Below are 70273 nucleotides of genomic sequence, written 5' to 3'. Positions count from 1 at the left end.
AGAGGTATTGGTGGGAATAATTCTGGAACACAGACAGGGCTGCATGCACCACCTCCCGGCATCCGCTCGATGCAGAACCCCAGCTCGAGCTTACCTGTACAGCACCCTGGAAGTGTATCAATTGGATCAGCGTTTCAGGTGGAGACTCCATCCTCGATTTCACCGCATGGCACCAGCCCGGGTGGCGCAGTTGGAGCAGCTCAAGGAGAAACTGTGAAGAGGAAAAGGGGAAGACCACGGAAGTATGGGCCAGATGGAACAATGGCATTAGCTCTCTCGCCATTGCCTTCGACTCCTACAGGGTCGAGGTCAGGCTCAGTGTCTGGTGCAACATCGGTGTCAGGGTCAGGGTCGGCCGCTCAAATGCAAAGGCGGGGTAGAGGGCGGCCACCCGGATCTGGGACCAAGCAGCAGTTGGCTTCTTTTGGTGAGTTTCCCTTTTTCTTTCATGTGGTTTTGGTACGAATTGCTATTTCTATTGACTGAGCTAAGATTCTTTTTCTTTGGCGCTTCTTTTTATTCAACCTAGGTAATTAGAATAATGTGGCCATATATTAGTTTTATTAAATATTTGTTTCATTGTCTGAAGGCAATTTGTGTTTCCTTGTCATTGCCTTCATGGTCAATGTTGCATGATGGGTTTGATGACTGCTGCTACTTGCTTGCTTTTCTAGCTAGTCTCTTGCCATTGTGGAAATTCTAATGGTTGAATGGGTTCGTAGTGACCTATGATATGCACGCCTAACAGGCACATAGTCTCGCAAATGTTGCAAGGCATTCTTCTATGATATCTGAAAGCTTTCATAAGTCGGGGCATGGGGCAAAATGAAATATACGATGATGGATTCTATGCAGTGTTTGGCTTGTCTCCATGTTAATGTATTTCAACTCTAATTGTTGGAGGCAACTCAGTGCTGTTTTTAATATTCGCATCTGATCTATCATATCAGGGAAGCTGCCCTTTCTTTATGCTGAATGCTTGTCTAGCCCTTCGAAAGGCATTCACTGTCCAGAATTAAATTATTCCTGCAACCTCTTTAACATGAAAGAGGCTGAGATAGTAGTTGAGGCATCAGTCATCTTTTTTCTAGTTTATCCCCATTTAGTTTTTAGAGAGAGATCATAAGTTGAAGTTGCATAATCAGAAGTATTGCCACATGCTGGATTTAATTAGGAAACATTGGTATTGGAATATTGCTCATACCCTGCATTCTCCTCACTTTGTTTCAATATGCCTAAGGACCGCCAAATTCTGGATTTTTTTTAGTGAGTTGCTGCACCCCCCCCCCCCCCCCCCCCCCCCCCGGGGGGAGGGTTTTACAGGTCATCATGGTGTTGCTTAAGGAATATTTCATTATTGTGGGTGCATAGCATGAGTTAATCATTTGGTGAAATAAAAATTCCATCACTTATTTCTAATATTTATGTTATGTCTAGCTGTGTGAAAGCAATATAAAACTTAAAGTTTTTTCTTTGATTGATCTTTACAGAATTCTTGCTTCTGTTCTGGTTTGTATTTTTTCTGCCTGTTAGCATCATGTACATTACATGCAAGAAACAAATAATTCATGTAAGGTTATTAAGAATAACTGGATGGTTGTCCAAGATTAAGTAGCTACTTTGATAATTAGATGCCGTTATTTATTTTAGCGGTCTTAGAATGCTATTGATACATCAAATGGCACAACTATTCTCCTTGATGCTTTTTAAGATTTAAATGTCTTCATTCTTAGGCATGCCACCATTGCAATTTATACTTAGTTATCATATTATGCTTATTTTAATGTGAATCTTTTCAAGTGTACCTTACACATCTTCTCTTGTGGCGTCCTCTACTGATTCTCAAACATTCATGTTGAAGTTTGAAGGGGACTGGTATTGGAGTGTCTTTCACTTGGCTATGACTTGACATCTTTTTGCTGACTGTGTTATAGGGGAATGGATTGCTGGCTCGGCTGGAATGGGTTTTACTCCACATATTATCACAATTCCGATAGGAGAGGTATGACTAGCCCCTTTAATATCTTCTGAGTAGCTGATTATGAAGTTCTTCTTGAATGTGATGACACTTGAACTGACAGTGTTTAGGTTCCGTAATTATAGTCATTTTGGTTGTTTTTAGAGAAGAAAAACCTTATGAAGCAGTCATGATGCAGTGGCTGTTAGTCCATTGGGCACTTCCTGCTGCATTTGGTTTTTTCAGAAATATTTGCAAAATTATGGATGAAAACGAGGACCGGAATATGAGCTCACATAAATTTCTCATTTGGTAGTAGAGATCTTAAAAATATTACATGTGGTTTGAATTGAAGCCTGTCCCTTCTGCTTTTCATTTTGATGTGCTTCTTTCTTTTCCCTTTCCTTCCCTACCTTCTTTCATCAGCCTATGTTTCCTTGATGGAGTTTGTAGCTGCAAAAGTAGTTTCCTATGCTTGCCAATAATGTGAGAGAAAAGGATTAAAAAAGGTGCTAGAGGACAGAGGAAAAAATGTAATGGCGAGGGATACCGTGCTGCTGTCAAAGTGCTTGCCTACAATCAGGGTGATCACCTAGCAGTACTTCAGCCAAGTGCATTGCTTAAGCTCTAGGCAAGGTTCCTAAGGATGTCTGTGTGAATCAATTTTTTGTAATAATGACAGGCATCAAAGATTGTATGCTTGCCTGACTTGAGTGATGGAGTTGGGTGTGTGCCAACATCAAAGGCACAGCGGATGAATAGAATTGGATTGCTCTTTTTCGATAGATCATCAATAACGTAAATACATTGAATGCATAACAAGAGAGGTTAATACTTGTAATGAAGATATGAGAACCCAAGAAGGTAAAAGAAGATGGATCAAGATTTCTCTAGGTACTATACAAGGTACTCACACTCGGCAAGCCCTCCAAGAATTATTCGGCGTATCCTCCTCGTCTCTTTCTTCCTTTCTTCCTTCTCTCTCTATCTCTTATTTTTGTTTGTGCGACATAGGAGGGTTTCCATGCCTTTTCCTAGGCACCCTAGCTATGGCTCTCTCTATCTCCTGTTCCCTCATATCCCTTGTGCCCCTTCCTCTCCTATTTATGATAGGAGGGTCGGCCCTAGGGTGGAAGCTCTGGGCAACCTAGGAAGCCCTATGCATGTTGCGGCCCATTAGGGTTAAACCCTAGTAACTAGCTAATAAATAGAAGTGCAAATACATTGGCACATTTTTTTAAAAAAAATTACATCAAAGCTAATGAATTAATAAAGTTAACAAATTGCTTCTAACTTCTAATATCACTAGAAGAATTGCCAAATGAAGAAAGGAACTATTTTAAGCTCTAGACCATGTAGCCAGAAGCAGAAGTCTGCCACATGACTATTACCCCTTACATGTGAATAATTAACATATCAAACTGGCATAAACATGCACAACTTTATGTTTTGCTTTTCCCATCTCTCTTCATGAGCATCGCCAACTATTTGCATGTAACAAAACTTAAAGCTTCTTGTTACACCTATTTGCAGGCATGGTCCTGATTATCTAACACAGCCGATAGGCCAATAGTCCAAAAACCTCACAGATAATATCAATCCAATCAGTTGATCATCCTGGAAGAAGTTTCATGTTGAAAAGCAAGAAAACTTTTTTTTTTTAAAAAAAAAAACCAACAGTAGAGGCAATAACAAATCCTAACAGGGCAAGCTACTTATAAAATTTATTGTTTCCTTAATATTTTTCATAACCACATAATATATGAACTTTAGAACTCTCTAGCTGATGCTCCAGGAAATTGCACCTATATGTCCATCCAGTTGTATCTCCACACCTCCATATGTGCTAACCTTCCTCTAACTAATCTTTTCACGAGGCTTTCATAATCCATGGCAACATTTATAGGAGGGCTTTCCAGTTCGAGATGGGATGGGAATCTTAGACGTGGGGGAGTACATGCAGGACAAATTTTTTGAAGAGTTGTTTGGATGTTTATCATATTACGTATTAAATCTAATGGTTACAAAAACTTCTGGACATAAATTATTGATACTTTCTTATATAGTATAGATAAATAACAAGGGTGTTTTCAGCACAAAAATTTATCTTAAATTCAGTATCCAGAGTCTAAGATACGAAGGTCAATTTCACTTCCCATGCTTCGTTACACGGGATTTTAGTGAACACCTTTCTTTTTCCCTAAGCATTAGTTAGCATGAAAATCTTGATTCTCCAAGGGTACTTTATCAATTCTCTGTTTGGTAGGAGATGTGGTTCCTTTTTTTTTTTTTTTTGATTTTTCACTATAACAATGATTTGACTACACTTCACTTTTCTTCTACAGGATATTGCTACGAAGATAATGTCGTTTTCACAACAGGGCCCAAGGGCTGTGTGTATACTCTCAGCAAATGGTTCTGTTTCCACTGTGACTCTTCGTCAGCCTTCAAGTTCTGGTGGAACGGTTACCTATGAGGTAGGCATATGCTTTTTCTTTTTCCATGCAGCATAGCTGAATACTGCTTTTTTTTTTTTTCTCCTTTTCTTTTATTTAGAACTGTTAGAGTCCATGCAAAGTATGACCAAGCTATTATTTGACCATGTTATACTAATTCCCTTGCTCTTAATATCTGATGGAAGTTATAAATGAAAAGTAAGAAATATGGATTCTCATTATGACATGGGCACTCCTTTTTTCTTCTAGCAAAATCTCTTGGAGGTTGTGTAGAGTTTCAAGAATCTCCATGATCAAGGTTTCTCTCATGGCATTCTTTAAGTGTCATGTTTTATTGGTTTATACGGATCAACCTCATGTGTGTCTGCCAAATTGAGAATCCAAGTGATACATGATCTACCTGATTGCTATACTTCTTTATACTTCATTTGCCTAACAACTTGATGAGTATTTTTTTATCCAAAAACAGCATCCTCTAAATTTCATTTGCCATGACTGACTCAGTAATTATAAGAATACCATGATGGCAGGTGGTGGGCTATTGCCCCTGCTAAAATTTTGGGATTTCAGATATATGCAAGTTGTTGCCAGAGCATATGGATAAGGCGTGCCCATCACCCTCTGTGGATTTTGGAGTTGGTTACGAAGAAGTATAATTAGGACTTTGCTGTCATCCTAGATCTCTAGAATTTGGTAGAACATTGGATGTATTAAAATTTGAATTTCTTTAAGACCTCCCTTCATTTTATATTTCTTGATAATTCTTTACTTACCATGTTAGCCTCTGAAAATTTGAAATCCAGTCACCCACCTAGCCCACATCCCAAGTCCTACTAGTAGATGCACATCCAAGCGGAAAAATGAATATAAGAATCTCTCAAAGAGGAACTGATGTTTGGATTTAGATATACTCCTTAATTGGTCCGCTAATATAACTCTTATTCCCCTCATGTTGTTTTGAGCCCATTTCCAGGTATATGAAATCCCTCGTCTGCATTAACATAGTAGGTTTATTATGGAATTTCAATGTTTGGATGGCTTAAATGTTTTTTTTGGAAAAAAATAAAAATCATAAGTTGTTACCATTGCACCCCTCATTCCAATACCTTACTTGCCATTAAATTTGTTCAACTTGACAATGAGGTTAACCCCTCTTGCCGGAATCTGACCCATTGCCGGCCATCAAATCTTCAGTCCATTTGTTTTGTCTGCACATAAAAAAGGTCCAGTCTATATATCAAGGCAGTTTCCCTTCTTTAAGGGAAAACTCGGATGGTAGCTTGGGCTGTTTTCTGTTCGCTGTTGGTTGCCAAACTGCCCTCATTTTTTTTCTTCCCTCCTTTTCTTTTACCTTGATTATTTCTCTACCTTAATGAGATGATGTTGTATATCCACCATTATTCTATATTAAAACTGAAAAAAAAGAAAAAGCTCTGAATCCAGTTATGTAGGATTGCTACCTCCATTTTGACCTTCTAGGTTATCATGGCAAGACCCCTTATGCTTATGTACTTTGGCCATGAAATGGGTACCAGTTCATAGGGTACCATGAGATTTGGCAGTCAGCTATAAAAGATTCTATAGTTTCGGAGGATCAAACCTCGATCCACAGAAGCCAACACCATATAGAGGGGACAAGGCTACTTCATTGCTTGTCTTGCTGTTGTAATTTAATGTACATGCATTTTCTTGCTCCTCTTTTGCTAATAAAACTAATTGTCAGACAAATTTGCACGTCAGAAGTTTTTCTAGAATTTCTGTTAGTTCGGGGTTTTGATTCCATTTACATAGGCAGATAGGCTTTGTTTTCTCTTTTACGTAATTTATATTTGAAAGAAGGGATGAGTTTGTTTCTAATAACATGCTTGGAGGTTCTTGCGCAGGGTCGTTTTGAAATACTGTGCTTGTCTGGCTCTTACTTGCTGACTGATAATGGTGGATCACGCAGCATAAGTGGAGGTCTAAGCATCTCCCTATCGAGTCCTGATGGTCGAGTTATTGGTGGTGGTGTTGGGGGGTTGCTCAGGGCTGCAAGCCCTGTCCAGGTAATTGATTAGAGTTTCTGTTCCTTTACTGCATTATTGAATGGCTACCCTAAGTAGTCTTCTTCTGTAAACAGGGATAGGTTCATAAGGCTCAAGCTTATATCTGGATTGGATTTGATGCCAAATTAGTAAAATATCATTAAAAAAATACTTCTTTCGAAGTTGTCCTATATCAGAAAACTAAAGCCTTCATACGCAAAGAATTGTTTGTAAAGTACTTAAAATAGTTTTGCGTGAGCACCATATACCCATCAGTCCTCCAAAGTTAGCAACTTAACCTGGATGTATCGTTTTCTTCAGAACTAATCGGTGCACAAGCATGCGTGGATGCCGCAAGTACGATAAATTTAGCATAAATATGTGGTGTGAAATTTCATAGTTAAGTGGTACTCTATTAGAGTAGTCTTCTTCAGTATCATGTTGTATGAGATTTGACGACCTTGTGATCCATGAGATTTCTTCAGTATCAGTTTCTTCTCTCTAATCATTCATTAGATCTTTGCGTTCTTCTCTCTAATCACTAACAATTTGCATGCAATATAAGGAGTCTTGTTGATGGTGTCGCTGGTCTGATGCCTGCAAGATGGGCCTTTTCTTTTAGTTTTAATGCTTTTAAGATTTCAGAGCTAAAGGATTTCTACTTGTCTTCTTGAAAAACTTACCGTATTGAAACTTTTTTCTTCGTGGGGTATTGAAACTTTTTTCTTCGTGGGGCTCATGAGTTGTCCAAGTTGCTAATCCTCTTGGTTCGATAGGAATCCAAGTGAGTTGAATCTTAAAAATTTAGAACATTGTTGTTTGAAGCTTTCCTGCTTTGCTGTTTGTGCATTGAGTGCGGCATTGAGGTAAATGACAGCAACTAACAAATTGGGAGATCTTGCCTTGTTCGCTAACTCGTGTGTCTTTTATTAATGCTTTATCCCTGTACTGGTGACTTCGCAGGTGATAGTTGGAAGTTTTGTTTATGGTGGCTCAAAAACAAAGAACAAAACAAAAACGAGTCGGGAATCAGGCCATGAGCCTGAACTTCCTGTGGGTGATAAACAACAAAGCACCCCAACCAGTGCTGTGCTTAATCAAAATTTGACCCCTTCATCGGCTATGGGTGGTTGGACTGGTTCTAGGCAAATGGAAATGAGGAGCACCCACATTGATATTGATTTGACTCGTGGGTAGCTTTTGCTTGGATATATATAGATGGGGATTGTGTGCATGTTCCAGTGATTGTGACATTGGGTGGCTCTGTGGCTTTTGCCTTACTCCTGTGCTCACATTTTGTACTAACATATTTTTGCAGCTAGAAAACCATCAGATTTCAATTAGTAAAATTGTGTTCTTGTTATTATATGAATGAGTATATATCTGCAGCTTTGTGGTATGAGCCTGATGCTATCATTATTGTCTGAACTATCAAAACACTTTTATGCGTTTCATTATCTCAGCTTTATGTGTTTGATTTTAAAGCTCCTGAGTTTGTCAGTGTAAAAGCTGGTCTCAACTTCCTGGTCCTTTGTGCGTGCATGTGGGGGAATGTGCGATAGCTTTTATCTGTACTAGAGTTGATTAGTTAAAGAAGTCAGAATGTGTTTTCTGTGGAGATTCTGAAGAAAGGTTCTTTATCATTGGGATAATGGAGGAGTATGAAAAGAAGACAGACAAAGGTAGTCTCTGTATTTGGTTGAAGTAGCTGAGAAGTTGAGGATTATCGTTCTGCACCAAACGCAGATTAATGTGACGGATTCACAACTAAATAGAAGGCGAGGAGGAATGGGCTCTGAATCTCGGTGAATGCCGGGTTTTGGGGGAAAAATGAAAAGATTTCTCTGATGAGGGGCATGTAATGAGTGGATAGGTTATAGATTCTGCACCCAAGCTACAAAGTGGGAAGATTTTTATAGCAAAACAGCGGAAGATTTTAATGTTCAGGAGCTTGCCATGGAGGGGTAGCCCAATCATATTCCTTCCTCTAGTGTTGAGAAAAATAATACTAGGATTGGAGTGTAAAAGCGTGGTTAAGTGGCTCTCTCCATTTGCATTAGCTAAATGTTATTTAGAATTGAACAGAGATTATTGAAAGAGCTGAGGTTGTAAGCAGAGATATCAAGGTACAGCAGGGGTGATGTGCACCTCAACATCTGAGCCCATCATCACCTTGTTAAATAAATTTCAGCCCATAATAAATGAAGAAATAGCATCATCCAGGCTCACTGAACCCACTGCAAGACTCTCAACGAGGTGCTAAATGACTGTATATAAGGCATTCAAATAGTCATATAAAAATCATCAGATGTGGAGTGTGGTTAGCATTATAAGGTCCACCTTCACCTATGAGATTGAAGTCACTGAACAAAAAGAACTGTATCCATATTAATCGACAGAAATAACATCTGGTTATTAAACATCCGTATGGTACTTGGCAGTGCTCGAAACTCAGAATCATGTCTATGCATTTGAGACAAAGATGATCTTTGTAGGCAAGAAGCATGCTAACATCCAGCATCAAGACATTTGCTCATTCAGGAGAGTCCAAGCAGCTTCTTGATATGCTTCTGCAATGCACCTGATGATCTTTCTAGGTTCCAGCACCAAACATCTTTGACAACAACCATGTTCATTCTGGTGAAAGAACTCGAAGTCAATGGAGAAATTACCTCGATGCTTAATTCGGAGGTGGCAGGGGAATACCGATCCTTGACATGTCCTTCTTTGTCAACCAAGAACTTTGGAAGTTGTATTTGATGTTGTTTCCCAATAGGCCACCTTTGCCGGACTTCAAGAGCTTGTTCATAGAGGAGGCATTGTCCTCATTCACATCAACCTGTACCAATGAAAAAAAAAAGGATGAGAGAAAAAAGGGGGGGGAAATAAAGAATGAATGAATGAAGAAGTATCCAGCTTCAACAAAACGCTAGATGTGAATATTGCCTCTCTGCTGAATTCTCTTTGCTCCAAATCCATGCAGTAATCATGCAGACTCATTGCCTATTTTCACCATTATCATCTGTGGAAAACTAGAGTTAATAGTATTTCAGGTATTGGCTCTGGAGCATAACACCTTTGTTTCATGTCAAAAGCCCTGTCATAGAACTAGGATGCAAATGCAACTGCAAGGATCTAGCCATGAAATGCCTACCAATGGAAACAGAAGAAAAAACAAAATTTGACGGCATGATAGCCATTTCCTTTTTTTTATGTGTCATTCTATGGTTTTAGGCACCACTGGTTAAGCACTTAGGAAAGAACTTTATGTGATCTTTTGCGCTATATTTTGTCTCTTTCCAGGTGTCACTACAGTTTTAGGTACCAGTATACAAGGCTTAGAAACAAATCTAAACCTGGATAGAATATTTCATCCTTTTCACCATTAAGAAAAGAAAAAAACCAAGATTCGAGCCTAGAACAACTAGTTGCCAGACAAAAGGGCATAACCACTAGAGCAAGCCCCAGTTCGTTAGTTATCATTATTTTTGGTACTCAAAACAATAATCAAGAATTATCATATCCAAAATGACCACACGCAGAGGAGGGCGATCCTTCATTCACTGCCTTGTACACAAGCAGGGACAATTAAAAACAGATGCAAGGGTCCTTGCATCCACTTGAATCTGCTCTGCATAAAATAATTATTTGTTTTAACAGATATGTGATCTTCTTCATGCAGGGGTGCTTAAAATAAAGGACCCTTCCTTAATATACTCTAAAAGATGCTGCACTTGAAAAGAAAATCTTTTATTCAACACTTTCTCAATTATTATATGAATTAGATGGTTTAGTTGTTATGAACTGCTGTTTAAGGTTATTTGTTTGCTACAATTTTATTTGGTTCCCAAAAATCTAGGCATTCTGAAAGGGCTGAGATCAAGAACTTGTGTTGAGCTAAGCCACATCTCTAATAAGGCAACAACATTCATAAATATTAGAATCTAGAACATGCTCGGTGGTGCAAATATGAACAGGTTAAATTATAGTCTGATATGGCAACTTTCAAGGTTTGTCCACCCTCCTCAGGTTCCATCCTAACTCTTATCCTTTTCCATGAGATATGATCTCACTCCTGATGGTTATTTTAACTTTTTAAACAGATTATTACTTTTTTACCTTTAATAACAATTGCACACTTTCTCATCAGTTTGCTCATCTACTTTCTGTTGGATTTCTCTGGGCAAGAAACTTATTTCTTCTTTTTAGAGAAAGCAAGAACCTTAGAACTCGACAGCATATTTTCGAATTGTAATGCCTTCTTCCTTTTATTTCAATGTTTTACTACTATCTTTTTTTTTTTGTCAAAATTTCAATATTGTACTAAAGTTTTATGCTTAGCTTACCATAATATGGTACACAACAGAGTACTTTCTTTTTATTCAAGCATGCACCAAACTTGCACTATCCAAGTAGGAGAACATCCATATGCACAATATCTTGGCATATGCAGCCAAGTGAGCCCAATTTATCCATAACTAGTGGTATTAGTGCCTACGTAACTCTGAAACCTAGGCTAGGAAAAAAATTCACTTTGCAAAGAAAGATATTAAACGAACATGTTAAATTCTCTTGCATTGATCTTTTTATAATACATCACCAAAATTTTAACGAATTCATATAAAAAGATGACTGAAAAATGCAGTCGATCCTTCTGTATATCTAAGTTATGAAACAAGATTCCTGAGGCTGCAGACCAGAAAGAGAAGGCCCATACGTTTATCCTTGTACTTCTCATACAGCTGACTCAACTCCATAAAGTTGGAATTAGTCAAGCTACTGCAAACAATATATAGACAATTCCATAAACCAGCCAATAGAAAGCTAGGTATCTTCCAAGAGATTTGTTTACATTAGGATCAAATATTCATATAGAATTTGCTTGACATCCTTTGAGGAAAAAATTTGCACAAGATGGATGTTTTCACAACCAAAATGAGTGAAGAACTTCTCTAATTAGATTTCTCTTGAAAATATGAGGTGTCAAAAGATCCGTACTGACCCATGGGTCTGGAAGGAACTCGGAGACACTGAAGATTCTAATGGCCATCTACAACCACAGTATTGTGAACAGAGAGCAACTGTCAAAAATAGGCCATCTCAATTAAGCACAGATGTTAAGAGTGCCAAATTAAGGCCAGCCTGCTTTGCTTCTGACCATTTACTTTTCCTGAACATAGATTTTTCATTCATGCTCCTATCGAAGACCATCATGGTTGGGTTGAAGTCAATATAACATCACAGTAAAGGCAGCAACAAATTAACCCTTGTCTGCTAAATAACTGATGCAACTGGAAAAAGTAAGCTTGTTTGAACATCACTGTTAAAAAATCAGAATGATCTGACTGAAAAACAAAAGCTGTGCTGATGAAACAAGTTTCTAATAATTTATTTCTGGTCTTCAGCCATCATCACCAACTTCTACAACTACCAAACAAACACAAGGTTAAGAGCAAAACAAGGGAAAACAAATTACGGATAACAAGCTTAAATGACAGAAACAACACCAGCAATCCAACCATCCATCCCCTATTTACAGCATACTATCTGTCCTTGCCGGCAACCGCCGGAAGAAGTTTACCGGCGCTGATGGCATCCTGTGCCGAAACCTTGGATGCCTCATGATGTAAAAGCCTGCCAAGGCAGCAAGTACCTGGAATGGTGTCACATACAGCACCAATGCTGCTACAAGGCAGAATAACACAAAGATTGCAGTGGCCCGTGGGTCCCTCCAGCTGAGCAGTGCCTGTATACGCTCCCCCTGAGTTGCCACATCACCTACAACAGTTTGTATCCTCCCTGCAACACTCCTCAGTCTATCATACCTCATCCGTACGAGGTCTGCACCCCGGCTGGTAGGAAATGTATCAAACTCCTCATCAAGCTCATCTGGGTGCACAGCCTCTGCATGAGAGATCTTTGTGTTCATGTGTGGAGGATAGCGCGGACGATACCGATAGTTCCACAACCCTATCAGGAACATATACAAAAATATTGTCGGAAGTATAAGCTCTGGGAAGCACACCAGTATTAAGAACAGAATATGCACCAGTACAGTTGTGATGGGATTCTTCCATGCGCACACATTTCCAAACCATTTGCCCGCTGCAAACAAGCCTGAGACGACTGACATGAGCCTGAAGAAATTTGCTTTGCTTCGGCGCATGCTCCACAGGTGAGAGTCAACATCAGACATATACTCCACAACTTCCTTTCTAAGGGGTGGCTCCATTCTGCTCAGTCGTGCAGCCACCATCTGCACTGCTTGGTGGCGTAGCATATCCAGCTGCCTCACAGTTAGTGGCCGTATATAGTGCATCTTTGGTAGCAGAGGCCTCGAGTAAATGTACATCATGTTGATCAATGATGTGGATGAGAACCTTATTGCAAGGTGGAGTTCGCCCATCTTCTTGACACCTGAAGGGTGCAGAACTAGAAGCGGGTATGAGTGAGTGTACACGCGTCCGGTTTCCAGGGTGGATAGACGAATGCGAACCTTGCCAATCTTTGCATCTCTGTTACCATTAGGACCCTTCTCACCAAGCTGGCAGTTGTCAAACACACCAACAGTAAGAACTGTTGCTGGATCAAAGACTTCCCATGTATACTGCTCATTGTATTTCGGGCTCAAGCTGTTGATGATGGTGCGACTGCGTACCCACTTCTGACCATATTTGGCTACACAGTAAGTATCCGATGTGCCCTTTCCATCTCGTGTTTTCATAGGATGAAGCCCCTCAGCATTAAGGATGCCAAGCTCAAGCAACCCAATTGATGGTTTCCACAGCTGCCTTGCTGTTGGTCTCAGGTCACTACTGTAGTGGGTAGACTCATCAAGCACATGATAGCCTCCATCCAGACAAACACGGAGATGAATCCGGCTAGAAAACTTCTCCTTCTTTATCTGGTCCACATCAACTGCAACCGGCTTTTCAAGGCTGAACCACCGACCATAGATCATCCGATCATCAGCTCGCTTCTCTATAGACCCCAATGGTATCACAACACGGCCAATCACTTCATCTTTGTTTGGCCCCACTCTGTCTTCCACAGAAAGGATAAGGTGGTCCTCAAATGGTTCAGCCGCCACAAACATGAGCTCTTCATTCCACAGAGGGTTGAACGTCCGAGCTTGAGCTATCCTTGTCCTCGACAACTGGTTTCCTATCTGTGCCTTCACAAACACATCTGGGTAGCGAGTTTTATCAGCAATTATAATATCTTGAGCCTCGATAATATTGACATACACATACCACAGCCTGGGTGCATGGTAGACTTTCGACCGTATGTGAGAGTTGACAACAGAGGCATCAACAGGAGCTGCTGCATCCGAGTGCCATGCATCAGGAAATGCCTCATCAGCTTGGGTGCCAATCCAAACTGCAAGCATCAATTCGCCCTTTTTCTTATCACCCTTCTTGTCCTCAAGCCGATACCACTCTGGAGCCAATGGGCTGTCCGGCGGGACACGTGTCGGGACATCATTCAAATCAAAGCGTATGAATCCAACAAAATCATCCTTGACAAGATCTTTGTCTTTAACCACAACTTCAAGGATCGATGACTGCATCCGATCTCTAGAGAAAGCAAACACTTCGTTCCATTCTGGGTTCTGCTTCTTCTCAAAGTGTTTTGTGATCCCTCTGTAGTTCCCGACTCTCACCTCAACATAAGGGTCAAGACTCCCAGTAACATCCATGGCTGGTAAATCTCGTGCCTTGACCACACGCACAAAGAGGTACTGCATTTGCTCCACAAGGTCATATGTACTAGCTGGCTTCTCTGCACGGATGACCCTGCCTCCAACAATCTGTCCCCCACCAAGGAAAGGGCTTGTTTCTTTGAGTGCATAGTCCACTGGTTGCTGCGACGATGCCGATGAGTACATCCTGACCATTCTTGTGGGTGGGGGCTCAGGTTTCATTTGGTCAGACACATACCTTACTGGTTCACTAACTGGAGCTGTAGCATGGTGCTGGTGGACCTCCTTCGGGATAGTGTGAAAGGTATGTCTTGACTCAGACTTGTGTTCTGGAGGTGGATTTGGGTTTGTATTTAGGACTTGAACAGGATGTGTTTGCCTTGGAGGAGGATTATTTGGGAAAGGATCAATAGCTGGAAGTGGGTTGGAAGGTCTTATTGAGGGGTCATTAGTTAGGAACACTTTAAGGCCAATCTCTCCTTTCACACGTGAAAAAATTCCACGTTTGTCCAATGGGTAGTGCATAACAACAGCATCAGAAAAGGGGACAAAAGAGGTTCCAGCAATCCGAACCTTGCCAAGGAAGGACCTGGAATGTGTTGCCTTGTTGATGTTGTACACAAAAGCTTCAAGCGCAAGATCAGGGAGAGAAGCAGGATCAGAAATGTTGAAGTAGAACCGCTCATTCCAGACAGGGTTGAGATCTTTTTCCTTGATGGTGGTACGGAACTTCTGGCCATCAAAATGAAGTTCAACAGAGGGACTAGCAGAACCCTGCCCATCCTTGGGCATGAGGTCATGGGCACTTAAAACTTCCACACCCAGCTTATAATTGCTCATCTTCAGTAAAACTTGATTGTACTTGGTAACAGAATTCTTCCTAGTGAAATATAAATGAAAATGACATTAGTAGTACTACCTATTTATTTTTTTAAAAAAAAGAGTATGCCCAAATAGAGCTTTCAAGCTTGAAGTGCTAATATCATGAGTGGAGAGAGAGAAAGATGGCCAAAAGCATAAGCCTACATGTACCAAATTTGGGAAGATGACACAAAGAAAACTATATGCTTAAGCAGAAGACAAGTTCTTGATGAGAAGCCCTGGCAAGAAGTACAAGATTATCCGACAACATTATTGGACAGGCCCGTGCACAAGGCTTCCCCCCTTGTGGGGTCAAAGGAGGCTCAAACGAACGCAGCCTTACCCCCTCATGCAAAAAGATTATTTTCATGTTTCGAACTCATGACTTCTACGTCACAATTTAGCAACCATATTGTTGCACCAAGGTTCACCCTCAAATTGTCCAAGAATATTCTATGTTGACAAGCATGTTTCACAAACAAAGAAACTCAAACAGTCCAACCATCTTAGAACCAATATTGACCAGCATCAGACATAAAGGGAGTACAAGGAAAATCTGATGTTCTCGCATTATTTTATATCTAAACCATCATTGAAGCATGAATAAAAATCATAAGTTTCAAAGTGGCGGTCAGTTTCTGGTGTGCCAAAATTAGACAAAATTGTAACTGAATTCAAAGAAGCATGCTTACTTTGTTGGAAGACATATTTGAAAAATCAGACAACAGGACAATAATAATAATTTATTTATATTAAACTTAGTATATATATTTCATCATCATTTAGGATTAGCAGGCACTAGCATCTTAAAGTAGTTTGCTCAGGAATAAGATTTTTGTTCCCACATTTTACCAGAATTTACTTTTCTCTAATTTAATACTTATCAAAACAAGTTTGGTGTTTAAATATATTGGCCTTTTAGGAAAGGCAATCCTTTATAGATTAAAAAGATCCTTACATTGGAAGCTTTAGAAAGTTGTTACTTCATAATACTTTGTGCCGCCTAAAATTGTGCATGTATACATGCTTTTAACGATACATTCTAGAAATATATAATGATCTTGGGCTTTCATGATCATCGAAGTATAAAGAAACATCATTTGCGCCCTAGACTGAGTATTCTTTAGGAGTATAGAGATATCTCTTCACCTCAAATGTCGCAAATGGGACCTTTGAAGAAGAGATATATGTCTTTTACCCTGAATAAACACCTACAGGAAGGGATACTATAAAGATGTGTTAGTAGTATAAGGATCATGTGAGGTCTGAATGGATGCCAGAAATAAGAACCTTGGTCAAAACAAATCATCCAGCTCATTTACCAAATGGACCAAGGCCTACCAATTCAATTAATCTGAGAAGTTCACATCTTGAAGCAGTCTAGATGTAGAGATCACAAAGATTAAGAACAGTACCATGTTTTCGAAAAATCAGAAAAGAAAATGCCTTTCACCGGACTAGTTCAGAAGGCACATCCCATGCTCCTTTTATATAGCCACGAATGTCATTGTATTGATACTTTATTTCTGATTGAATTATAAATCTAGGAAAAGATCACTTCAACATTATTTCATGAAATTCTAGCATTTTATTAACATTCCAGAGTTTCTTGCTATCCATTTTTATTTGATCATTCTCGGTAGCTATGAAGACATTAACAGTCAAAATTGTTCCTATAAATGTAGATGTTATGGACTATTTAAATGGAGATTATAGAGGAAAAAATCAGGCTTCTAAAGCAGAAGGAATAACAAGTCCAATAAGCCAACAAAACCGATTCTCCAATGTGTATAACACTTCTGTAAGATTCTTCATGCTGAGTCTTCCCTTAAAAATATATAAGTCAATGATAGAAGAACTTCTTTACCATTAAATGCAGATCACTAAAGTTCAGCGGTATTTAGATCCAAGAATAAACACCAAAGAAATGCAAGGAATTATGTGATGTCAGGCCCACATTTTCAAGTTTATACTCTGACTTGGAGTAACATCAATGTCTACTGTACCATGTATAATTTCTAATGCGATTGAAAGCATCACAGGTTTGCAAAGAAGCACAAATCCATGAGACTCACACTAAGTCAACTCACGACCACTAAAACGCAGACCATTTAAGGTGATAGATTATTGCTTTTGCAGTTCATCGTTTTACCGCACACCATTTAAGATTTCTAATCAGTGTTAAAATCTACCTATTCCCCGTTCAGAAAATCTGGAGGTTGGTGTAGTGTCTTAGCTTGCTGGATTTCAGATGAGATGAAAAAAGAGCCCAACGACCTGAATAGCAGTGATGTCCAAAAAATTACGAACTAACAATAAGAGTTGTAGTTCTATACTTATTCAATTATCATATAGCAGCAGGAAATTTGCCTCATTCTCAAGTTCAAAACTTCTTGTACAGATTGGTTCTTTCCACCCCGGCAGCCTTACAACCCTAAAGGTTAATCCTCACCCTGGCAGTGTGGTTCCCTCTTGGTACCATTCAAGGGCCTATTGTTAGCATGCACTTTTCTCTTTGGTTGTTTATATATCCTAAAGAATTGAATTATTTGATCATATAAAGGTGTTTTTGAACCAGGTTATTTATATTTTCTGTTCGAGTTGAGAGCAACATTTTATGGCAGTACAACAGGTAGTGTGCAGAATTTTCTGAAGAAAATTAAAGAATGAATATATAAGAGAAAATCATGAGCCATGTTAAAGTTGAAATAATGTTAGCTCTGCATAGATCATAGAGTTATTTATTTGCAATTAAAGGGTTTGGGCACATTTGAAACAAAACTTTGGGTGCTAGTGGCAAATTGGACATGAAGCAGTTGAGACATCATAAATAAGGTTTTGAAAATGGTTTAGAAAATATGCCAACTCATTGAAACATGCTACAACAAGAAGACATTTAGTTGGAACAACAGGTTATTTTGATGCTTCAGACTTTTTAAATAGCAGTCATATTTTTCAAATTTCTAGATATCATTAATGGAAAGAACAACACAAGGAGCAATGCTTTTTTTTTCTTTTTGAGATCTCCAATCGAGAGCAGAGCATAGTTAAAAGATAAAGTAACCTATCAAAGAGCTACTCAAAACTTAGCAATCTAAGACTGCAGGATAGCAATTATGTAATACCAGGGCAGATTTTGAGATATGGTCCCAATTTAACATATATTCGTTGTGCAAGGAAAGAGAACGTTTCAGAAGATTACTAATACATGTGTAGTCACAGGGTAAGATTTTGTTCTCCAATTATTGGAATTAACAGAAAAAATTTGTTGCATGCATTAAAATAGGACTATCATCAACAATAATAGCATATGAGTTTGTAATGGAGTTTATCTGCCCAATTTTACTGCTTTGAAATGAATGAGAGATCCCATAATTACAGCAACAATATAAAACAGAAATGAAATAGCAACAATGCAAGCAGCATAAGTAGAACATAAGTTCAACTTTCAGCAATAACAATACTTGGTTATAGCAGAATGCAGCTTAAGAATCTTGAAATTTGTTTCTTTCTTTGATAATTTAAATTGTAGCACTTCTATAAAGGCATTTCAATAATCAATAAATACCACAGCATTCAGGGAATTTCTGGGAAATGCATTGCTGACATTTTTGGACCGAGATCACGACAAAAACCCTTAATGAAGCAAAAGCAAGGTCTGATCGAAACTTTCAGAGAAAAGTTATTTGGAGAGTATAGAGTTCAAGCATTTGGATAGGTACACTGGACTTCTTTGAAGGGTGAAAAAGTGCACAGCTGAACATGCTGACTAAAGTTCTTGAGGATTGGTAATGTACTTTGAACTACTCTTACTGCAAAATGATTGATGTTAACCTTGACTGTCCTTAGGTGGGGGAAAGCCGAATAAAAGAACTGAACAATCAGAACCATTAGAGAGCTAGGTGAGTATAACAAAATTCTAACATAAAATTCAAGTAAATATCCAAAGATTTTCAAATTCCTTTTTGTTACTTTTTTTTAAAAAAAAAAGAGTTTCACTTTTCAAGATTAATAGATTTGGTACTTTTCACCTTCTGATCGTAAAGACAGGAAGGACAGTTTGTGAGAAGTAAATAACAAACGAGCCATTAAAGTATATTTAAAGGATGAACAGATTTCTTACCTCAAAATTTTCCCGCTATAAGCAATTGAAGTGTTGACCTGACAGATATACAAAAGTATTGGATTGAAGCTTCAAATTCTTTAAATTTTAACAATGGATTCAGGCAGATGAATAAGCATCAAGAAATATTAAAAAAAATTAGAAGTGTAGAGACGAAAAAAGAAAGTAGAAAAGATCCATAATTTTTGAAAGTTTAACCACTGAACTTTTTTTTAATACTTGCCAAACATATTCCCACCTTGCCGAAATGGTAGAATTACCAGTTCTCCACCACATGCTTTCATACATGATTTAAGTATCAAAATTTGCCTTAAAGTATACTAAACACCGCATAAATTATAATGATCAAATCCTTCTAGTACATACTTTTTTTCTTTCCTTTTTCAGGTTTACGTTTCAAAAAATCTTGTCATCAAACTAATGTGGCTAATAAACCACAAGAGTGGTAAGCTAAAGACTTGTATGTCCACCCAGAAACAAACATAAAAATATAAGCCCAGCAGAACACGATAAATTAAAAATATAAACTTTTTTATTTAAAATCAAAAATAACCCGAAATATAGTAAAAGGTCTCACCCTACATTTAAATGAAACTAGTAGCAAAAATATACAAATATACATGGTTTGAAACTCACCAAAGCATCAAAAAACATAATTTCTTGGCATGATTCAGGCCTCAGTTAACAAGGATGAGTTTGTACAATTAATGGTTCAATTCCTTTTTCCAACTTAAGCCCAGAAGAACCAAGCGCAGACTTCGAGTTTAGCTTCTACATGCCTTGCCTTTTACCTCAAAGGTTATGGATGTGATCTAACTAAACAGAAAGGTCGAGTTTTTATAATCTCAACGGGGCAGAAGGAAGAATCAAGGTTGGACATCAAATTAACAAGTCAACAAGCATTTCAGTCCCTGCGAGTATGCAAGAACCAAAGAACGCAACCTTTTTCACATCTATGGCCAGATCTAGACCAAAATGGAAGGACGATATAGTAAAACAACAGAAGCAAAGAAACAGAAAAATGTACTTGAAACAGAGAGAACAGAGTGGGGAAAAATACTCAGATACTCCGTGTTAGCGAGCAAAAAGAGGTGTTCCGATTGAAAACTCGCGACTTATTGGTTGCAAGAATGGAATCGAGATATTAGAAGCATCAAAAGAAGATCTTTAACAGTGCCAAAACTTGTCCAGCTTCAGATGGATTATGGATCGAAGGAATCAGTGCCTCTCAATCTCAGGAGAGAGGGGGGTAAAAAAATCAAAGCCTACCTTCTATCTCCTAAACACGAGATCGTTGATTTATTAAGATCCCCTAAAACTCCACAAATCAGCCATTTCCCAGTTCTTGAAGAACTCAAACCACTCGAACCCATCCCACTCCAACAAAACCATAGTACAGCTCAAAATCAAACACAAAGTCATACGATCCATACAAAAGAACACCTCAAAACGAAAATCCAAGCTAAGAACAAGACCAGAAACAAAAAGAATCAAATCAAAACGCAGACCGCCTCACCTTCTCGGCTGATCACCTCCAGCTCCGTTCTCGCCCCTTCGGATCTCGATCTCAACCAAATCTCTGAGCTCTATAGACGCCCTTCAAAAGCAAAAACAAGCGGAAAACCAGTCAAAGAAAGCCATCAACCATGGCCGCCGAGTCGCTCGCCGCGTGGAGAGAAAACCGCGTAGAGACAAAGAGACAAAGGAGAGAGAGAGAAGGAAACCTTTTTTTAGGAACGAAGACTCGCAGTGGAAGAAGGTGGCGAGCTCGTTCTTATCGCCGTTCCGTAGACAAGCCAAGCTTTTCCTCAGCTCTGCACTTGTCCTTCGGGTTACTAATTATAATTAGGGTGGGATTAAATATTAATGGAGGCTTTTTAACGTCATAGAGAAAAATTAGAAACAAATGGAAACGGTCCGGTGGGAGCCGGTACATGAAGTAAATGCTCGTGCGAAGGATTTCTAGCCGTCCTTTTATAATAGTTTCTGTGGGGTCCACGGAATGGACGACGGATTTGGTGAAAAGGATTTGTATTAGGGTTTAAGCTTTGTGATGATGACGTGCTTAGCTTTTTTAAAAATGCTTCAGCCAATGATGGCGAATTTCTTGGTAACGGAAAAATAGGGGAGCGCGACTTTGCACGCAAGATGAGGGCAAATGACGTGTTTCTCCCTGTGTTTTCTGCTGAATAACGATATCAGCCCTCCGCTGTCTTCCACGTAGGTAGGTGCGAGGACTTGGGGTATTTGGGATTTGAAAATGGACCGCGTAGGAGACGGGTCCTGTGTCAACCCGGTCTAACCCGTTAAACCCTGGTACACCAATTTTATTTTTTGTTTTCTCATTTTGTTGACCGCACCTATACTCATTTTGTGTAAACCGCCACTATACTTAAAAAAAAATCTGATTTGAGCCTTGGATTTGATACTACACCAATTAAAATCTAATTGAACCAACCCAACAAGAAAGGCATCTCATAGTAGTAAAAGGTTGATGGTATAGTGTTGCTACTATGTTAATATCAATCCTATAAGCTGCAGCTCCAAGACCCAGGACGACTATAAAAAAAAAAAAAAAAAAAGTTTTAGAAACAAATTTGAGTAACATTTGAAAGAGTTTTACAATTGAATGCAGGTAGAGCATGATAACACACTCATGCTATTGATCTGAAGGCGTCGTAAAAAAAAAAATTCTTGCTCATTAATTTTTTTTAATATAAAAATAAATTATCTAAGTTTATGAGCACATTTACCGATCTTAAGCATGCATTTCTTCCAATTGATTGACCGACTTGGAGCTGTATTGAACTTATGGATCGAAAACATGACACAACTTAGACGCTATTCATCGTACATGCTACTTCAATATACATATTCTTTCCTATCCAACATGTCATATACATGTAATAGGGCGATAATGCAGCATAGTATATACTTGGTATATTTAGATAAATAATGATTTTTGACATGCTTATTTGACTCAATTTTGAGAACGCATGCAATTTCACCCTTGCAGCATCAAGGGCTCGAGGGCAGGATGGTCGAAATCCAGAGGCGGCGATGGTTCGGTTGAGTGTAGGAGCCGCCATGTCCCCTGGTCAGCGATCAAAATCTGACGAGGATTCCATTCAATCCACGGTGGAAAGACAATGAAAGGATGCTAGAGAGTCTCTTTCCAGAGTCTCCGCCCTTAACGAAAAAGATGGGACCGATATGTGGGCTGTCCTTTTACAAATATCAAATATGGCCGTCAAGGGTCATTTGGTTCGGAATAATCCATCAAAATAAATATATATTCATCGTTCTGCCCTCAACGATGGACCAAAACGACCACTTCAGCGTCAATCGGCCACCAACCATGGTAATCAACCGAGTTACTGATCTCAAAGTCAGCTGAGTTGTGGACTTGAACCATCATTCCAATGTGAGAAAACTAATCCACCACGTCTCAAATTCAAAGTGTATTAAAAGTAATCAAAGCTTATTGAAGGTACAATTATGATCGATCATCTATGAAGCATGCTGTGGAGAAGTTATAGCTCATCCCAACAGTACGTCTAGGTATGCTTCTAATTTCTCTCTCGCTTTATTTTTTGTTGAAATTTCTTATCTGGCTTTGGCAATTGGGTTCTTCATGGAGCAAACTCTTGTAAGTAATTTTTTTTAACAAGAAATATATGTTATGCTCTGGACGGGTTCCATTGTAAATGTGCATGTGGTAGCACACGGCGAGGCCCTTGTCAATTTTTTTTGAAAAAAAACAGAAATAAGAATAAAAAAACACAAGAGAAACGCTTTCCGTTAGATATAACCGAAGGCATGGGAAGCCAGGAGGACCATACTACTTGTCAGTGCCGGCTCGAGCCTTAGGCGACTGAGGCGGTCGCCTAAGGCCCCGGCCCAGGGAAGGCCCCACCCAGCCTTTTTTTTTATTCCACCATGGCGCTATGGCAGACCGCAGATGAGACGGAGAGTGGGTTTGGGCGGCAACGTGAAAGGCTGAGACTGAGCTGGGACTGGCAACGGGCGACGGTAGTCGGCAGACGGGGACTGGCGACAGGGACTGGCGACGGGCGATGGCGTGGTCAAACGGTCGAGTCGTCGACAAGCAACGGGCAACGCAACGGCTATTTCCTCCCCGGCTCCCCCTTCTCTCCCCCCTTCTCTGCCTTTTTAATGCCGGAACCTTCTCCGGTTCTTCATTCTTGGCACTCGGCAGTCGGCAGAAGCGGCTTGCAAAGTTGCAGAGCGACGAGCGCAAAACCCTCTCCAGCTCTCCTCGTCGACGTCGCCGTCCTCGGCTCCGAGCTCCGAGCTCCGGTCCACCGTGCGTCCGTACAGAGTCCCGTCCTCTCCTCGCCGACTCCGAGTCGCCGTCCTCGGCTCCTCCCGTCCTCCGACCTCCGACTCCGCGGCGACCGAGGCGGCGAGGCCTCCCGAGTCCCGACTTCCGACTCCGAGCTCCGCGGCTCCGGTCTCGTCGGCTCCGCCGCTCCGCAGCTCCGGCCTCGTCGGCTCCGCTCTAAAATCCACTCCACTGGATTTTCAATTTTGACAGGGAATGTGAGACCGTGAGACCCTAATTTGTGCTTATTAAATGTTAAATAGTTGAGCTCTGATCCGGGTTTTGTTTGGTTGTCCACAGTCCACACATTAATCTTTTAGCCATCAAATCCCCCTCTTTCTGCTGCGAGAGTATTAAAAATCTAATTTTTTTAATGCTTTCTTTCTCTGTCTTCTCTCAAATATATTAGATTTGGAGGAATGAGATACCAGGGGGCAGGGGCCGCTGAAGGAGAGAATAGTTTCATTTGAGGTTAGTAAGAGCATTTAGTTCTCAATTCTCAATTCTTTTTGTTCTTCTTTTTGGCGTTCATATGATAAAGATTGAATCTTTTTTCCTGTATCTGGTTTTTTCTGGAGAGTTTTGGGGTTCTTCACGCTTTTGATCATGCTTTGGATTGAGTTGAGGCTGGCTTTTTTTTAAAAGTCATTTTCTCCCCAGAAGTCCAAACTCTCAGACATCCTTTCAAAGTTTAGAATGATTGTCATCTGAGAGAGCTAGGGTTGGGCAAATTTGTCTCGCACAGGTCTCTACATCTCAGAGAAATAATTGACCAATGCCCTCACCACCCTATCGTGTTGAAGGTCACCTAGCTGGCTAAACCTTTTCTGCATCATGATGACTTCGAGCCTCTTCACTATGAAGTCCATCATCAGGTGGACAAAGGAGTCAAAGTTGCTGGATGTAGCCACACCATATTGGGCACTTCCAAGTTCCAACAAGCAATTTTTGCTTGTAATTTTTGTTGCTTACTCCTGATGAGTTTCTTCAAAGATTTGACTTTTTTGATCAAAGATTGAGATCTTTGGGTTTTATTGCACTTATTAAAAAATTTTCATAATAATAATAAATAAAAGGCCTCTCTAACCGAGTTCGCCTTAGGCCCCCAAACGGGCCGCCCGTGCTACTTGTCACCGTCAATTTCTGAGTTCTTTTACGCGATAAAATTCTCAAACTATTTCAAAATGCAATTAATGTCTTCATTTTTCGGAAGTTTCATTAAAAGCAGTCACCATCCACGCAGTATGATAGCCCATGCTTTGATTAGCAGCAGTCATACCGGCTCGATAGCCCATGCTTTATGTACGGCCCCAAAATTTTTATTTTTATTAAAACTGATACCGCATTATAAATACCGATACATCCTATAAAATTAAGAAATAATATGTCATACAGTGCAATAGACACTCCACCTCTCCAACCCATAAAATGCTTCTGACAGGCCACGTAAACAGTCATCCAGTCTACGACCTTATTAGCTTCTCTGAATATATACTTAGTTTGAAAAGCCACCCCATCCCTCATCATCACCCAAATATCTCAAAGCAGGAGGTGACCTACTCCACCACAGCTCGAATCTTTTTAAATTTAATTGATCACAGTGACCAAGTCACCCTACGACCCGCTCTATCACCATTTCCTTGTAACACCGTTGCCAAGCTGCGGGGCAAAAAGAAAGTTGGTCTGATTCAAGATGTTTTATAAATTATATAAGAGCAACAATGCTCCTTGTCATGTGGTTTGCTATCAATGAATGAATAATACTTGACTATAAAGTTAACACCATAAATTTTTATCACGTTTTTTTAGGCCAAGATTTCCCCCTCTTTTGTAAAGATAAAAATCCAATTTACATAGATGCAGACCCCATTTTCGAGCCCTTTATCAAGCTAATAACCCATGATGCCAGAAACATCACATTGTCAAATTTTTTTTGGACACCTGCTCATTAATTTTTTTTGCTCCTTAATAATTATATATTGTATCAGTATTTATATTATATAACATTTTTATTAAAAAAATAACTATAAGTCATTATTTGCTACAGCAAGGTATTTTTTATTTCCATTGTGATAGGTAATCGATAAAATAAAAATTAGGCCTTTAAATTTTAAATTCTCCACATCAGGATCGCTTTGCAATGTTACAATTAAGGCCATGTTGATCTAATTTCATGAAACCTCATGTTGTGCGGCATTCAACGTTGCATGCTAAGACATTCTTCTCCTGATAAGAAGGATGCTTCTAATGTTGGAAGACACTTCCTCATATCTTGGTACTCGAATAGAGATTTCATGCATCAACTTACAGAATTACATCCTAGCAATAGATAGACAAGAGACTAGAGCCATGTAATTTTGTTTTTAGGAATGAAGCTACTTCAAGAGAATGAAGCTACTAACACTCATCTAGGGAGTGTTAGGAAAAGTTTTATAGATGGTTGAATTGGCTGTCCATTCTCAAAGAGTATTCAATTGGAGAGAGTAGGTAAGCTAGTAGAGAGCTTAGAAGGAAACAGCTGCTCCCAAGTATAGTAGACTTGTATGGCTTTGGTGAGTGCATGCACTGGGTCTGCTCCCTTGCGTGTGAACAGCAAATTTGCTGCGAAGAACCGGACAGCCAATCACTAGAATTCCCACACCACGACACGTGAACGACCACGTGACACAAATTTGTACAGGATGGCAAACTCGTGATATTTCTAATGTCGCAAGGGCGTTCAGGTCACTTCACTTCCTCAACCGTGATTGGCTTCTGCCGCACGACTTGCGACGGTCTAGATCCATCCACGTGTCCAAATCGGACGGTCCTAAGGCAGTCAAAGCAGGTGCTGACCGTGGCAATGGGTCGGTCACGTGGGCCCACCACCATCATCATCAAACGCACCATCGTCGAACATGTGATGGGCCGCCCCATCCCGTACAACGTGGTACAGTTGGGGTCCACACGGTGGATGGCTATGATTTTGTCTGCATGTCCACGTGGAAGAAAATGGAAGGGCCACGTGGTCGACGAAGAAGCTCCCCTTCGATTCTTTGTGTGGGGAAAATGACGAAAAGAACTTGGAACGAGGAAAAGGGGTATCGCCTTTGCAGAAGCTAATCCAGAAGTTGTGACATAAAAGTGGATTGCCATCTTAGAGCTTAATATCGGCAGCATGACCGCCGATTCTGTACCAAAAAAACAAAAAAAAAAAGAGTCGATTGTGAGGCATTGAGTTTTTAATATGATATTTGATTAACATATCATTCATCTTATTGTGAAGAAGGGTCTCTTTGTTAGTTCTCTTATACTAAGATAATTGCTAATTGCTTTGATTGTATTTTGAACTATAATATGAAGGATGTGTTGCAGGTGACTGCAACTCGCAGAAACATAGATAATGTGATTTCATGGGCATAACAACAACCTTATAAATAATTAGTATAAATTGTATATAAGAAAAATGGAGGTTTACAGGAAGTTGCACTTTATGAAAGCAAAAAGGAGGCAGGGAGTAATTTTATGATGTGTAGTTTTGGAATTGATAAAAATGGAGTTAGCTATTATGGATGGAATTGTTCTTTAGCATTGCCATTATATACACAAGGAGATGATTAGGGATATGGAATTAAACTGCTTAGCCTTGCCATTATATATGAACACAAGAAGAATGAAATGGTAGTGCTTAGCTATGAAAGTGAATTGACATTAAGGAAAAAAGGAAAATAACTGATAGTAGACAGCCTAACCAAAAACAACATAATTTTCCCTAAATATTTTTCCTAGAACATACTAATCTCATGAAATAATGTTAAATATTTGATCATAGACATATATATGCATATACATGTACGGTACTGTTTATATGTATGTATGTATGCATGTATGAATGTCCAGGTACAAAGAAATATAAAAGGAAGAAGGTAAAAAATGCATTGCACATGTAGCTGATAATCATTTTAGATGCATCTATGGACAAAATTAATTTAATTTCTTTTTTCTCAACAAAAATTAATTTAATGAGAGAGAAGAAGGATGACAATAATGCCATGCCTTTTTTCTCCTGTTGATTTATAGATAATCTTACACCTCTACTTTAATTTTTTGCAAATGCAAAGCTTCAGGAAGTTATACACCTATATTATTAGAGTTAGATAATGAAATATGTGGAACGTATTTATGGAAGAATATATTTGTCGTTGCACTTAACAAAAGTGCATTAATTAAATCTCAAAACTAGTATATTTAAAATTAGCACATCCCATGTATTTGACTCTTAACTTGCTTTAAAATGCATTATTTAATACAGTTGCTTCACCATTACCTAGGTAAAGGGATCTACTTTTGTACCACAGCAAATGACCATGCAAACCACTTTTATTTAATACTCTGTCAAATAATCAAGTTTCCATTGTAGGTGGCCTAGCTGATAGGCATAACTGCAGTTCTCTCAAACAGTGTACAATTTGGCCCACAGGACGGCCCATTTGCAGCCCAAATAAAACTAGCATATTCTCATTATTTGGCTTTAGCTCCAGTTAATTTGGCAAAGTTTTGTATCCGACGGAGAGAGAGGGATCACATTTGTTAACTATTAAAACGTTTCTTTGCATACAAACAATGCTTTTGGTACAAGAGTTCGTTAATGGCTCTATTAGCACTAAGCTTAGCAATCCAATGACGTCCATTAGTTCCAGGGCAGCTTGGGCTTGGGCTACGATACACGCCCATCATGTCAAGGTGATGGGCCTTCAAATCCGTTATTGTGGGCGATTCATTGAGCAGTTGGGCTTTAATATTATCGAAAGTTTCCTTGCGCCAACATGGGACTGGCGATCGCATGTCATATTTCGAACTCGATCTTTCTGTCCGGGTGATTAATCTTGCTTCTTTTATTTTTTTATAAAATTAGTCTTTTTAACATTTTCTTCTTCCTTGGAATTGAGGTTGGGACGCAAACTTTCGTGATCCAGAAAATAAAAAGCCAACTAATATGATGCACAATTACAGTGCTACAGTGTTTCTTTTTCTCCTTTCTTTTTTTTTAAATTTTTAATGCAAATATATGTAGACATTTTTTTCTTCGGTATGTTACGTAGTATTACTACGCATCAAACTTTTTTGATGATAAATGAGGCGTTACTAACATATTAATAAACAAGCCAATTTATCTTTTGTTGTTTCTATGCTAATACACTTTTTATATATGTTGGATGTTTCAGGACATTCTCCAAATTTTGAATTAAAACAAATAATAATGAATTTATTACACCAATCTAATATAAATATATTATAAAAATATTTGATATAAAATGTAAAAAATAGAAAAAATATTTCTTATAGTAGTCAGCCCACAAGATGTTATTTTTGGATTTTTTTTTTTTTTGGCACATCGGTATCTCACATACAACAAGTATAATTACAGTCCGTATAGTTAGACATTAGAAGAAAATGTAAGGAAGATGATGGAGGGCGAAATGGATCGTACAACCCATAACAAAAGGGCCACCCAATTTCGGTCCAACAGACACTAACGCCGACTAGACGTGTTCTCGGTCCGGCTCAGAATCAGCCCGACCTTGGACTTCGCCGAAAGCTCCTCCAACTTCGGATATTCGCCGACGCGCCCCGACCAAGTTCGGGGCGCCCTCTCAATTACGCGCCCTGACCCCTAAGCTCAGGGCACTTCGCCGGGCACACCTCGACACCCGTCAAGTCGACCTCGCCAAATGCATGATGCAACCTCTCAACGAATTCGGCCTTGCCGATGCCGCACCTATGTGTGTGCCCACACCCTCCTTCATGGCCGTACATCGCGACGCCACTATGCCACGCTTTACTAGCTGGTCCACAGTAGTCCAAGATCAATGCCATGCTACCCTAGCCATACCCTGCTACGACTATCAACGTCTTACCGTTTTCAAGAACGGACTCCACTGCGCGCCACAAGCAAGCTCTGGTTGCACGCTGCTCCTCCTCATGGTGGAAACGAGCAATATCTTCGCTACCTAATTACCTCTACTGGAACTATAAAAACTCCCTACAGGTAATATTGAGGGGATCTTTGGCTAAATCTACTAAGCTCCACTCTAATTTGATCGTCGGAGAGTTCTCACTGAAAACACCGGTGAGGCTTTGTGCAGTACACCGTCGGCTGTAGGAGGTGGTCTTCTTTTGTCTTTCTCCGTGCTCTAGTAGCTCCTCCGACTCCTCCGGCATGATTATTCTCAGGCCAAATTTGAACCACAACTCGAGATAAAATAGAGACGTGGTGTCTCTCAAATAAAATTTTCGAAGTAACAAGCTGCATGGAATGCCATCCAATATGCAGTTCTGTTAAAGGTACGAGTAGCTTGAAAACTAACTCGTTCGTCTGAATGTCGAGCAGCAGCCGCAGCATCCTCACAACCCTCCGGACGCTGACGTGGTTTTTGGCCCGCGAAAGACACAAGCGACTTGCGTGTTCCTTCGTACTCGCTGTAAAAAAAAATTTTTTAAAAAAAAGACACAAGCGACTCTACGAGACTACGAAGCCCGAAGGAACACGCAAGCGCTCACGTCATGACAAGCCAAACGGCCGCCAATATCTCATGGACGGTTAACGTCACGCCGCGTGGACCCTACACATATAGCCGGCCCCTAGGCGTGGGTTCCGTATTTAACCGGCGCGCTTATTCCGTCCGCATTGGCGTGCCTGCGAGCTACGTTAGCGACCTTTTTCTCGAGTTCACGGCACCTCCCAGAAGCCTATCATCGTATGGGATTTACCAACTTGTCGCTTTTGTGCCCGCGGAGGGGGCGGGGCTCAGGACTCAGGAGCACTGTGCCCGGGAGAAAATGGGCTAACGAGCCTCGCCATAGCCATCCATGTTAAAAATCTGATACTTGTTTCGTTTGTTTTTGTTTTTTTTTTTTCAATGATATTCTGATGGATCTTCCATCTTGTGTATCCAAAAATTAGAATAACACTCTCTCAACCATCCAATTTATCGATCTTTTTAGATACCAGCATAATGTAGATTACATGATTTGTTTATGCATAAGTTTTACTAAACTGAAGCTTTATAGCTCAGTCTAATTATCTCCAAATGGTCATTGCTCTGTAGGAAATGGGTTGCCACCATGGTCGTGCCATCCGAGAATAATAATGGTTGCTGATATTAACTTAATAAATTTTAAGGACGTATACTAGGATTGACCATTTAGCTAATTTCAGCAGCTAGATAAGAAAAATCATTCAAGTCGATCAAGATTAGATCTCATAAAAAAGAGTCAACATGTTTTTTCTCTTGATGCCGTAAATTAATTTTGTATAAGATAAATACGAATGTGAATTACATCTTGCAAATTAACAATAGTATTCACTGATATTCATAATGCATACGAATATCCAATTTACCGATCTATCTAAGAATACTTCCTACAAGTATCATAGACATCAATTAAAAAGGTCTAAATTTTACAATATTTTTTTTTTTTAATCAGAAAGTTTTTTTTCAAATGAAATAAAAAACTTTCTTTTACTTAATGTTTAAGTTAATAAAGTCCATATAGTACTAGTAATATGTGAAACTAATACACAGTGCAAATCTATCTTATTGTATCAAGAGAACAGCTAAAAGCTTCCACAAAGGATTATCTTTTAAGTCAGCTAGCTAGCTCCACTTGGTTGGTATTGTCTTATTACTCGGAGGAATGTTTAGCTCTACGTATAAGCATACGCATAGACGCATACATCTTGTTCAGTGACACGAACAGTAATTAATCAATGCAAGGACAATAAGGCACGAGAATAGTCACTTCAAGCAACTCGGCCGCCTTTGGACCAAATCATGCTCCCATAAGCTACTTTTGACCCGATATGAGGGCCCACAAGGATTTGATTAAAAGATTTTGGTGGGAGCCCTCCAAAAAAAAATTTTAGACAGTACAGTAATATTTGATAAGAAACAAAAAAAAATATTTTAGTTTTTGTTAAAAAAACTGTATCTATTTTGAAAAAACAAATTATTTTGAAACTTCCCCCTGAAGCTATTTTCTAATTAATATTGGAAAGCCATTTTAATTTTACTGAAATTTTCATTATGACTAAAATATCACAAACAAATCTCATGATTACATCTTATATTATATCATATCATATCAAAATATATTATTATACTATAAGTATAATATAATATAAATAATACAATATAATATATTAATAAATCAATAAAGTATTACATTACATTATATTATATTATAATAATATATTATTATTATTATTATTATATTAATACATAATATAATATATTTTATCATAATAATATACTATTAATAATATAACAAGATAATATATTAGATTATGTTACATTATATCATATTCTATTACATGATTATATTATAATAATGTTATATTATTATAATATAAACATATATGATAATATAATATAATACTATTATATTACAAAAATACAATCTAATATAGTAATATTTAATATTAATATAATATTATTATGCTATAATAGAATATTATCTATTATATTATAATATTATATTACATTGTAGTAGTATTGTTTTATTAATAATATATTATTATACCTTATCATATGATATTATGTTATATTAATATGTTATAGTATTCAATATTATATTAGAATATATTATACTAATATTATATATAATAATAATAATTTAATATATAATAATAGGTAATATTATATTGTATTATATTTTTCTATGCAATATTTTTTATTGCCATTTTATCATACAAAAAATATTTTCTCATTTTGGTTATTAAATATATGTTAAAATTTTACGATATTTTTTTTTTTTGCTAAACTGAATGTATCATGCGCTACGAATACGGAACAACTAAAGCAATCGAAAAATAGAAGCTCTTCAAGCACAATGGGGAACTCCCTTTTTCTTACCTATAAAATAATTTTGAGTGGTTGGTCGCATACGATTCCATCCAATCCTCAGCAATTTTTTTTTATTTTGGCTCCTTAAATTGTCCGATTTTAAACATTGAACAGGCAGAACTGGGTCAGGCCGTAACTCGTGACAATCCACCGAGTACCCAATATTTGGAGTAAATTAGCACTTCCCCACGAATTTCCCCTAAGACTTAAGAACCGGAACATGCGAAACAAAAGTTCTACAGTTGACCCAATTTCCCAGTGAACCAGGTCTTTCTCGGTTTACAGATTTGTGATCCAGGGGCGGGGTTGCGCTACCACTCCAATGTCGGTATTCACGTGAAGGAGAATCATCGCACGTGTCAAAGAAAGCATTCGTCGTCCCAAGTCCAACTGCCTAAGCATCACCCTTTTTTTTATTAAGAAATATAGCTACTTAGAAAAACCTCCAAACCGACACCTGTCATCACCTCCCCGTGTCCCTCCATCCGACGACGGCCCACGACCGCCTCTGTCCATTCCATTTTCCTTTAAATACACCAGACGCCTCATCTCTTCCTCCACTCCATTTTTGTCATCGTCGTCCAAAAAAAAAATATTTTATCTGGGAGAAGATATTGGAAGAGAGGTAGAGAAGGTAGCAGAATGGAGGGGATAGCACTCACCGGACTTCTCGCGAAGGCCGCCGGAGAATTCCACTCCAGGCGAGCCCTCTCCGTCCCCGGCAAGCTCGAGATCACCCACGCCCGCCTCCGCGACCTCATCGACTCCGCCGCTGCCTATCTCGTCTCCTCCGGCGTCCGCCCCGCCGACGTCGTCGCCCTCACCTTCCCCAACACCGTCGAGGTCTGGATCTATATCTCTTGCCTTGTCTTCTCTAGAATCTAATTGCGATCGGAATGACAGCATTTTGCTTCGATATCCGTGCAGTTCGTGATCATGTTCCTCGCTGTAATCCGCGCCCGCGCCGTGGCCGCGCCGCTCAACTCGGCGTACACCCAGGAAGAGTTCGAATTCTATCTCTCCGATTCCGAGTCGAAGGTTTTGATAACGAATTCGGAGGGGAACGCCGCCGCGGAGGCCGCCGCGGCGAAACTCCAGATCCCCCACGCCACCGCCGCCCTCCCGGACCCCGCCGGCCCGGTCCAGATCTCGCTTCCCCGCAGGCCCGACTCGATCGCCGACTCGGTCTCGGCGATCATCAACGAGCCGGCCGACGTCGCGCTGTTCCTCCACACCTCCGGCACCACGAGCCGGCCTAAAGGAGTGCCGCTGACCCAGCTTAACCTGGCCGCCTCGGTCAACAACATCCGGTCCGTGTACCGGCTCACCGAGACCGACTCGACCGTGATCGTCCTCCCCCTTTTCCACGTCCACGGCCTCCTCGCCGGCCTCCTCAGCTCCCTGGCCTCCGGCGCCGCCGTCACCCTCCCGGCCTCCGGCCGCTTCTCGGCCTCCACCTTCTGGTCCGACATGCGCGCCTCCGCCGCGACCTGGTACACCGCCGTCCCCACCATCCACCAGATCCTCCTCGACCGCCATTCCACACGGCCCGAACCGGACTACCCCAAACTCCGGTTCATCCGCAGCTGCAGCGCGTCGCTGGCCCCGTCGATCCTCTCCCGGCTCGAGGAGGCGTTCGGGGCGCCGGTCTTGGAGGCGTACGCGATGACGGAGGCGTCGCATCTGATGTCGTCGAACCCGCTGCCGGAGGACGGGCCGCATAAACCCGGTTCGGTGGGCCGGCCGGTTGGGCAGGAGATGGCGGTGCTGGACGAGAAGGGGGCTCGCCAGCCGGCGCACGTGCCGGGGGAAGTCTGCATCCGTGGGTCCAACGTCACCAAGGGCTACAAGAACAACCCGGAGGCTAACGAATCCGCCTTTAAATTCGAATGGTTCCACACAGGAGACGTCGGATTCATGGACTCCGACGGATTCCTCCATCTCGTCGGTCGGATTAAAGAGCTCATCAACCGTGGAGGTAACTTTAGATATCGTGCAAATTCCGCAATGAGTTTATTTAATTACAGCCGTCTGATGGTATCGGTTTCGGGGGGAATGTGGCAGGAGAGAAGATATCGCCGATAGAGGTGGACGCGGTGTTGTTGTCGCATCCGGACGTGGCGCAGGCGGTGGCGTTTGGCGTGCCGGACGATAAATACGGCGAAGAGGTAAGTGAAAGTTGGACGCATGTGCCGTTTGGCTTTTAGTAAATAAATCTGGGCCGTTAAAAAATTATCGTGGTTGTTGATTACTTGTTCAGATAAATTGTGCGGTGATCCTGAGGGAAGGGGCGAAATTGGAGGAGGAGGAGGTTTCGAGGTATTGCCGAAAGAATCTGGCGGCGTTTAAGGCGCCGAAGAAGGTGTTTATAACGGATTCGCTGCCGAAGACGGCGACGGGGAAGATCCAGCGGCGGATAGTGGCCGAGCATTTCCTGGCGCTGGCTGAAGCTCCGAAGGTTGGAGCGTAAAAATTAAGCAGCTTTTTTTGAACCAAAAAAAAGGGAAAATAAAAGAGAAGAAAACAGAGTTTACGACGCGTTGTAGCGACTCAAATTGATGAAAATGCTGCTGATGAAAGTTAAAAACAAGCACGAAAACAGTGTTTAGAGGGGTTTTCATGAACTTGTTTTCTAAAGATTTGGCAGTGGGTCTCTCGTTTTTTTTTTCCTGAAAAAAAAGTAGTTTCCTAAAAGCTATAATATTTTGTTTGCCGGCTCTCATATGATTTAATTTATCAAATTTACTAAAAAATTTAACTATTTTCTCACTCATAACGACAAATGGATTTTAGATTATGCATCGAGAAATGCAAGCAATATTATAATTTCAATCCCCAATAATATTTCTGATCTCTCTTTTCTTCAAACCATCATCATCATACTATCTGACCTTAATGAACGATCCACCTAGGTGGCAACTTTTTTCCAACAATCCATGTTACTCTCGATCCTCCCGCCTTATTAAGAAGGTGGTCACATGCACGGCAAATGCGGTGCAATTATTTGATTGGAGGATGCCGAGTCGTTTTAAAGCTTGGCTTGGTGGTGGAATACAGGGGACCTGTGGAAGAACGCTCTCGTCCTGGCCAGAAATTCTGGGACAGGTTGGTTCTGGTATCTGACCCCAAATAGTGTTGCTTAATGATAACATTAAAAAGAGTACCGTAATTAAAGTTTTGGCTGAGGAATTGGTCATATTTGTCCATCCAGTAAGTAGATAGTGATATTGCACCGAGTTACTTCCAACGAAATGATTTCGAATTCGAAATGTACGGGCATCGATTAAATTGTAGAGGCCGGATGCTTTCTACAAATATAAGAAACAGAGATCGTAGGAGAGCTAATTTATCCATTAAAAGAAGAATGGATTCTGTTGTGGGATGGGGTTCCCAGTTTAGTCCCACATCGGATAATCAGCGGAAAGGTCTGTGCCTTAAATGGGGGGGTGCAAACACCTCTTCTAACCGAGGGCCCTTTTGTAGGACAAAACCGTGAGGGTAGGGGTAGTACCTCCGCGGACCCCCGCGCCGGCAGGGCTCGGGACTGTCATTGGGACTGTCATTGGGCTCCGGCCCTGGGCGACCTCCCGCAGACCCGAAGCGGCAATCCCAGAGCGGACAATACCTCGGGGAGGACGCGGATGCTTTTCCTGCTCGTCCGGTGTGCGGGCTGGTGTCGGGGTTCCGACCCCACATCAGATTTAGTGAGACAGAGCCGCAAGACTTAAGTCAATCCATATCCATATTCTGGATAAATTTGCTTAAGAGTGATCCCAAGTCTGGCGAAGCTGGTAGCTTTTTCTTCCTCTTCTCCATTATTTTTTTTTCCCTCATGACATGTTATGCGACCAAGGCCTCGTCATCTAACCGTGCCCTCAGTAGTGGCAGCCCATGGTTCAAAGGTCTTTGTCTTCTTTTTCGTGAGGATCCGACAAACCCTCATCATGCCCGACCTCCCCGCAGCTCACAACCGGTGGAGTAAGCGAAGGAAATATTCTCGATCCTGTCGCATCCGTCGGCACGCAAACGCCAAGCGCGGAGGATTCGCAGAATTTTGAAAGCATATTATTCTTTATCCCCCACCCCCAAATAAAAAAAAAAAATAAAAGACGAGTCAATTGGATCTGCATCAAGATATATGAGCATGACATCAACAGCCGCATGTTATATGACTCTTGATGTGGATTCAAGGATCCGTGACCGTCAAATGGTCTCAAGTGAGTTCAGCTCAATAGGCTCCTCGGACGCACACATAAACATCAAACCATTTGCATAGAAGTACCGATTAGCAAGGTAATACCGGGCACCACCTGAGTCATACCTATTGAGTTAAAGGGCTCGTTTGGTTCGCGGGAAAAAAAGAGGAAAAAGTGTGGTCAATGAAAAAGTAATAAGATGCCTTTTGTTTGGTTGGAATTTTCAAAGAAGAGAGATGGAAAAGTTGTATTTCCTTGGAAATATGATTCCATATTTTATAGAAAAGTTTTTCCCATGAGGTGGGAATCACTCTATTTTTATTTTTTTCCAAAAAGGCCCTTCAGCATTAAAGAAGCATTAAAGAGGCATTAAAGATCTAATTTTTATTAAGGGCATAATAGGAATTATATATAACTTTTTCAGGAAAATGGATGGCCAACCAAACATAAGCACTTTGGAAATTTGTCACTTTCTCATGGTCAACGAAACATGTCAAAAGTACTTTTCTAGGCATCCTCTTATTAGGAATTTGTTTTCTATGAATTATATTCCTAAAAAGAAAAATGCTTCCCGCGAACCAAATGAGCTCTAAAAGGTAGCCTAGAGGGAGCCACCTCTCGGCTGGTGGACTAGTCCAACCGTGGAGCAGCACACATAAGGATCCATAAATCGAAAACGAGCGCAATGAAACGCTTCACAATTCGATTAAAAATTATAAGCCTAGAGGGAGGAAGGGACAAGGTTCTAGAATTCCAAGCCAACATGGACACTACCACAAGAGAGGGTCCTTCTTCATCCGCTCGTCAAGATGATGCATTCCGTGCATACACGAAACGCGCTTTGTGGGGATTGGCCGGCCATATTTCATGTTCGAGGTTGCTCGCACTTGTTCCGGAGCCCTACAGATCTAAAGACCTGGGCATTCCTATGTTTCCTGAAGGCTTCTTTGCGGGGCTGGCTTTGAAGAGCGAAGGATTAGTACTCTCTATCTAGCCTACCACTACTGGCTAGATTAAAAATACTTGAATCTTCGAGGACGGTAGTGCACATCCGAAGGTGGTGACGAACAGAGCTCTACTTCATGCAACGGAGGTTATTGGTACTACGTATTTGTTTCCTGAGAGTCCCCACCTCTAATTTTCTCAAGATGAATTTTGACGGTAGTGTTGGCGAGAAAGGGAGCAGTTGAAGTGTAGGATTTGTCATTAGAGACCACGATGCCAGATTGGTGGCGGCAGAAGATCGGCGGATCTTCGACACGTCTATCGTCAGTGCCGAGCTCAAAGCTGCATTAGAGGGCGTTACCTATGCGAGACTTGTGCTGGGTGTAAATCGCATGTTTTTCGAAGGAGACTCAGCTATGATGATCGAGTGGATTTGGGTCAGGGATATGTTGCTAGTGATAGGCCGCTGGCCCACTGCTCCACGATATCTGCAAACTCTTAGGAGAATGTGGCTCCTATCAGGCCACACATGTCTACAAGGAGGCGAACGATGCTACTAACTGGGTTGCCTCCTTTGCAGCTCACCATTATGGAAGTTTTATTTGGACGAATCACGTGTCCATGCCTAATTCCTTGTGTGATCTCTTTTTTCGATTTTGTTAACTGCACTCACACAGTAACGTGTGAGCTGCTGTTGTACCAAAAAAAAAAAATCTAAACCTTATGGCAAGGACTATATTCTAGGATTCTTTGACAAATCTTTCTATTCAATTTTTAAATATTTTATTTTTCATTTTTTTATGAATGTATCCATATCCATATTGATTAATTCATCTGATTTACTAAACAATAAAAAAAAATCTAAACCTATATTATAACTTATAAGGCATATTCTTGGATGACCTGAGATCCATGCTACTTTTCTAAGTGGTAACTTCTCAAAAAATTCGCATGGAATTATGCACATTTCTAAAAGAAGAAAAGGGGAAAGAAGAGAGTGAGAAAACAAACTGAATATATGTTTCAAACCCAGCTTGGAGCAGTCCAACTAAATTTGGATGTCTCAAATGTGTTTCAGCTTGATTGGGTGGAAAATAAACTTATGTCCGGACTGCTTCATCAAGTTTCCCGAAGAAGCAAATTCCAAATGGTAGGGGCTCTCTAGCAGGAACCGGTTATTATACCATGTACCAAAAGGTGAACGTTCCGTGATGGGCATAGCAAGATCAAGATCACTTATGCCTCAAATATATGGTGGTTGAAAAATGGAAGCAAGCTTGCGTGCTCTTTTATAATTTCCCACAAATGAAACCCTCCATACTACGACGAACACTGACATAACCACATTAAACAATTCTCTTTATTTTTTCCCTTCATAATGGGTGATGCCCATGGATGTATTGCCATAAATATTCCAATACATGTCATGTTACATAACTATAAAACAACCTATGACCTAGAAGCCAGCTGATCGGACCACGGCATCCCATGTGCTTTGTAAGATATTAAACACCACCCTACGACTGCAACTGATGCTTAGTTTATGCACGATGAAATTTGTTGGTGGTAAAATGGACCACCCCACAAATGCAATTATAGCACCCAAATCCGTCAGCAAGATCGAGCTCATCCAAGTGATCGGGCTCTTCGGCTCATCCAAGTGATCGAGCTCTTCCGCTCTCAAGCTCATCAAGTGATCGGGCTCTTCTAAGTGATCGAGCTCATAGGCCGAGCCGAGCACAGCAGGCTGCCGAGCACAGCGAGCCGAGCACAGCAGGCTGCCGAGCACAGCAGGCCGAGCACAAAAGGCTGCCGAGCACAGAAGGCCGAGCACAGAAGGCCGAGACCAGAGAGCGCCGACCAGAAAGGCAACCCCGCCGAGCCCATGCCTTAGCCAAATATCCAATCTCCGCCTAACCCTCCAAAGGATCTGACAACTAAATATATGACTCCACTTCAATCTGCCACCATCCCCAAGTCATTAAGGCACAAGATCTCCGCAGGCATTCGGCACACCCTATCATTAATGCATGAGACCCCCTCAGGCCTCCAATGCACTCAGTCATTAAATGAACACGGCTCAAGATGATCTCCGGATCACTGAACCATCAAAGCGTACGGCTCTTTCTGACCACCGGTTCACTCAGCAATCAATGCACTTGTCATCTACGGACCCCAGGCCCACCACGGCCGGCGGTTCAACCACCCCAACGGGTCCGATCAATCGTGACAGCTCCCTGACAGTGACGGTAACCCATTAATTTGCCCAGACACATCACAGGTAATCCGGTCACCCTCCCTATAAAAGGGGAGCTTCTCCCTCTAAGAGGGGGGAGGCCTCTTCCTCCCAAGGGGATTATTTCGGACTTCCACATACAATCCCTCTCTCTTCTTCAAAGTTAAGCCCCCCTCTGACTTAGGCATCGGAGGGCCGGCGCCGGGGAGTCCGGCCACCGGTTTTCCTTGCAGGACTTGCACACCCCCCGCGGCGGAGGACGCAGCCAGCCGGCGCACCGCCGCCCGCCTCCTACAGCAGCGGAGCTCCTCCTTCCCCGGCTTCACGGCGGCCCCCGGGTCCAATTTCCAGCAACAGTTGGCGCTAGAGGAAGGGCCCGAGTTCGCTACCATGAAGCTAAGAAGCAAAGGGGCTTCCAACGCCTCTCGACGTCCTCCACCAAGCCCAGAATGTTCCGCTCGGAACTCACCACCCCCGGTTGAGCCAGCACCTCAAGTTCAACCGGAACAATTTGATGCCCTGGTGCAGCAAGTGCAGGCGTTGGCTACCGCCGTCCAAAGCTTGCAACCCAGGGGCATTCCAGCAGCACCGCCTCCCCCGGCTCCAGTTCAACTGGAGCCCCCTACAAGCGGGCTTCCTCTTCGAGGTCAGGACTCTCAAGTCCAGGCCTCCCTCTGGAGAGAGCACCCAGTCAGAGATCACGGAGGCTGGCCACAGCCTTCAGAAGCCGAGTCGGTTCCAGGGCAACCTGCACCCGGAGGAACCGCTGTAGCGATCCCCCAGAATGATGAACTCGACAAGAAGGTCGAGGAGCTGGAGCGCCAGATCCAGGCACTCCATGGAAGGAAATCGGGACGTGATGGTGACTTTGAGTTCACCACAAAGTCCCCCTTCTCCCAGCAAATTGATGACGAACCAGTCCCGCCGCGGTTCAAGATGCCCCAGGTGGAGCCTTACAACGGCAGGGCCGACCCCCTTGACCACCTGGAAAGTTATCGGGCCTTAATGGCCCTACAAGAAGCCTCGGAGGCCAAGATGTGCAAAGCCTTTCCAGCAACGCTCCGAGGACCGGCCCGGCTTTGGTTCACCGGGTTGAAGCCGAGTACTGTCTCCTCCTTTGAGCAGCTCGGCAGGCAGTTTGTCAGTAATTTTGCCGCTAGCCAGCCCCAGCGGCGGACGTCGGACTCCCTCCTTGACATCAAACAAGAGGAGGGAGAGTCCTTCAAGGAGTACTTGGATCGGTTTACTGCCGCAATATGGAAAGTCCGGGAGCTGGACCAGTCAATCGCCATGTCGGCACTAAAGACTGGAGCCCGGTCTTACAGGTTCCTCTTCTCTATCGAGAAGAACTTCCCTGCGGACCTCACCGAAATGTTGACCCGAGCTCGCAAGTACGCCAAGGCTGAGGAAGCCATGGCCTCTCGGCGGGAGGAAGCCGAACGACCTGCCAAGATGCAGAAGAAGCACCAGGAGCACTCCCAACCAAGTAGCAGATTCCCCTGGCATGAGAAAGAGCCTTCTTGGCCCAAGAGCCTAGCTCGCCCGGGGTCTCCCCTCCAAAAATTCCAGACGTACACTCCTCTCACATCCACCCGAGCAGAAATCCTCATGGAGATTGAGGGTCGGGGCTACCTCCGACCTCCATTGAGAATGCGTCCGACAGAGTCGCGGAAGCACTCGAAAAGTACTGCCGCTTCCATCGAGATCGCGGCCATGATACGGAGGATTGCTACGAGCTTCGTGATGAGATCGAGGCACTTGTCCGCCGAGGTCGGTTGAGTTATTTTGTCCGTGATCATGCCTACAGGAGAGAGCCCGAGGAACAAAATCCAGTGCCTCATAAGGAGCAGAATGACCACTGACCTCTCACGGGCATCATCAATACCATCAGAGGGCGGGCAACTAGAGGTACCAGAAGCTCCGAGCTCGGAGAAAAGAGCTTCCTCAAAGCATCCGTGCTCTGTGAAAGTCACATCTCCTTTTCTGATGAAGACCAAAAGGGTGTTGAGCCCTCTTTATGACGACGCTGTAGCTATTTCCCTCATCATTGCAAGGTTTTAAAAAAAGGATTTTAGTACATCATGAAAGCTCGGCTGATACCTTATTTTGTATGCCTTCCAAAGGATGAGTGCTCCTCTGGCTAGATTCATAGGAGATTCTACCCCAAGAAAGTACTATGAAGCTAAATCTTTTCATGGTCCAGAAGGCCGCCGAGCTCAGAAGGCTGCCAAGCTCCGAAGCCCGAATGCAGAACACCTCCCCCAGAAAATCGAGCCAAAGAAAGCTAGTGCCAAGCTAAGTCTTAAGGGACTTCGAAGCTCGGAAGCCATTAAAATATCTCCAAAAGGTACAGAACGCCACTTTGGCTTCAAATAATTTCAATATTTTATCTATTTCCAGGTCGGAGAATCCAAAAAACGACCAACGTCGCCCCGAATAGGGCGCACGATCGCCAACGGACGAGGTCCGTCTCCTGTATGCGTCTCCAATGATGCTCTAGCTAAGCTCGGGACGCCGATTCGACACCATTCGACGCCATTCGACGACATTCGACGCCATTCGACGACACTTCGACGCCATTCGACGACACTTCGACGCCATTCGACGACATTTCGACGCCATTCGACGACATTCAACGCCATTCGACGCCTTTCCACGCCATTCGACGCCTCCTACGACAAGCCAAAGAAGGCCGCTGAGTCAACCTGGAGCACTTAACTCCAACTGCATGAGAGGTACACCCTACTTGGCACGTACATCTTTATACATATTTGGCTATATTACAGGATGATCGACGACTGGACTACTTCCTTTGTCCAAGCCAAAAAGCAGCTCGAACTCGGAAGTCGGGGGTAGTGTTGGTGGTAAAATGGACCACCCCACAAATGCAATTATAGCACCCAAATCCGTCAGCAAGATCGAGCTCATCCAAGTGATCGGGCTCTTCGGCTCATCCAAGTGATCGAGCTCTTCCGCTCTCAAGCTCATCAAGTGATCGGGCTCTTCTAAGTGATCGAGCTCATAGGCCGAGCCGAGCACAGCGAGCCGAGCACAGCAGGCTGCCGAGCACAGCAGGCCGAGCACAAAAGGCTGCCGAGCACAGAAGGCCGAGACCAGAGAGCGCCGACCAGAAAGGCAACCCCGCCGAGCCCATGCCTTAGCCAAATATCCAATCTCCGCCTAACCCTCCAAAGGATCTGACAACTAAATATATGACTCCACTTCAATCTGCCACCATCCCCAAGTCATTAAGGCACAAGATCTCCGCAGGCATTCGGCACACCCTATCATTAATGCATGAGACCCCCTCAGGCCTCCAATGCACTCAGTCATTAAATGAACACGGCTCAAGATGATCTCCGGATCACTGAACCATCAAAGCGTACGGCTCTTTCTGACCACCGGTTCACTCAGCAATCAATGCACTTGTCATCTACGGACCCCAGGCCCACCACGGCCGGCGGTTCAACCACCCCAACGGGTCCGATCAATCGTGACAGCTCCCTGACAGTGACGGTAACCCATTAATTTGCCCAGTCACATCACAGGTAATCCGGTCACCCTCCCTATAAAAGGGGAGCTTCTCCCTCTAAGAGGGGGGAGGCCTCTTCCTCCCAAGGGGATTATTTCGGACTTCCACATACAATCCCTCTCTCTTCTTCAAAGTTAAGCCCCCCTCTGACTTAGGCATCGAAGGGCCGGCGCCGGGGAGCCCGGCCCCCGGTTTTCCTTGCAGGACTTGCACACCCCCCGCGGCGGAGGACGCAGCCAGCCGGCGCACCGCCGCCCGCCTCCTACAGCAGCGGAGCTCCTCCTTCTCCGGCTTCACGGCGGCCCCCGGGTCCAATTTCCAGCAACAAAATTAAAAAGGAATCAATTGGAATGGATTGAACTAATGACTGCATCCGAAAAGCCTTACCACCGGAGCGAATCGCAACTACGGAGCCCACAATGGCGCATCTCGTAGCGGGTTCCGACATGTCACGTCCTCACCGACTAGACTGAAGCAGCTAAATCAAAAACCCAAGTAAAGCTAGCTCAGATGCTCCCCAGAAGTAACAGTATATTTGTTTCACCAGTGTAATCAAAAAAAAATATCGAGAAACCAAGTAAGAGGAAGCATGCATGGGTTCGTTTTTATCATGCAACCATGTTTTTTTTTTTTTGAGTGAAGAAAGAAAAAATAAGAGCTAAAAAATGACTGTTCATTGTAGATGCCAAGGACCCAATGGCATTCAAGGATATATATTTACAAGGTATGGATCAAAATTGGAAGGTTATATACGAACAGAGTATCAAAACCAAACCTGCATCATCACCCTCCAGAAGATAATGAATAAAAGGTGAAACAATGGAAATTAGTGACGCTGAGATGGAGAAAAATTCTTACCATCAGTTCATAATTGGAAGACTGAAAAGCAACCACCGCAGAATTGCATCTCCACGGTAAGCATGAAACCAACCAAATGTTGAGGTATGAAGTCCATATCAGAGTAGAATGTAACATAGAACACCTAAATGTTCATTTCAACAAAGACCATTAACATTGTCAAATATGTAGAATGACAGAATCATCCATTAGATGATTACAAAGCAGCACAGACGATGACCTACCATAAAACAGAATAGCATCACGAGAGAACATTGAGGTCCTAACTATCCAGTAAACTCAACTGTTTACATGCCAAAACTGCAATTTGATTTTCAACCAGGAAATTCAGCAAACCTAAAACGGGAGTGCAGCTGGAAATTGCACGAACAAAAGACACAACAGTCTAAAAAGATCAAACATAGCAACAAAACCCAAAGTACATGAAGAGAACAAACATTCAATGAAAAAAGTATCCTATTAAACCATGACACGTACAAGAGAGAGATCAAGCCTCCTCATAATCGCCTTCCTCTTCATCCTCATAGTCAATCTCCTCATCAGCCGTTGCATCCTGGTACTGCTGGTACTCTGAAACCAAATCATTCATGTTGCTCTCTGCCTCGGTGAACTCCATCTCATCCATCCCTTCTCCGGTGTACCAATGCAAGAAAGCCTTCCTCCGGAACATGGCAGTAAACTGCTCGCTAACACGGCGGAACATTTCCTGGATTGAGGTTGAATTTCCGATGAACGTGGATGCCATCTTCAAACCGGTTGGGGGGATGTCACACACTGTGGACTTGACATTGTTCGGTATCCACTCCACAAAATAAGATGAATTCTTGTTCTGGACATTTATCATCTGCTCATCTACCTCCTTGGTGCTCATCTTACCACGGAACATTGCAGATGCAGTGAGGTAGCGTCCGTGGCGAGGATCTGCAGCGCACATCATGTTCTTGGCATCCCACATCTGCTGGGTAAGCTCGGGAACAGTGAGGGCCCTGTACTGCTGGGATCCCCGAGAGGTAAGGGGAGCAAAACCCACCATGAAGAAGTGGAGACGAGGGAAAGGAACTAGGTTTACTGCAAGCTTCCTGAGGTCAGAATTGAGCTGCCCCGGGAAACGGAGGCAGCATGTGACGCCACTCATGGTAGCAGAGATAAGGTGATTGAGATCGCCAACTGACGTTCAGTGAACTCAGTTAGAAACTGAAAGGAAGCTCAAAATAATCGCAATCTCAAGGCATGAAGAAGGGTCGGCTAAAAGATACTTACAACTTGGGGTGGTAAGCTTGAGAGTACGGAAGCAGATGTCATAGAGAGCCTCATTATCCAGGACCATGCACTCATCAGCATTTTCAACCAACTGATGGACAGACAGTGTGGCATTATAAGGCTCAACAACTGTGTCAGAAACTTTTGGAGATGGGAAGACAGAGAATGTGAGCATCATGCGGTCTGGATACTCTTCTCTTATCTTAGATATGAGCAATGTGCCCATGCCTGAACCAGTTCCACCTCCCAATGAATGGCAGACCTGAAACCCTGAAGGAAATCAAATAGAATGAAACATTAGCGAAAAACAAATACAATGTGACATACAAGAAACATAATCACATGAAGGGCTTTTTCCCTAAAAAGAAAAGAGAACAGCAGAAGAATGTTACATTAGCAGTTTTTCAACAGATCAGTAACAACATTGTCAGAATGGAGGTCAGTTAGCATAGTTTAACACATAACAAGGATTAGATGAAAGGGGGGAGATGTGCTATACCTCCACATGACAAAAGCAAAGGAGCATAACAAAATATTCACTAGTACAAATACAGCTTTGGTGAAGATGGTCAAAATATAACATAGCATAAGTAACTTCCAATACCATTGCCACACACAAGGAACTACTAATTCAGGAACTTGTAGATAAAGAATATCTTAGGAAGGGATTGATTTGTGAGCTTTACTGTCTAAAAACATGAGAACAGTTCTGAGAATAGCTCCTGTTACAAAGTCAACGCACATTGCATATGATGGAAGCATCAAAATTATTAGATTATAAGATTTTTCCTTTAATACAACCACAAAACCAATTGACTGATATGCAAATGTTTTCCCTTCGCTTACAACAAAAAAGCAAAAGAAAAAAAAAAAAGCACGCAGGTGCTTAAAATATAAAAACAAACAAGACAGCCACCAAAGATCTTCAATATTAGTATACTTCATGCTAAAAGTCATTGAATTTGATAACAGACACTCAGAGACAATCAAGACCTGAAATATATAAAATTTCTGGATATTAAATAGGAAAATAGAACAGCCATTTGTGCAACAAGAAAGAAAAAATAAGCTAGATATTTTCAGGATAAGAGATTCTGCAGTCAAAAAAAGAATGACTTTGCAACTTCCAAAACATTTTCATTATGGTCGCATGACTTATCATAAAACATAGTCAAACTGACGCTAATTAAACCAAAGCTAGCCTCAGAAGTGGATTAAGAGTTGCCAATTGAGGTAAATTCATGACAGTGATCGGATTTACAACACCAGAAGAAACACAATTTACTTAAAGAAAATGAGAGAAACAAAAATATAACACTTTGAGGTTTTCTAAACACATGAATAAAAGAACAACACACATAAATTAGGAAACTGGGAGACACCACACAATCATATCACATACACACACAACGGCACATAAGATTGGTCTGAAATTTCTTTGTAGATCGAAACTCTAAAGTATTCGATATCAATAATCAGATACAAAACTTGGGACTTGAAATAAGAATGATATACGAAGAAAATCCACAAAATCTAAAACCTAGCAGCATTAGTAAAGTAACTCGACACTAAATACAATTATATCCAAAAGCACCCTTAAATGTTTGACGGCTCCATAGGAATTTGAACAGAAACAAGGAATTTAAAGAACAACACCAACAAGAAAATCTTCAAGATTTAGAGAATATTCATGGGAGAAAAACAGATCGGGCAAGGAACATTATAATCTGGCAGAAAGATGACAGTAAGATAAACGGAACATTAGATCTACAAGTAACCAGAGACCAAATAATCAACTTCAGGCAAACAAATAAACTAAAACCTAACCAGGAAAATAATAAAGAACAGCAGCTCAAAAATATACCAGAAAATAGAAAAGATCCACGATATATCGATCAAAAACATCCAAGAAACCTCACCCTGCAAGCAATCACAGTTCTCAGCCTCCTTCCGGACCACATCAAGGACGGCATCTATGAGCTCGGCGCCCTCGGTGTAGTGGCCCTTGGCCCAGTTGTTCCCGGCCCCGGACTGGCCGAAGACGAAGTTGTCCGGCCGGAAGATCTGCCCGTAGGGGCCCGATCGGACGCTGTCCATGGTCCCGGGCTCCAAATCCATCAGCACCGCCCGGGGCACGAAGCGGCCGCAACTCGCCTCGTTGTAGTACACATTGACTCGCTCGAGCTGGAGATCCGAGTCCCCTTGGTATCGGCCGGTGGCGTCGATCCCGTGCTCCGCGCACACCACCTCCCAGAACTTGGCCCCGATCTGGTTACCGCACTGCCCGCCCTGGATGTGGAGGATTTCCCTCATCCTGAAGCAGATCGGAGGAAGAACGGAAGGCCGAGATGGAGAGATCTGCTGATCTAAGAGAGGAGATCGGCAATGGCGGCGAGAGGAGAGGCGGAGATCTGGGACTGGGAGGAGTAGGTGGGGGAGTGAAGAAGAGGGCCTTATATATAAGGGGGAGAGTGACGGTTCTTGACGGACGTTTGGGGTAAAGCGGCTTCTTGGCGGCGGTGGCGTAACGGGTGTTTGATGTAGGTGGGAATTCGAATTTTGAAAAGATATTCGGTGGTTACGGAGATTCCGAGAAACCCTAGCTCTTTTGTTTTAACAATTTTGATTTATTAATACTTGAGTTGGGCCGGGCTGAATTGGGCTATGTTTCTTTTATCCATGTCCATAACTCCATTGGATTCCATACTATGTACAAAAATCATATTTATTAATAAGAAAAAAAAGGGAAAATGAATGTAACACTAGTTGAGGAGCATTTATGCATGTAATATTTAAAGAGTAGTAGAGGATGCATCTAGGTGTTAGGACCCCTATCATCGAGATTAGTGTTCGGCATCATGTGCATCAGATACATGGCTGGTCCATGGAGTGAGAAATTGACCTCACCAACCTAGAAGAAGGTTGGTCGCCATCTTATCCAGCTCCCTTTTTTTATTCATTTATATGAACTAATAGACATGCTTCCTTGCATGCTTGTTGTATTATTGGTTTTTTAATGTAGGGAGGAGTTGAAAAACAAAGCGATTCGGATAAGCTTATCCTCTTCTATATTCACTTCTTATGAACTTTTGAGTTAGGCTTTGTTATTAGTGAATCTTTGCTAAAAAATTTTATTTTGCATGTCAGCTTAGTCATGAAAAGCATATTTACCTTCATGGACATTGACGAAGTGAGGACTGATTCATCACCATGCAAACATGTTTAACTACAATTGCTCGCCTGATTTTAATCCTTTTTTGTAGAAAACTTTCAGAGGCATGCTGACCTTGGTGATTGAAAAATTGTGTTTATGCAGTCCAATTTTGTTTTGTGATTTGAGCTAATTTTTAAGTCATAATATTTTTGATTTTACGGTTTTTTTTTTTTTTTTTTTGAGAGAGAGAGAGGGGTACCAAGGCAGGGCCAAAATCAGAAGAACATCTCAAGATAACAAGGATTAAAATAACAAAATGTCTTTTAGATACTTATCCTTGACACCGCGTTGAAGCCCAATCCATCCTGGATAGCAGAAATTTCTAAAGCTAGTGAGAGAGAACATTTTGCTTCAAACTTAGAAATCCCCGCATTTCTTTTCTAGATACCACTGAAGGAAGGAAGGAAGGAAGAGAACGAGCACTTCCTCTTCACCTAAGTTTGTTTAAGATTTTCTAATCCATGATTTAATTCATTCCAAGTTGTAAGCATGAGCATTTCTATGGTAATATTACTTGGAAGAGTTTTTTTTTTTTTTTTTAGTATAGCAACAGTTCACACGCAACGGATGAGAGTGCAGCCAATAAAATCAGAAAAGAGAACATAATGCAGAGGATAAGGCACTGACACATGGTCTACTCATATGAATCCTCCAGAATGGTGACCCATAAATGAGGCCACCCAGTCAGTCGCGCTATTCGTCCTCTTATAGATATATATAGCCCGAGAGAGTCTATGCACGTCTAAGAGCCTGGAAATATCATGGAGCCGCGGTCTAGAGCCAGCGGTCGAGTCCCTAACCCCAAATCTACTTAATCATCTTGGTCAAGTCTTTCTCAAGAAGGATGTGGTTCATTTATAGCACCCGCTTCATATAGATGATGCCTTCCCATGCAACTCTGAACTCTTGCAACGATTATAAATATATCAAAGATCCGTTGGCCTCTAGTCACTAACGGTTTGGCACCGTGGTCCCTTAAACCCACGCCGGCCTCCAGCTTTTTGTTTATCCTGTTCGTGTGTCTCCTTCGATCAGCTTCGACCACCTTTGGTTTCTTTACTCTCTCACGCATCACTATTGCTCAAGCTTTCTCGTCGCTAATTATTAGGGTCACGTAAGTCGGCGTTTCAAAATCCGTGCTCCCTCCAGTGACAAAAGAGAGAGAGAGAGAGAGAGAGAGAGAGATCCTATCATGCATGACAATGATGGCCTCATCCTTTTGCCGTGCCCTTTACTTGCGAGCACATGGACATGGTCCATGATGGTTGCGTGGGAGTAAGAAAAGATCGAGGAAATAAGTATCGATCGGCTCCCATCTGTGACCGACCCCACGGCACTCACCAAATCGAGTTCTCGGGCTCGTCCGAGCTAAAACACCTCTTTTTATCATGGACTACTCTGGTTACCAAGACTCAGAGCTTGGAGAACGCAAAGCATTAAAACACTTTAAGTTAATGATGTTGATACGGTAAGCAGGTAGTTGATTTCATGCATGGAGTGTGGATAATGATTTGGATGGGTATGCTTGCCTTCTTGTGTTATTATTATTGTTTTTTTGTTATTGGTGAAAGCTCAAGACAGTCAGATAGTAGCGGTTAATAGTATGTTACAAAATAAGAAGATCAGTACGCAATTCTAAACATATAGATAGCTACAACATTACTAGAGGAATGGAAAGATATAAGACTCGACACCTGCAGAGTCTTATTCATAGCAACATCCGGCGAGCATCAGCCAACAATATACGAGCCAAGTCTGGGTTCAACCTGTTAGTTTGATGCAATGGGAACAAGCCTTCATGTGTTTGGAAGGGACGTATGGGTGCATGAACTCTATGGCAGTGGTTTAAGTCCATTGCTTATTGAAAATTGAAGTGTGACGTGAGAAGGAAACTGAGATGACTGGATGACCATTCTTCCAAGTGCACTGGAGATCATTGTCGCCGAATTATGGTGATCGACAGAATATTGGATTCCAGCAGCCAGCGTGTTCAGCTTTGAACCTTATTCCAATCTTAATATCTCATGCTCATGAACAATTCAAGATGGATGAGTGTTTTTGGGTATTTGCAGTTCTATTGTTTGATAAGATGTTATATGTTATTCGCGATGCTCTTGAAGTATTTGATCGATGATTATGTTTTAAGAAATTGTTTGATGCCAAAGTTTAGAACTTTCTTCATTTATTATATGCACCGCATATGCAGTTCTACTTTGGCGTTCTGCTTGCTTGACAAATTTCTCTCTGAGCAAGGTTATTAGGTGCCTTTATCTTGGAACGTAGGTGCACTTAAGAAGAAACGTGAACAATATCATTAACTTCTTTTATGTTAGATCTCTACACATATGCATTTCAGAGGCAACAACATTAGCTATTGTATTTTTTATTTTTTAAAACCATTCTAGTGTAGAATTTTTCAGGTGTTATAATTTTTTTTATTTTATTGTGTCATATGTTGAGTCAGATTGTATATGGGTCGGATCAGAAAATCTCATATTTGAATTTAAACTTTTTTTTATTTAGTAAACAAGTAACCCAACCTACTTGCTCGACCTATTTAATAAATCAATTAGATTAAACAGCAAACTATATAACTTGTTCTATCTGTTTTCCCTACCTAGACAAGCTATTGCTTCACCATATATCCAATCTTGATCTTGTATCTCCAACATATACCTAATTATATTTGATCTTTATTTAAGAATATGATTTATGTATTCTTTCTTTTTTTAACATCAAGAAAAGAGATACAATAATACCTACAAACCAGAGGAAGAAAAAAAAAATCAAGGTGGCTAATCCATGGTGGAAGCCGAAATTAGATTGGCTTTCTATCATCTATCTTCCCAAACCAAACATTTGAAGATAAAGATAGAACTTGGGAGAAATGAAAAACCATTCAGAAGCTGAGTTCTAACTTAGGTATACAGCTATAAGCATGTCCACATTAAGGGCATGGGTTTAAGCACGAGCTTAGACAGGCAGATAAGATAAATGGATCATCATCTAGGAAATCGATGCGGACTTGTTTGATAAACATATCAAGATAGATCAACTTATTTACGATCCGAACTTATTTAGCCCAAATTCAAACCCATTATGATAGGTCGGATATAAATTAGGTTGGTGGATGGGATCATTATTTTCCGGCCTCATAAACGGGGATTACTATTGAAAAAATTTACCCTTTTGTTTACAAACACTTAAACCAAAGTTGGCAGGTTAGTCGCAAGAAAAATAAAAATTTGAACTGACAATTCTATACACTAAAAAATAACTTCCAATCGGTTGTGAGAGCTCCGCCAAGGATCATAGATCAGCACTGACAATTTTATTCCAGATCCGTTAAATTAGCCTAACCCAATCTAAACCAGATCCATATGCGGCCTGGATCGGGTTCAAGCAAAGATAATTACCTGGTAAGCTGGGTCGGGTTTGGATCCGGATCCGTAACCCGACCCGTTATTCCCTTTCCGCAATTTCCACTGAAATACGATTTACCGTCAAGTCTGGAGGGCAAAAACCCTAGAACCCCGCCTCCCACTCTGACGACGAAACCCTCATCCTTCTACTGATCTCCATGGAAGAAGCAGCGGCGTCGCCTCCTCCAGCGACGGCCCCGGTCCAACAATCGCCGGCCACTCCTTGGAGCGTGGTTTTGCAGAAGAAACCGGCCGCCGAGCCCCGGGAGGCGATATCGAGCCGAGTGTTTGGGAGCTTCAACTCGAGCAAGGGGATTTCGGTGGCAGTGGTGGATGCCAACGCCATAATCCATGGAGACAGGCTCGTCAGCAGCGCCGACAAGTTTGTGTCGGTGAGGGAGGTCTTGGATGAGGTGCGGGATCCATCGTCGCGCCATAGGTTATCCTTCTTGCCTTTTCCTATCGAGACGATGGAGCCCTCGCCCGAATTCATCAAGAAAGGTGAGATCTGTAGTTCTCTTTGGAACAATTCCTATTGTATCTCTGTCGTAAGCGAAGTTAAAAGGTGAGAATTTAGTTTATATTAGCAGGGTTTCATTCAAATGATGTTCTACGGATTTTCAAGCCCTTTGTTAGGTTTTCTTCATGAAATTAATAGCGAGGTACTATTTGTGAATTATAGTAGCATGAAATCCTTCTTCCGCTAAAGTATCTTTGAATTTGATTAATGTCTCTGTTGTTGATGGCAAGATAGTGCTAGTTTGAATCTTGTTTTTCTTTTGTAAATATGGTGGATGCTAAACCATCTATTCGTGCTTAGTTTGTGATGTGTTTCGTGGATTTGCTTAGGTGAAACGAAAATTTACTTTCTTTGTATCTTTGTGATGATATTTTGTAGTGATCTATCAAGTTTATGAATCATGAGTCTATTCTGCTCGACTAAATTTTACGAATTTGATGGTTAAATTGTTGAATTGGTTTACTTGTATGATTATTTATTTCCTTGTGATACGAGATAAGCTGATATGAGTTCTAGGTTTTATCGTGCTTAACTGCATCAATCTTAGTTCTCAAGAATTTGCTTCAATTATAACTATTGTATGGATTTAACAAACTTACAGCTTACTTGCTACTGCAGTTGTCAAATTTGCTAGGGAAACTGGAGACTTGCAGACCCTTTCGGATGTCGATATTAAACTTATTGCTCTGACATATATGTTAGAAGCTCAGATCCATGGGACCAGTCATCTAAGAGAGAGTCTTCCTCCGCTCCACGTAGTAAATGTGAAACATCTTCCCGAGGCTGAAATGCCTGGTTGGGGTTCCAATGTGCCTAACCTGGCAGAATGGGAAGCTCTTGAGCAAATAGCGGAGGGTGGCTCTAATCATGCATCTCGTATACTTCCATTGAAGGATTTGGACGATAATGTTATCCCAATGTGTGGATCTGGTACTAAGGCTGAGGCACAAGATGATGCACATCAGTCTTTTGGTAGACGTAGAAGGTTTGTTTTCCCAAAGAAAGAAATTAAACTTGAAGGTAAAAAGATGGTTGCAGATGGAATTGATGCTTCTCTTGGAGAAGATACTGAAAATGCTGATGATTGGAGGCCTGCTGTTAGCCGAAGCACGCACAGAAGATATTTAAGAAGGAAAGCAAGGCGTGAATTGGCTAAGGCAGCAGAGGAAAATGGTCATTCATCTGGTGAGGCAAGCCTGGGTGCTGCAACAACTGGAGGTGATGAGGTATGCTCTGATGGTGAGGCAGAATGTACCGATTTTATTGATCATAAAAGTTCTGAGGAAACACATATTGAAAATGAACTTTCTGAAAATGATGAATTAAAGTTGGGGAAATCTGAAGAATCTGATTTTTCCACTGTACAAGAGCATATGATGTTGGAATTTAATGCTTACAAGCCTTCACAAGAAGAAAAAGAAGATGACATCCCTAGTGCTGATATAGAATCTGATCACCCTGCAGTTAGCAAATGCAGTTCTGGTGATGTGGCTGCTGCTGCAGGAGGAGATAAAATTGGTGATGTGACTACTGCCGCAGAAGGAGACAAAATTGATATGTGCACAAAAGATTTGGATAATTTAGAAATAACAAGTGTGACTGATGGAAGTGTTGATACATCTTATATAGATGATGGCAGCAGCGAGCAGAGTTGGATGCTCAGGCCCTTATCGGACTCAACTGTGGCCTGTGTTACTGGTGATTATGCCATGCAAAATGTTATTCTGCAAATTGGTCTCCGGCTATTAGCACCAGGAGGGATGCATATCCGTCAGTTGCATAGGTATGACAATCTACTATTCATTTGACCTGGTGAACTTTTTATTTAGGTATCGTCCATCGGATTTCATAAATTATTCTTTAGGTAACTTAAGCAAGTACCTTTCTTTAATTGCTGATGTTCCATCAATGTTAATGACGCTGTGATATAGCTCTATGCTGCTAGGCCAAATGTATGTGTACATGTGTGTTTGGGCATGTGTGAGCAGGTAGGTATTGCTTTATTGGTTGGGTTACATGATGCAGGAAGTTCGATAGGTTTATGAAATAATGGCTAAATCACTTGTAATCTATTTTCAAATTTTACTGCCAACGAAACAGTTTTGAATATGCACGACATGCAACTTTCCAGTTATAACTTATAGGACATTGGAAAGCTCAGAAAGTATCCTTACTAATGAAATTTTGGTCGACATGCTTTAACATATGTGGATTGTGAGCAATGGTGTGTATTTATCCATTTGGAAGGCCTGTCATGCTTTTTGGCACTGAGATGTCAATATATAGTTGTGCCTTTGCCGCATTTTAGCTGTTTCCAGATAACAGATAATACAAACGTACATATAAACATACATGACATCTCTGCTCATATACAAGTACATATATGTGTTTGCATTTGCACATAAATATGTATGTAAGTATGTACATACACACATACATAATTATATCCGTGGGCATGCACTGGTGCCTTTTAATAACACTAAAAGTACATCACAAAAAACCCATGCTCATGGATAAATTATATTCTTTTCAGTTAAGATCATTGATATTTTTTGCATGGCAAATTTAGAATTTCTTTCTCTAAGAGGCCAATTTTTTATAGGTGGGTTTTAAAATGTCATGCTTGCAATAAGGTGACTCAGGAAATTGGGAGGATATTTTGTCCAAAATGTGGCAATGGTGGCACCTTACGTAAAGTGTCAGTGACAGTTGGTGAGAATGGGATCCTTATGGCTGCACGTCGGCCACGTATCATCCTTCGGGGTACAAAGGCAAGTACCATCTTTTCTCCTCCAATGATCCTACAGATTTGTTTTTGCAATTGCTATCATGACTTCCTGAAATAATTATCCTAAAAGTATTCTAGCCTGTAATTGAATTTTTTAATTACTAGAAGATGTTCTTGAATGTGCTTTTGGTCTGCAACTAAGGTTTTGTTTTTTTAATTGTCAAGTATGCTGAATTATTTATATTATCTCAATCACTGCTGCTTTTGGTTGATCTGGAGCTTCTGATCAGCTTGATTGAAAGTACTTGAAATACCATGCATGCCACAATATGTGATTCACTTGATATAGAAATTTCACGCGCAGACGTGAAGCTATAGTGTTAGCTAAGCTAAAGTTGGTGCTGGTAGCATTTAGTTTAGGGGGCCTGGAAGCATCTTGCAGCAAGTGCAATAGCATGAAACATACCCATTCTTGGTGTAGAACCTGAAGTGGAGGGTTCTGATTTCTCCATAGAGCAGCACTTTGAAATGTGGTACATCTTTTCTCTTGATAAGTTGCTGTAACCTTCTTCCTTTCATTCACCATTGACTCATTATCATAGACATGACTCTAGAATTAAAATAACAAACTTAAGTCATCCTTTTCCCTGTTTGCACCTAACCTTTTTTTTTTTGGGTGGGGGGGGGCTTAAATTTTTTTGGCTTTTTTAATGTTGCTTAGGACTATAAGTGGCATAGGGAGCTTTTCTGGTATAATTCCATCGCCATTCAGAAGACTTAGAGTTGCATTATTAGGGTCTAATTTCAAATACTGTATTTAATTAGAGCACCTACAGATGGTAAGAATGTAGTGTATTCTCATCTTAGTTCAGTCATGTTAGTGACAAAAAGTGATCTTGAGGCTGAATTTCTTGACAGATGCCATTGATGGTTCCTCTATTATCAATGACTAAATTGTAGTGTCTGTTATAATACAGTAGCCTTAATTTTGTCTTTTGCAATTTCAACCTTCGAGTTTGAAAAGTGTATCCCCACACTACTAATCACTTCATAACTTTATTTAGTTTGAAATTCAGTGATTTTATGATCCATTTTTGGCTTCACTGAGGCCTTTGGTTGATTAGATGGTGAAAGAAAAGTTTGTTGCATGAGAATCTTTTTTCCCCTATTGTTTGGTCGCAGCCCCCCCTCAAAAAAAGGGAGAGAAACTAAAAGAAAATAATGAGCTAAAATTTTCTCTAAACAAGCCTATAACTTATTCTCTGAATGATAGTGATTGGAGATAAAATAACAAACAGACAATGGTTCAGAATTGTTTAATCCACTCGAACCATTTTCTATGCGATGTTCTCTATTATTTTCTAGATTCAACCAAACATGAAGTTCTTAATTTTCATTTCTTCTGATCTGCTTTTTCTTTTTTCCGAGCAACCATACGAAGCCTGAATATTTTAAATGTTCTCAATGACATGTGAGTAGGAAATAAGATTTAGAGTATGTTTAGTCTTGAACTCTAGTAGGCATAATTTAGCCGTGTTGAAGATGATCAAACAATTATAAACAGTCGTGTCAATGATCCGTTTAATCACATTTTAAAAATGGTGTTATATCATCAACTTTTCAAGGAGTTGGTATTCTTTGCTTTGTAGGCCATTAAGATGTCCGCCTTGATTGTAGGAATTTTTTCTAGGCATTGAATATACCTTTTTTTGGGCAATGAGGGAGATAATAACATTTGCTATCATGTAAACTTTTTTTGTCCTTTTGGATGGAACATTATGTGAACTTACTAATCAGTCAAACGTGGTTTCAAAATTCTTATATTATTGAGACCTCAATTCAATTTCCAATGTGATTTAGAATCACAAGTTCACAACTGGTTAACAAGATTAAAAAGGCTTTGAAGTATAATATTTTATCATTGGCCGGAGGTATTGTGCTCTGAAACGCCACCAAGGTTGAGCAGGCTACTTGTTAATCTTATATCTAATAAGCTGTCACAGAGCTGTTTCTGGCCTGTGGAAGGTGAAGTGGTTGACACGATTTGAATTAGGGAAATAAATCATGGAAGAGTTCAAAATTTATGAGTACTGGAATTTTGTCCTCTGGATTTATCACTTATTCTTTTGAACGGAATCAGTCCTGAACCTTCTGATGTGGGTTTAAGGTATATGGAATCTGCAATACATACCACCATGAAATCAATGGTTGTGAGGTTTCTTCTTCCAGAACGTCTCTGATGAAAGGCATTTTTTAGATGAAGATTGATTCTATGTATTGGAGCTTTCCGTGCATCATTCAGGATGTTACATTATGCAGGATGTTACATTATGCGTTTAATTTATGGTCACCTAGCCTGTTATTGTATCAAGCATGCTTGTAGCCTTTTCAAACTTCTGAAATGCTAGACCAGGTTTTGTTTCAATTTTAAAATGGCTTTATGAATAAAATAGTTTGTTGCGATTCTTTTCCATTGTAAATTATAACACAGTCGTCAGTGTGGTGCATAATAATTTTTATTGTGCAGTTTTCAATTCCCTCACCTCAAGGTGGTAGAGAAGCCATAACTAAAAACCCCATCTTACGGGAAGATCAGCTACCACTCAAACTTCTGTACCCTAAATCAAAGAAGAAACCAGCCAAGCAGGTTCGGTCATCTTTCACCATCTTTTTGTCCTCTGCTATTGTAAATTCTGCAAACTGCTGCAGTAGAGTCATCTTTCACCATTTTTTTTTTAAAATTCATTTATTTGTATATTTAATTAGTTATGCTCTACTCAGTTGGTTCTATATTTTTTCAGGACCAAGAATTCTTGAGTGTGGATGACATATTTTCTCACGCAGGCGGCAAGAGAGCTCCACTGAAGCCTCCGGTGAGGAAAGCACTTGCTGTCTTCAGTGGAAAACGAAATCCTAACGATAATCATTTTTCTCGTCATAAACATTAAGAACTACCTCTTAAATCCTAGTAGCTGGATGTTTTTATCCTCGGAGAGTTTTGGTGAAAGTAGAATGCTTTTGATACTGTGACACCATTATTTCCACTTACCTGCTAATATGTTTGATTCCGACGGCATATTAATCAAAGCTTGAGAAGCTTATCGGAGTGTCATGATTTATGTAATTTTATGTGGAACATCATTGCTTTCTAGATGGATGGTCCATCCTTGCCGGCTTGAGCTGGAGTGTAAACTAGCATCTTGTGTCTGGTCATCCAAGTCTGCCTTTATAAAGCCATTTGAACTTCTGTTTGTTTTTCTGTTTGGGACTGAGTTCGGGCTAGAGGAGCCTATCTCTATTGCTTGGTTGGCTCAAAATAGAGCTAAGATCCTGTTGTAGAAATCACCACTTATCCTAAAAGCTTAAGCTGATAGGATGAGGTAGATTTATTTATATATTTTATATTTTCTTACACTTCCCCTCATAAGTGGGCCGGATTTTTCTTTAATGAGCGAGCCCAGCATGTGAAATTTTTAATAATGAGGTTCAAGAGTGCGGAGATAGGGTTCAAACTCAGGACCTCTGCTCTGATATCATGTTGAAATCACCATTTTTTCTAAAAACTTAAGCTGATAGAATGAGATAGATTTATTTATATATTTTATATTTTCTTACACGTGTTAAGTGGCTTCGGCTCAGGTAGGCTGAAGCCGCTTCGGTGAAATGGTTTCAGTCTCAATCCGCTTTCTGTAAACCAGACAGGAAGAAGTACGAAGTCTTTTGCAGTTGTAGGGATGACTAGGTTGCACTTTTATTTGGTCTCCATCAAGTCACGAGGCCAAGTTGACGAGGTTGTTTCGCCTTGTTTCCGGTAATTAAGCCTGGCTGAAGTCGAGGCTTGGACTCTCTCCTTGTGCGATGCTCTCTTGTAATGGAGTGATGCCATATCGGGCTGGGCCGTAGTGGTCGTAACAAGTTTGGTTTAGTTGCTAAGCTTTACATCCACTACTTTCACCACTGCTTGTTTTCTTCTAAACACATCCAGTTGATGATTTAATGGAAACAAACAAAGTGATCAAAATAGTATTTCTGCTCCTTAAATCAACTTCAAATAAAACACGATCTTGCTTAAATCAACTTCCAAGCAGATAAGTATGGACTCGCCCATCCCGACAGCTCTGAGTTCTTCCAAACATTCGGTTTGAAGGGCAGCTGGACCACTCAAGCCGTGTGGAAAATTACAATGGCAGCTATAAGGAATTACTCATGGGTATTATTCCATACCTTGTTCTCTCTTGGGCGTGGGGAGTGATAATGGAAGTAAAATTATGCAGGTCCATGCTCTCTTCTCGTTGTTCTTATGCTCTTCAGAGCCAATGGTGAAGTAGATGATTCCAGTGCATACTTTCCAGAAAAGGAATATGCATTGGAGCTGTCCAATAACTGGGGCATGCATGCATCTCTACTCTCTAGATTCACCAATGGCTTCTGTAACCAAGAGAAGGTTCAACGGGTGAAAACAAGGTATTTTTATGTGTATGATATGAATTTACAGTGTGCCGAGCTAATAGTTACAACAACAAGAGTAGCAATGCCCATGACAAAGAGTCTCCTTGGGAAGGGAAACAGCTGCCGAGTTAAATTTTCGATGAATGTTGTTTGCATCAATGATCTTTTGGAGGATCAGGTTTGACATAGACTTGCCTCACAGTGTATAACAACACGACACATTTCAATTTAGGATAAATTAACTCACCTCTCTCTTCAGTTGTGAAGATATGTGTGGGCATGTGTTTAGTCCCACATCGGTTATTCGCTGGATAGATGTTGGGTACTTATACAGAATCAAGAAGTCTAAATAATATCTTCCAGTTAGTGTCATAGATTGTACAAATTGTATCATAGCGGACCTGGCCCATAACCTATGTGAATTAGGAGATACTGCAGTACAAATTTATTGGGGCTGACCATGGGCTGATTGTGGTGCTTGTGATTAGATTTGAATGGATTTGAACCCTCAGCCTCGTCAGAGCTTAAACGGAAAAAGTATGTGGAGATCCGTACGGGTGTGTGTTTAGTCCCACGTTAATTATTCGCTGGATAGATCTTTGGTACTTATATAAGATCAAGAAACCCAAATAATATCTCCTGATAAGTCTTTTTGGGTTAGATCCTGAATTATTATATCAGCCACCTGCAGCCACAACCAAAGAGCAGATAACTATTTCATGACATTCAAATGAACCGTCAGAATCCAGAAAACAACTCCTTAGCTTTAAATAGTTTAAAAGTTCCACTGGTTAACTGAACAATCAAAAGCAGACAGTAAAAGCCAGCACTTGCATGCACCTCTGCAGCTTCACAATGCAACTGTTGTACATCAAAGAAGCACTAAAAAGAAATGAAAAACATCAAAAGAATGTGAAACAAGAAATTTCATGTGTATGCTATAAATTTACAGTGTGGAAGATCTATGACTATGATGATAAGGCTAGCTCTGCCCACGCCAAAGGAGACTCCTTGAGAAGGGCAGCTGCTGATAAGTCGATTCCATTCTCCAACACAGCACTTATTATTTGCATTGACGGCCTCTTGGAGGGATCAGGTTCGATGCAAAGGCTCACCACGCTGCATATTACAGCAATGTCATCACTCTTGACATTTTTCAGTTCAGGGTCAACTAGCTTGCTTATCTCCTCCGAATGCTGAAGATACTGCAAAGCCTGGGACAAAGAGCATAATATTATATGTAGCAGAGCGATCTTGCACAACAGCAGCGCGTAACTTTATCAGTGGTTTTATTAACCATAGGAACAAAAAATATATAAGATTCTAACTCACAAAGTTGACCTATTTTATGTTTTTTCTTTTATGCGTGTAATTTCCCTTTCTTATAAATGGACAGTAATGTTGCCTTCTTGAAGGAAAAGGACAGCAAGGACCCGGCAGCATTAACTGAAGTTACTGAACAAGCCGTGTATTGTGTGGGTATGCTTAACTAAAGCATCTACAAGAAACAAAAACTTAGATCCAATTCATGCAAAGAAGAATGTATGTATAACATTGCCAACAAGTTTCAGAGACATTAGCATGATTTATTAAATAGTACTAGTATCAAGTCAGCTTCAGCCCTGGGATCTAATGTACGGCTACCAGACCTTTAATGGACTAAAGAGTTGATCCATGAGATACAAACTGTAAACCAATTCAATAAATCCACTAAATAGTTATGCTCACAGGATTGAAGAGAACATGTGTCTATGGTCCTCTTTTTGCAAAAGGACTAATTGACCTTCATAATAATGACAACAGACATGATCCATGTTTAAGGTGTCAGATATCAAGAATAATGGTAATGTTCATAAATCGCAGGCATTGCCTATCATGAATTGCTACTTTCAAACAACTTGTAAACTTGGGTTATAATGGTAAACTTGTAAACAACATGTGTCTATGGTCCTCTTTTTTGCAAAAGGACTAATTGACCTTCATAATAATGACAACAGACATGATCCATGTTTAAGGTGTCAGATATCAAGAATAATGGTGATGTTCATAAATCGCAGGCATTGCCTATCATGAATTGCTACTTTCAAACAACTTGTAAACTTGGGTTACAATTTCAAATGGCACAAGGAGAGAGATGCCTTACCCAATCCACCAAGTAACCCCTATCTTTGCAGTACGGAGGCCTTCCGCTGATTAATTCCAGTAAAAGCACTCCAAAAGCATATGTGTTTCCCTGGACATCCATATGCTGTTGCTCTAGGGAATCTGAATATCCATGGAAGGGATCTCCACTGGTGATGCAACCAGAATTCTTTTCAGATTTTGAGAATATCATTTTCCAGCTCTCAAAATCAACCAACTGCATAGGCGAAAATATGGTTAGATGTTCTACTCTGGTTTTTCGCTTTGAGTAAAGAATGTAGTTGCAAAGAAGATTACCAGAGCTAATTACCCATACAAGACAAGAAGTACAACAATAAAAGCACATGAAATAAGAATAAGAACAGCCACTCAGGTCCGGGGCAGAAACTGCATTCCTTACAGACTTATGACGTACTGCATAATAACTCAGATAGAAGCTAGCAATGTAATGGATGGAAGTCAGTAGTGAAAAGCATGTAACAGGATATCTTCTGAAGTTGCTTTTCAATAGGAAACTATAAATAGCCCAGTACTTGAAAAAAGTGGGAGAAGGAAATTAAATGGAAAAACTGAAGAACCCAGATCGAGGGACAAAGAGTTCTCTTATACTACAGATCATATATATCTGCAAACAGTGATACAGCAGCATGCATGAGTAAAGACATGAAACTAAACTTGTAGCCCCCAAAAAAGGCCTGAATAAAAGCAACAACACCTATTTTCATTTTTTTTTTGGTATAAACAACAGTATGTGGTCCATCTATCTAAAATTGGTTTTGTAAAGCTGCTTTACAATTTTTTGTGCTGTAGGTTGCCAGACTGTGTTTGTAGATGCATATTTTTCCAAACTACCTATAATACCAGTTCTTAAACTGAAAGGATCTGTAACAAAACTTCAGAATGTTTTTTCTCCAACATGACAAGGGACTTGCATTTAGAATACCCTCACAGCTTATCCTCAAGTGAATACTTGAAAAATCATATTTAATCATCGAGCAATGCATACAGGACTCCAAGAGGAGAAAAAAGAATAGCTATAGTAGGCTAATTCCTAATGAATCCCCTGCGTATGGTAACCATTATAGGAACAGAGATATCTACTAGTCATGGTGCCAGATGGGAAAATAGAAAATCTGGCAGAAACCTCTGATCAGTTTCAGAAGCAACATAGTCAGAGATCCTGAACAAACAATAGTGAAAAATTCAAGGTGAATATGATAACAGACTAAATCAAAGACAAATTCCTCCTTACCAAGTTACCTTTTAAAATAAGTTCCCTAATTCTTTCTATAACTTTGAAGCAACTGGCAAAAAATACCAAAGAACAAGAAAATACAATGTCATCCATATGCATACTAGCCCGTACCTTTGGAGAAAAATCTTCAGTTAGATATACCGCACTTGAGTTCAATTCAGATATAGTAAAAGGAGGCTGCAGCTCTGTGTGTAGATATCTAAGCCCACGAGCGACTCCAAGTGCTATTTTCATCCGTCTAAGCCAGGATAGTTGGCATCCATCACCATCTAAAATGAAAACGCAACATGTATACTTGAAATCCCAAAGCATGTAAAGCTATGCGATCATCATTAGTGAACATAGAAACTTTTTGACTCACAATGAAGGTGTTCGTACAGCGTCCCATTAGATGCATATTCAAAGACAAGCATCCTTGAAAATGGATCACTCTCTTTGCAATAGCCCAGCAACCTTGCTGTGTTCTCATGATTTAACCTTGCCAAATCTGCAACCTGAGATGGATACCATTCTATCTCAACATTCTAGCGGAACATTTCCTGTAAACTGATGTTGATCTTGAAAAAATTATTACCTTAGACTGAAAGAAAAATTCGAGGTAGCATGTCCACTGATCTTCCGAGATGCATAAGGATATGACAGCAATTTCTGCTCCATCCTTCATGGTGCCCTTATAGACTATACTGTCTGGAGAAGAGCCAATTATGTTGCTGAAATCTTCACAAGCAATTTCCAGTTCCTGCCGTGTAAACCTTGGCACATTTTTCAGCATTTCACTATCTGTTTGTAGAAACATCCAATAAAAACTGTCACTACATTTGATTAGTACTTCTGACAACACAATGCAGCGCTATAATCTAATGAAGAAGGAAAAAAAAGGTAGTGCTTATCACGAACCAATTGATATTGCTATCTCATCTTTCCACTTCATGGTTCTCTTCCCAGGGATTTTCACACAGGTTTTAAGTTTACAACTTTTTACAGCAGTTACAATGCCTGTTATTAGGAAAACTACCACAATAACTCCTGTAGTGATTTCCAAAATCAGAAGCCATCCTGGTTGCCGCAGATTTTGATGTTTGTTGCCCTCATGGTACTGTTTATATGTCTCTTTGGCTACCCCCTGGCTTTTTGCAGAACCACCTACATAAAAAACAGACTAGGTTGTCATTTCAGAAACATTTAAAACAAATTACATCAAGGAAATAAGCAGTATCCATGTTTTAAGTTTAAATGACGTTTCATATCTACCAAATAATGGAAGAGTAAGATTGCTGAATCAACATTAGCTTCAAATAAAATTTAGAAAAAAGAAGGAATATTATATAAAAGAATTTCATTTCAAATTATTATATCGCAGTCCTTCTAACGACAACATCTGCTGATCTCCATAGCTTCCTGGTATCATTGTTGCTCTCATCTTCTTTTTCATTTGAGCTTGTGGCAAGCTTCCCCTATGTTATGCAATGCGAGAATTTATGTATCCAATATTTAACTTTTTAGTGACAGAATAAGAGATAATCTTCACATTTATAAAAAGGACTGTAACAGAAAAAGGAAGAGGAAGAGTACTTGGCATATGTCTCTGTACTATTGGAATAAATGCAATGCAAATGATTGCAAACCAGCCAACATGGAAGCAGAACAAGTTAAGAGATAATTACACATTATTTTTTTAACATTTATAAATTGAATGTCAGGTCCGGAATTCACTGATGATAATTCTCCAGTAACCAAAAGCTTTCTAAAGCGGATAAGATGTGCTGGTCTTCTTTTGCAAGAATAAGTGGAATACAGTTGTAGGTTAAACACATGAATTAGGGTTTAAGATGTGCTTAAACCATTTAATTCAATCAATCCAATGACGCATCGAGTTAATGTAGAGCATAGAATAATTGACCATTAATTAGATATTTCAAGGGAAAATATTAGGACAACAATCTGACAATTATTCATCTAAAAGAAGAGTTCTACAGACCTGATCAACTTCTATTCAGTTGCCTAGTAATTGCCGATACCCTTTAATTGTCATTCTAACCAATAGTATCCAACCACAAGCTGGTTCATCGATTTATACATTTCACACTAGTGGAACCACTGGGAAGATTGATTGCATTTATACTGATTACAGAATGTATAAGAATTTAGAAGAAGTCAGTCAATATGAAGGAAGAAAAGGTAATTCGTGAAATGAACTGATAGGCAAAAATCTAGATGAGAAGTTCAAGAGGTGCAATTTTAGACATTCAGTGTTAATTTAAGTACAAATATACAAACAACTTTTACTGTGTAAGATTGATATGACCTCTATAAAATTTATGATAAAATGATAATTGTTTCATCTATGATCTATTTATTTATGTTGCATGATGACACAAGCATTTATGGGTGTTATTTCATTAATACTTGTATGACAAGTTACACATGCTAGTGAAGTAACATATACCAAAATTATGCACTTTGAGAAGGGTTGAGGTACCACTACATAGTTGAGAAGACCGCTGCAAGACAGAGTAGTTATCCTGAAAGCAGTTTCCTTGGAAGCTCGACCTGTAGATAAATGCAAAGAAGGCTGATTAAGTTCAGCTGAAACATATTGAAAGCATACAAAAGATGCAAGTCATTTGACCTTGGAAGATACTTCAAGCATGGTGGTATTTTTCCAACAAAAAAGTTGTAAGAGAAATCTCCAACTTTTAACTGATATGACCGGCACAGGCCAGCGACATTGTTGTTAGAGGCAAACCTGAGTTATTGAAAAATAACCATCAAAAGCTTTTAAGAGTGAAAAATGCAACAAGCACACTCTAAATATATCCAAGATTTTGAACTCTATAAATAACAATTGAGCATTGTTTACACAGAGCTTCAACTTTAGGAGTGTTCTATGCAATTCGGTAATAGAAATTAGAAAGCACAAGAAATAGTGGGGCACTCTGAGCACTCTATCCACTTACAAAAAGGCAGAAAAATCATGTTGCAGAAAAAAAGAGAAAGTATACTTCACATACAAACCATGAGACTAAAACTACAATTCTTTTTTGAATAAAAGTGCCTATGTCCTTATTAAACAGCTTCATGCATGAAGATACATATGGCAGAACTGCAAGCTGGGCTATAGCCTGGCAGTTGCATCCTTCTTCCCAAGTGGAGGAGGTCCTTGGTTCAGACCTTAATCAGGGAGCGCTTCCGTGGAGTTTGGCTACAGTAATTCTCATTGGCAGTGCTCCCACTATTCTCTGTGCGTGCGTGCGTGTGTGTGTGTGTGTGTGTGTGTGAGAGAGAGAGAGAGTTGATAATGAAACTGCTCAAGCAGTCAGCGGTACCAGCTCCAGTTTCATGTAAATATTCCCAGCTAGCAAGGAAAAAACATTGAATCACTTTTGCACATGAAGAAATAAGGTCTAGATCTACATTGGTCCAGATGAAATTTTCTAGTGAAGGAAAGATGAATTACTACTGGGAATCTCTTCACCAACTTATTTTGTCATATAACTAAAATTGGCATGCCACCACTGATTGAATGGGGATTAATACTCTTCTTTATTTCAGTCCATTAATAACAAAACTTTAGTTAGGTGATTTCTGCATTATTTAGTTACATAATATGGACAATTTGAGGTGAAGCAGATGGAAACCAAGAAGTGATGACTTTGTGATATCCAACAAGGACCAGACTGTTTTGCTGCCGCCGAATAGAATCTTGTGCATATTATTAGGTGGGTCGAATGTTATCGTAATGCAGTATAATTGGCATATGTACCATAGGACATACATATTATTTATATAGATGAATTCAGTTAAGTGCTGTTGTTTTTCCTCTTTTTCTCTTCAAAAAAGCTTCAATTATTTCATCTATAACTGCAGAACTTCACTCATGTTACTTTATGTCCCTTTCTCATTCAAAACAGTGAACTAAATGTTCGAGGAAAAATGGCGAACTTTCTAAGCTCATAATATGTGGAGCCCAGTGGGAATGTAGAAAGTCACATGGTAAATAATTAATCATCCGTTTGACAGCAAAAAATTGCATAAGGAAAATTAACACATCAATATCCCAGTATACTCCAAAAACAAAAGGGATCACTTACATGCCATAAGAAAAACTTAAATTGTTATTTCCAGGAATTGATCCCTTGAGTCTATTCCTATCCAACCGTAGCTCAATAAGATTCTTCAATTTACCAAGTTCAGGAGGTATATTGCCCGTCAACCCATTGGAATGGAGATTTCTGTGAAGGAAAAAGGCACAGCCCCCCAACCCCACAAACAAAAAAAAAAAAAAAATCAGACAAAAAAACAAATTAACAATCAAAATAAACTGAATAAATGTAGGAACTATTCACTTCTTACATTTTTGTAATGTTGGTCAAGTCTCCAAGCTCAGAAGGAATAGGACCTGTGAGCCTATTCACGCTCAAATCCAGTATGCTAAGGTTTTTCAACATCCCAATTTGTTTAGGTATTGTCCCAAGAAACAAATTGTTATTCAAAATCCTGCAGAACTAACAACATCATCCAAATCACGCAATTCAAAAATGAAATAAGGTAGTATAGAGTAATACAACACATACAGTTCTTGCAAAGAACTCAGCGCGCCAAGTTCCGGTGCAAGGAATCCTTTCAAGGATGAACTGGAAAGATTTCTGCAAAAAACCAAGATCCAATTTCCATGCTTCAGATACCTAACATATAAAAGTACCGAGACATAATATATCCTCCATGTTCATTTATAGCAGAACTTAAGCCAGATAAATACTGACTTCAGTATCATTACACCTCATCAGATGATGGAGGAACATTGTTTCAAGTAGTATTATTATCCATAATAAATGGCTAAATAAAACATCAGTTAATCCTAGCAAATTGTCTATATATCTATCTACAATTATCAACAAAACCATTGGATTGGTCATTCTGATACTAAAGGAGTATTACTACGATCTGTAACAGAAGGGGACAAAGAAGAAATGAAGAAGGCCAGGCATTCTTACAGAGCCAGCAGACGATTCCAAGGCTTTGAGCAGATCACACCAGTCCAGTTGCAAGGATCTCCATCCAAGGTATTCCAGTCGGATAGAACCGAAAGAGGGTCTTCAAATATACCCCGCTTGAAAGCAGCCAGTGCCGAAACTACAAAGAATCAAGATCCCACTTTGTAAAATCGTCTCAAAATTCAAAAACTCGAAGCTGGCCATGGAAACCCACAATTCAATTCACCTGAAAGCAGGTAGCCATGCATCTGAAAACACAGAGGACTCAACAATCCGAAAAAGATCAAAAAATGCTCAGCTCCAAGCGCAAGATCCCAACTTTCAACAAGAAATGGTAATAAAGGAATAGAATTTAGAAAAAAAATGACGGAAAAAAGAAGGCTGAAACTGCAAAGAAACAAAATGAAAGAACTTCACAAAATCATCTCAAATTTATATCAAAAAATAAAATCATCTCAGAAATCAAAAACCTGAAATTTCCCATGTCAACTTACTCAACTCAAAAAAAAAAAGGGCCAGAACTGAAAACCCAGGTCTCATAAGCCCAAGACGACTTAAAATCCTAAGTTCCAAGCACAAGATCGAAACTTTTATCAAGAAGCAGTGATAAAGGACTAAACATTAGGCAAATGATGGGAGAAAAAAGCCAAATATTCAAAGAACCAAACAACCCCACTCCCCAAAATCGCTTCAAAATCAAAGAATCGAAGCTGCCCCATTCGAACCAATAATGCCATTCGCCTCTCTCACAAATCAAATAACCCAAGACCTCCCTTGCCCGAAATAGTTACATATCCTCAATCCAACAAAAAGGCTAAAACTTTCATCAAGAATTGGCCAAAAGAATGAAAATTTACAAAAATGGGGAAAAGAAAACAAAGGAGACAGGGCAAGGTACATACCATCACCATGTAAAAGGGACTCAGAAGGCACGAGGAGAACACCACATTTGATGGCAAGAAGAAGAAGCAGCGGAAACCCGACCGGTCTCATCATATTCGTCACAGGCTGCATTCAAATCCTCCCATAGAAAAGCCTTGGATTCCCCCTCTTCGACACCCAGAAGAAATCATCCACGCAGAGAGATCGAGCGAAAAATGTCACATTGGAGAGCACAAGACGATAGAAGGAGAGGACCCGCATGTGCTACAGAGTAGAGTAGGTGGTGGGTAGAGGAGTAGCAAAGAAAAGAAGACGACAGGGGAGCCAGGGCCTTAAAAATAAACCGCAACAGGGGAGGGAGAGCGTGGGGAATGTCTTGCGAGTTCTTCTGGAAATTAATAAATGGAGGGAAGGGGAAGGATGACGCGGCCGTTTTGGAGTTGGGATTGGGTTGTTGCCGTGGGGTCTTCAAAAAGAAGTAAAATTTTTAACATTTGGTCGAGATCACCTCAAGGCTCAAGGCAAGATCTATACGAGAAGATCATTTAGATTTGGTGGAAGGATTTTTTTCTTTTTTTTATCCTGTTTGTTGGGATCATGAGAATCCCAGTCCGGCGAAAGTTAGGTGCACTTAGATAAGACTTATCACTCACTCTACTTGGTTGTAACACTTGTGTTTTGTTGTTTGCTAGTTTAGTATAGTGGATCTCTTGAGTGGTTTTGGGTTTAATGCTTTAGATTCTGGTGCAAGAGGAGTGAGGTGGTTGGTGTCTAGCGAGTATGGAGGGGACACATTAATGGAATCCCCATGGTGAGGTTGATAGGTTTTATCTTGCTTTTGTTTGAAGTGCGGTCTTCGAGAAACCACACTAATAGAATGATACATCCATCCTTCATTTGGTACTTCTTCGATCATCATCTCTGAATGAGAATGTCGATGATATGTGATCGGGATATAGTTTTAGGAAAATTCAACACATATCGATATTAGGGCATATAACTAAAGATGCATCTGTGGTCTTGCAATACTAAGCAGGACCTAAAGTTGATTAAAAAATAAAGTTAATGATATACCTTGTTTAGAAAAGTCGATGAATCGTGGTAATTTGTGTTCTAGATTTTTAAGTTTATGCATAATCTTCGGAGTTTCCAAAGATCATCCAGAGCTCCAAGGTTGATTAGCTCAAAATAATAGAATGCAAGGGGTTGTTCGTTTGCGTAAGATGGTCATTAGCTTGTAAACATCTTTTTAGTCTTGCTCGATTTCTCTTGCTTATTTATATCTTG

The 70273-nt window shown here is 40.6% G+C and overlaps 6 protein-coding genes across 12 annotated transcripts in view; 3 read left to right on the top strand and 3 right to left on the bottom strand.

Moving 5' to 3' along the window:
* The window catches only part of LOC103719419 (AT-hook motif nuclear-localized protein 9-like), a 9004-nt gene extending 1168 nt beyond the window's left edge, over positions 1 to 7836 (top strand). For both annotated transcript variants that reach the window (XM_008808656.4, XM_008808657.4), the window contains exons 2-6: positions 1 to 427; positions 1935 to 2002; positions 4303 to 4434; positions 6297 to 6458; positions 7401 to 7836. The exon at positions 1 to 427 is cut by the window's left edge and continues 118 nt beyond it. In XM_008808656.4, the coding sequence (XP_008806878.1) occupies positions 1 to 427; positions 1935 to 2002; positions 4303 to 4434; positions 6297 to 6458; positions 7401 to 7634 (1023 nt within the window). In that variant the 3' untranslated portion in view covers positions 7635 to 7836. The remainder of the gene's footprint in view (positions 428 to 1934; positions 2003 to 4302; positions 4435 to 6296; positions 6459 to 7400) is intronic.
* A 3884-nt stretch (positions 7837 to 11720) lies between these two features.
* On the bottom strand, positions 11721 to 20950 carry LOC103719418 (FT-interacting protein 3-like). Of its 2 annotated transcripts, XM_008808654.4 has the most exons (4): positions 20848 to 20950; positions 20640 to 20720; positions 19124 to 19161; positions 11721 to 15019 (listed from the first exon to the last, which is right to left on the bottom strand). In XM_008808654.4, exon 4 carries the CDS (start codon positions 14977 to 14979, stop codon positions 11971 to 11973), a length of 3009 nt encoding a protein of 1002 aa, XP_008806876.1. In that variant the 5' UTR covers positions 14980 to 15019; positions 19124 to 19161; positions 20640 to 20720; positions 20848 to 20950; the 3' UTR covers positions 11721 to 11970. The 2 variants fall into 2 exon arrangements, with proteins under 2 accessions (XP_008806876.1, XP_038971113.1); XM_039115185.1 differs by lacking the exon at positions 19124 to 19161.
* Positions 20951 to 32875: 11925 nt separating this feature from the next.
* On the top strand, positions 32876 to 35075 carry LOC103719417 (oxalate--CoA ligase). The gene is made up of 4 exons (XM_008808653.4): positions 32876 to 33196; positions 33281 to 34331; positions 34418 to 34521; positions 34614 to 35075. Exons 1-4 carry the CDS (start codon positions 32996 to 32998, stop codon positions 34821 to 34823), a joined length of 1566 nt encoding a protein of 521 aa, XP_008806875.1. The 5' UTR covers positions 32876 to 32995; the 3' UTR covers positions 34824 to 35075.
* Positions 35076 to 44251: 9176 nt separating this feature from the next.
* Positions 44252 to 47818, bottom strand: LOC103719416 (tubulin beta-2 chain). The gene is made up of 3 exons (XM_008808652.4): positions 47300 to 47818; positions 45381 to 45650; positions 44252 to 45287 (listed from the first exon to the last, which is right to left on the bottom strand). Exons 1-3 carry the CDS (start codon positions 47691 to 47693, stop codon positions 44608 to 44610), a joined length of 1344 nt encoding a protein of 447 aa, XP_008806874.1. The 5' UTR covers positions 47694 to 47818; the 3' UTR covers positions 44252 to 44607.
* Positions 47819 to 52101: 4283 nt separating this feature from the next.
* Positions 52102 to 58521, top strand: LOC103719415. Its single transcript, XM_008808650.4, has 5 exons — positions 52102 to 52517; positions 53155 to 54319; positions 55139 to 55307; positions 57792 to 57911; positions 58066 to 58521. Exons 1-5 carry the CDS (start codon positions 52175 to 52177, stop codon positions 58210 to 58212), a joined length of 1944 nt encoding a protein of 647 aa, XP_008806872.1. The 5' UTR covers positions 52102 to 52174; the 3' UTR covers positions 58213 to 58521.
* Positions 58522 to 60444: 1923 nt separating this feature from the next.
* LOC103719414 (probable LRR receptor-like serine/threonine-protein kinase At1g63430) lies at positions 60445 to 69526 on the bottom strand. 5 transcript variants are annotated; one of them, XM_039115184.1, is made up of 13 exons: positions 69007 to 69526; positions 68105 to 68243; positions 67685 to 67756; positions 67464 to 67607; positions 67202 to 67342; positions 65740 to 65856; positions 65557 to 65660; positions 64008 to 64253; positions 63685 to 63890; positions 63472 to 63604; positions 63222 to 63379; positions 61857 to 62072; positions 60445 to 60918 (listed from the first exon to the last, which is right to left on the bottom strand). In XM_039115184.1, exons 1-13 carry the CDS (start codon positions 69116 to 69118, stop codon positions 60682 to 60684), a joined length of 2025 nt encoding a protein of 674 aa, XP_038971112.1. In that variant the 5' UTR covers positions 69119 to 69526; the 3' UTR covers positions 60445 to 60681. The 5 variants fall into 5 exon arrangements, with proteins under 5 accessions (XP_038971112.1, XP_008806866.1, XP_017701288.1 ...); XM_008808644.4 differs by having other exon boundaries at positions 60445 to 60927; positions 69007 to 69509; XM_017845799.3 differs by having other exon boundaries at positions 60445 to 60927; positions 65593 to 65660; positions 69007 to 69508.
* Positions 69527 to 70273: the final 747 nt, after the last annotated feature.

Source organism: Phoenix dactylifera, chromosome 17, assembly GCF_009389715.1.
Source record: "Phoenix dactylifera cultivar Barhee BC4 chromosome 17, palm_55x_up_171113_PBpolish2nd_filt_p, whole genome shotgun sequence".
Lineage (NCBI taxonomy): Eukaryota > Viridiplantae > Streptophyta > Magnoliopsida > Arecales > Arecaceae > Phoenix > Phoenix dactylifera.
Note: the sequence above shows the minus strand (reverse complement) of the source record. Positions and strands in the feature narration are given on the sequence as shown.

Excerpts from the sequence above, each read along its gene's own strand:
- LOC103719417 (XM_008808653.4), top strand. The coding sequence starts at position 32,996 with ATGGAGGGGATAGCACTCACCGGACTTCTCGCGAAGGCCGCCGGAGAA. Across the intron at positions 33,197-33,280 it reads CCTTCCCCAACACCGTCGAG|TTCGTGATCATGTTCCTCGC; the intron begins GTCTGGATCTAT and ends ATATCCGTGCAG. Across the intron at positions 34,332-34,417 it reads AGAGCTCATCAACCGTGGAG|GAGAGAAGATATCGCCGATA; the intron begins GTAACTTTAGAT and ends GGAATGTGGCAG.
- LOC103719416 (XM_008808652.4), bottom strand. The coding sequence starts at position 47,693 with ATGAGGGAAATCCTCCACATCCAGGGCGGGCAGTGCGGTAACCAGATC. Across the intron at positions 45,651-47,299 it reads GAACTGTGATTGCTTGCAGG|GGTTTCAGGTCTGCCATTCA; the intron begins GTGAGGTTTCTT and ends GATTTCCTTCAG. Across the intron at positions 45,288-45,380 it reads CAAGCTTACCACCCCAAGTT|TTGGCGATCTCAATCACCTT; the intron begins GTAAGTATCTTT and ends ACTGAACGTCAG.
- LOC103719414 (XM_008808644.4), bottom strand. The coding sequence starts at position 69,118 with ATGCAGCCTGTGACGAATATGATGAGACCGGTCGGGTTTCCGCTGCTT. Across the intron at positions 68,244-69,006 it reads GTCCCTTTTACATGGTGATG|TTTCGGCACTGGCTGCTTTC; the intron begins GTATGTACCTTG and ends GATTCTTTGTAG. Across the intron at positions 62,073-63,221 it reads CTGAAGATTTTTCTCCAAAG|TTGGTTGATTTTGAGAGCTG; the intron begins GTACGGGCTAGT and ends TCGCCTATGCAG.
- LOC103719418 (XM_008808654.4), bottom strand. The coding sequence starts at position 14,979 with ATGAGCAATTATAAGCTGGGTGTGGAAGTTTTAAGTGCCCATGACCTC.
- LOC103719415 (XM_008808650.4), top strand. The coding sequence starts at position 52,175 with ATGGAAGAAGCAGCGGCGTCGCCTCCTCCAGCGACGGCCCCGGTCCAA. Across the intron at positions 54,320-55,138 it reads CATATCCGTCAGTTGCATAG|GTGGGTTTTAAAATGTCATG; the intron begins GTATGACAATCT and ends AATTTTTTATAG. Across the intron at positions 57,912-58,065 it reads AGAAGAAACCAGCCAAGCAG|GACCAAGAATTCTTGAGTGT; the intron begins GTTCGGTCATCT and ends ATATTTTTTCAG.